This window comes from Tasmannia lanceolata, unplaced genomic scaffold (assembly GCF_043159265.1).
Source record: "Tasmannia lanceolata isolate RefF3 unplaced genomic scaffold, GAP_Taslan_0.1 ptg000012l, whole genome shotgun sequence".
NCBI lineage: Eukaryota > Viridiplantae > Streptophyta > Magnoliopsida > Canellales > Winteraceae > Tasmannia > Tasmannia lanceolata.
Window position 1 is genome coordinate 31,762,495 of NW_027518689.1, and position 72,089 is coordinate 31,834,583.

Consider the following 72,089-nt stretch of genomic DNA (forward strand, 5'->3'; position numbering starts at 1 on the left):
GGATAGGGAATGTGTATATCAACATGTTTGCACCTATAATAGCAGAAAAAACAATAAGTAAAATGATTGGAAATAGATTTGAAACATAAGTAAACAAAGATTTCGTGAACAGAGAGTTGGGTGAAAAGCCTAACATTGTGTTCCAAAATACTTCGAATCTGTTCTCGTCCTTATGTTTAGCAACCAGTTATTCCTCCAGAGATTTGTGGGTGCCAGAACCCAAACCATCAAGACTCCAAGGAAGCACAGCCCCAACAGCAATCTCATTGCTGCAGTAAGGATCCCTTTTTCTTGAGTAGAAACAGATCCTTTCATCTTTACTAGTTCTTGAGTAATGAAGACTAGAACTGCCTATTTATAGAGACTAGTTTAAATAAGAATAACCAAATTCATGAACCACCCACGACATATTAGTCATATGGTTTACACACTCCCGCACACTCCCCCCACACACAAACACGCGCGAGCGTACACACAAACGCACTCACACTTACAAACATGCACACAATTAAGTTGTTACTTTAATCATTTTTAGAATGGAAAGCCATGTTAAAACAAGGTCAGCCGCAAAATGGCTTTCAAGTACTAGGGTGTGACTGGACCCAGCCGGTAGGGCTCCACCAAATTTTTAACTTGTGCATGTTAAAAAAACAGTGTGTTCCACCTTTTCCGAAGATCCAAACCATTCATTTGTTAGGCCCCAACGTAACTAGGCAGTGCCCTGAAAATCATCTCCATAGTCCTAACCCTCCATCTTATGGAGATGGTTTTCTCGACACTGCTTGTTTATGTTAGAACCCAACAAATGAATGGTTGGGATCGAAGAATAAGGTGGAAATATAATTGACTTGGAGCCTACTGCTTGTTTATGTTAGAACCCAACAAATGAATGGTTGGGATCGAAAAATAAGGTGGAAATATAATTGACTTGGAGCCTAAGAGTCATATTTTGACACGTGGATGATAGAAATTGGAAATACCCTTCATATTTTCAATCATTTATGTTTGTTCGTGAGGGGAGGGGTACTTTCATAACATTCAATAACCCTACTCAAAACTAGGGCTGCAACTCGAGCCGGGTTTTACCCGACCCGCATTGACCCGACCCGAAAATAGCCTGGGTTGGGTTCAGGTTTCATGGGTTTCAGGTCGAGCCGGGTTGAGCATTCAAATGCCCGCATGAATCTCGGGTAGAGCCGGGTTTGAAGGGGCCCGACCCGACCCGACTCGAGTTACATAAGTTATAGTATGTACATTTTTTTCTATTGTTAGTTAAAAGTTAAAAGTAAAAACCCACGCACCCACTGTTATTGTATGTGAGTGTAATTTCTGCTTCTATGAGTTGAGTTGATTCAAGTGTTTGATTCAGCATTGTTTGATTGTAATTACAACATTGTTTGATTACAGCATTGTTTGATTCAAGTGTAATGTGAGTGTAATTACATCATTGTTTGATTCAAGTGTAATGTGAGTGTAATTTCTGCTTCTATGAGTTGAGTTGCCTTGCCAAACAAGAATTTTCTTTAAAAAATTGCGTCAATGTGAAAAAACCCGACCCGACCCGACCCGAGATATTTCTCGGGTAGGGTTGGGTTCTCCAAAACCCGACCCGCCCGACCCGAGTTGCAGCCCTACTCAAAACCACATAATATTTCATTTTCCCAGATTTTACATCCATGACAATTCTCCCCTCTTCCTGGAGACTGTGGTTGATTCGTGTTACCCTTCCCTAACCCTAAGCCTTAACTATGTATAATGTGAGTAAGACCTAATTAGACACTTCTATTCGAAATGGATAGTGACTCTAAGTAAGATTTGAAAAGTACGTACTCCGAAAAGGATCCTACCAATAAGGAATTTAGGATGAACCGTGACCAAGACATAGGTGGATCCGATCCAAAGGGCATACATTGACAAGCTTACTTGCATCCACCGGATTGGTCCTCCGAAAAATGTGGGGCACGCATCTTTGAAATGATGTGTGCCTATCTTCCCACTAATGTTGGCCAGAATGAAGCTGATATCTTCCCCACTAATGTTTGCCAGAGTGAAACTGATACCAACCTCTATTACAGAGTAAACCACATATGGCCACGTTTCTTTTATACTGTTGACTCTACAATGGCCGTCGAGAATATTCGATAGCCTTTATATAGTGCGTGGTACTATATATTAGCCATCCACTAAACCTCCCATTTCGATTATTATATCCATTAATAATGGACACTAGTGTAGCTTTTATAAAATATGAAATTTCTATGGTTATGAAGTCTGAGGTATTGGACCTGTTGGGAATGTTGCCCTGTTTCCCACGGCAACGGTGGGAAAGTTGCCTTATTTCCCACCGTGCATGGGAAGGCAATAAGGCAAACAGGAAAGTTGGCATTTTCAGTGTCTTTGAGTGTTGCGGCAATAAAAGAGAATTGCTTCTTCTCTTTGAGGGCTGCGTAAAAAAACAAGAGGTCTTTGGTGTGTCGGCTGCCAAAGGAGAGAGACGAAAAAAAGAGAGACAAAGGGAGAAGAGGTTTTTCATCTCGGGGTTTTCTCTTGGGTTCTTTTTCGGGTTTATCTCTCGGGTTATCTATTGAGTACGGTCTTGGGTTTGAGAAGCAAGGAAAGGGTTGCGGGTTTTTGGGTTTGTGATTAATCCTTGTAATCCTTGTATTTTGTTTTTCTCATAGTGGAAGATCGTGTTTCTCGCCCGTGGAGTAGGCTTTGCTAAACCACGTTAAATCTTGGTGTTCATCTTGTGGCTTCTTTGCATGCTTTTATTTTTCCGTTAAATTTGTGCATGATCGGATCGGATTGCCCGGTGGATTTTCTCAACAAGTGGTATCAGAGCTCAGGTGGAGCGATCGTCGAGACTGGGTGGAATGGTTGTGGGTGTTGTGGTAGGATCGCGGTTAGAGCGATTTTTTGGGGTGGAAAGATTCTCAAAGAAGATTCTTGTTCGAGGTGGAGTGCTACACCGAAAAGTGCGAAGTAATCTGAGATGACAGTAAAATCGAGTTCTACCCAATTCAATATCAACATATTTGACGGAAATGGCAGTTCCACCCTATGGCAGATGAGGGTGAAGGACATCCTAGTTCAACCGGGCTTAACGAAGTCGTTGAAGGGAAAGGATGTGAAGCCAGAAAAAATGGCGGGTGCCGACTGGGAAGATATCGAGTCGAAGGCGGTCAGCACAATTCGACTATGTCTTGCAGATAGCGTTATGTTTAACGTTATGGAATAGGAAGATGCGCCTAAATTATGAGCGAAGTTGGAAAAACTTTATATGTTAAAAGGCTTGGCCAACTGGTTGTATCTGAAGCTGCAATTGTTCGGGCTGAAGATTTAGGAAGGCTGAGATCTTCTAGAACACATTACGGTGTTCAACGGGCTTGTGGATCAGCTCCACAAGGTTGACGAAAAGTTGAAGGAAGAAGACAATGCCCTTTTGCTTCGTACCTCACTTCCTGATTCGTATGACAACCTGGTGACAACTTTATTGCATGGCAAGGATACAATAATGTTAGAGAAAGTCACGGCATCGCTTCTATCGAATGAGATGCGAAAGAAATCTGTTCTTGGTGCAAGTGAAGAGCACGGGTTGGTTGTTCATGGTGGGAATCAAAGAAGAAGGTCGTCTGACAGGGGATCTGAAAAAGGTAAGTCAAGATACATGGTCGGCGGAAAGGGCGTGCAATGTTACCATTGCAAGAGATATTGCCACATCAAGAGGGATTGTCCAAAGCGAGCTGACCGGGAGGACAATGGTGCTACGAATGTTGTGGCGGCGGTAACGGATGAGCCGAGTAAAGAGTTTAGAGACGTTCTCACAGTCTCCACGGGTAATCACACTCCTCCTCATGATTAGTGGATTTTAGATTCAGGGTGCTTTGTTCATGTATGCTCCAGGAGGAAATATTTTGATAAGTTCCTGGAGACAAGGACAGGTGTAGTGTCCTTGGGTGACGGGTCTACTTGTGACGTCACGGAAGTTGGAACGGTAAAGATCAAAATGTCTGATGGAATGGTTTGTACTTTGGGTGGTGTGGGGTATGTCCCAAAGATGCGAAGGAATCTAGTATCTCTTGGCCGGTTGGACTCCAGGGGTTGCAGGTTTTCAGCTGCAGGTGGAGCCATGAAAATCACACGCGGCTGTATGGTTCTGATGAAAGGCGAGAAATGTAGTAGATTGTATCGTCTGGTAGGGGACACGATGACTAGTGTTCCAAAAATCTCGATGGCTAGATGGAAACAAGATAATGGTGTGCGCACAAGTAAGGTCTCTTTCGCAGTTGGTGCAGAGACATGTTTTCAGGTTGCAGACGATGGTGAGAGGGTGATAGTACCTGTGTTGGAGAGGATGGATCGAGATCCCTCTCCAAGGTTGACTAGGTGAGTCAATAGGTTGGCAGCTACACATGTGCGTTGGCTGTGTTGATCGAATCGGGAGGAGTCAGAACCAAGGAGACTAGTGTTCCTAAGATCTCGATGGCTAGATGGAAATAGGATAATGGTGTGCGCACAAGTAAGGTCTCTTTCGCAGTTGGTGCAGAGACAGGTTTCCAGGTTGTAGACGATGGTGAGAGGGTGGCAATACCTGTGTTAGAGAGGATGGATCGAGATCCCTCTCCAAGGTTGACTAGGTGACTCAACAGGTTGGCAGCTACACATGTGCATTGGCTGTATTGATCGAATCGGGAGGAGTCAGAACTAAGGTGATTCGAGGGTGTGTAACTGGTGAAGTAGAAGGCCAATGGTGGTTTGCGACAATAGTGGACCGATAGCGACATCAACGAAAAATCTTTAGGTGGCAGGGAAACAAGCCAAGTTGGAGATTGTTGGGAATGTTGCCTTGTTTCCTATGGCAACGGTGGGAAAGTTTCCTTATTTCCCACCGTGCATAGGAAGGCAATAAGGCAAACGGGAAAGTTGGCATTTTTAATGTCTTTGAGTGTTGCGGCAATAAAAGAGAATTGCTTCTTCTCTTTGAGGGTTGCATAAAAAAACAAGTAGGTCTTTGGTGTGTCGGCTGCCAAAGGAGAGAGACGAAAAAGAGAGAGAAAGGGAGAAGAGGTTTTTCATCTCGAGGTTTTCTCTTGGGTTCTTTTTCGGGTTTATCTCTCGGGTTATCTATTGGGTACGGTCTTGGGTTTGAGAAGCAAGAAAAGGGTTGCAGGTTTTGGGTTTGTGATTAATCCATTGTAATCCTTGTATTTTATTTTTCTCATAGTGGAAGATCGTGCTTCTCGCCCGTGGAGTGTCTTTGCCTAACCACGTAAAATCTTGGTGTTCATCTTGTGGCTTGTTTGCTTGCTTTTATTTTTCCGTTAAATTTGTACACGATCGGATTGGATTGCCCGGCGGATTTCTCACAGGACCAATGTTCACTATATTTCAAGCATTTTTGTTCATTCTCATCATTGCTTAAGTTGTGCCTTTTTTGTTTCTATTTGTCCTGTGGTGGCCCATCATGTCAATGATCGTGATTACCAAATGCATTTGCCATTCTGAAATGAAAAAGAGAGAAGAGTGTATGTGTGTCTACCCAACAAGGGTGTGCAAATATCAAATTTAATTTATTATAAATATGGTTGTTAACCGATGCAGTTCCGCTCGGATCCAGTTTGTTTTGGTCAAGATCTGTAAAAATCCCTTCTTGGTCGGATCTTTTTAGCGTGAGTCTGGGATCACAATCCATTTCGAATCAGAGCTTGCGGTTAATTAGGGGGAAATGATAAATGCGCCCCTTTTCATCACTTGCGACACCCGCTATCACTTCACATTTGGAGGGATGAGTGACCGTATCTATGACTGAAAAGGTGCATATGTACTTCACATTTTGAGGGATGGAGTGACTTGATTTATTTTTTTTGAAGAAGGCAACAGAATATGTATATATAGATGAATAAGCAGAACCGAGATGGTCCTGTAGGAACAATGAGAAAAGAAAATAGCAAGACAATAACTCAAGGGGGGAGATAGTCAAAACACTCCAGATCGGCCCGAGAAACACCGCTCTTAGCCAGGGAGTCGGCTGCCACATTGGCCGATCTCCGGATATGCTGAAAGACCATGGAGTAGCCCTTTGCTCTATCCTCTATCTCCTCAAAGAAAGGCACAAGTCACCAAGGGGGAGAAGCGGCTCCCGAAAGCCAGCGAATAACATTTACGGAGTCGCCTTCGACTATCAGTCTGTCGCACTCCAAGCAAGGCATGGAGAGAATCCCGCTGTGAACGGTTCTAACCTCCGCCTCAGTCGAGTCGGCAAATCCAAGAGGCCCCGAATAGGCCCAAATGACTTCCCCTTTGTGATTCCGACATAACCCCCCCACTCCAGCCGCTCCTGGGTTGCCGATAGAGGAACCGTCAAAATTGAGCTTCAGAGACCCCGGTGGAGGGGGAGACCAGGAGGGTCGAGATTTCACTTTGGTAACTGATTCCATACATATGGTTGGCCACCCTTCCCAGAGGGTATAAGCAGAAACAAACCGAAAAAGAGGAAGTGAACGGGCCCAGGAGATGACCGCTGCTACCACCTGTATATAAATCCAATATGGGGACCTGGCCTTCCCTTCGAAGACACACGCATTCCGCTCTTTCCACAAGAACCACCAGGAGGCTAATAGACACATCTTCCACAAAATTCTGCCTTTCCTCTTCCACGGAGCCCAGTCCCAACTCCGAATAAATTCGGCCATAGAATTGGAAGGAACCCAACTGACTCCAAATCTAGTAAAGAGATGACCCCAAATATGGGAAGCAACCTTGCAATGTATAAAGAGGTGGTCGATGGATTCCCCGGTGGATAGACATAGGGGGCAGTGATCCACCAGCCACATTCCTCTCTTCCGCAAGAAATCCATCGTCTGAATTCGGCCCCAGCTAACCGACCACCCAAAGAAAGCAACTCTTGGAGGGCACGCATGGAGCCAAACCGCGGAGGACGCATGTTCCACTAGATTTGGGATCAGATGGTGATAAAAAGATTTAACGGAAAAAATCCCCGACGGATTCCAAATCCAAATTCGACGATCTACGCCCGAAGACTTGATGAAGCAAGAGTCCAATAAGGAGATGAGGGCGCTGTAATCGCTTAACTCCCAAACAAAGAAGGCTCTTCGAAACTTAGGAGCCCACTCCACTTGCCCTTGGACCCGAGCGAAACATTCCGATACCCAAGCCTCTTTCTGAGAAGATACAATAAATAAGGCAGGAAACAAAACTCGGAGAGAATCAGACGACCACCAAGGGTCCTGCCAAAACCGAATGCGATCCCCCCTATAGACTCTGAAGCGAACTCCAGGGGCAAATAGGGACTTCAAACGCAATATGTCCCTCCATACCGTGATCCCTTTGTTTTTAAAATTATCAACGGAGTCCCAATTCCCATGAGAGGAACCATACTTACTGGCAATGACCCGAACCCACAAGGAGGAGTGTTCTTCTCCATATCTCCACAACCACTTGCCCATAAGGGCCTGATTAAAGAGCTGGATTCTCCTGATACCCAAACCTCCATTTTTAATTGGCGAGCAGACTAGACGCCATTTAAGCAGGGAGACCCCCTTGGAAGGCCCTGAACCACCCCACAGAAATCGTCTCTGAATTTGCTCTATGCGCTTAGCAACAGAAGCGGAACAATGAAAAAGGGATAGAAAATAAATCGGCATATTAGAGAGAAAGGCCTTTATAAGCACCAATCTACCTCCTTTGGAAACCAACCGGCGCTTCCAGGTGGCCAACCGACGCTCAATCCTTTGTATAATAGGAGCCCATAGGTTGTGTCTCGGACGGCCCACCCCGAGAGGGAGACCCAAATAGGTAGCGGGAAAGACATCTAGACCGCACCCCATAATTCCGGCGAAGGAGGAAGCATCGCTCTCAGATACATTAATCGCGTACAGCCGAGATTTGCCAAAATTGGATCGTTGACCTGAGACCATCTCATAACACCGAAGCATGGCTTTAAGGTTGAGAAGCTGGAAGAGGACCGGAGAACAGAACAGAAGGGTGTCATCCGCAAACTGAAGCAGCGAGATTTCCACCTTACCATTTCCAATTAGGAACCCTTTATATAGCCCCATGTCACTACCTTTTTTTAGTATACTGCATAAGGATTCGGCCACTATCAAGAAAAGAAATGGAGAGAGAGGGTCGCCCTGCCGCAATCCTCTAGAGGATTTGAAGAATCCTTTTGCTGAGCCGTTGAGGAGAACAGAAAACCATGCAGATGATAAGCAATTCCGGATCCACCCTCTCCACCTTTCCCCAAAACCCATACGACCCATAAGATAGTCTAAAGCGGCCCAATCCACACGGTCATACGCTTTCTCCATATCAAGCTTGCATAAGATACCGCCTTCCCATGTCCTCCGGTAATAGTCAATGGCCTCATTTGCTGTTAAGGAACAATCAAGAATTTGACGATTGCCTAGAAAAGCACTCTGATTTACCGAAATAATAGATGGAAGAACCACTTTGATACGGTCCGCCAGCACCTTCGCAAGCACTTTGTATAGGCTGCCCACCAAGCTAATCGGGCGAAAATCTGATACTTTGGATGCTCCATCGACTTTGGGAATAAGGACTAGAAAAGTTGCCCCCGTCCCCTTGTCGAGAATAGCACCCTCAAAAAATTCTAGAAAAAAACGAACAAGATCCGATTTGACTGTGTCCCAACACGTCTGAAAGAATGCCAAGCAGAAACCGTCAGGGCCAGGGGCTTTATCCTGAGCTAGAGAAAACAGCGCGATTCGGATTTCCTCCTCAGAGAAGGGGATTTCCAATCCAGCAGAAGCTTCCAGGCTCAAATTTGAAAAACAAATGTCTTGGATTATTGGGCGAACAAGCCCGTCAGCGGAGTATAGTGATCGGTAGAATGCAATAGTTTCCTCAATAATCCTCTCCGGGTCAGAGACAACCGCCCCTTCCACTTCTAAAGATTCAATTCGGTTTCTTCGTCTGCGAGCACTGGCTATGGCATGGAAGAAGGCTGTATTTTTATCCCCCTCCAACAACCACTTGACTCGGGATTTTTGCCGCCAAGAGATTTCTTCAAGCTTTAACAACTCTTTATGTTCTTGGATGAACCTTCCTTGTTGCTCAAAATCCTCCGCCGATGCCGATCCACGATCAGCCAATGAATGGATCTCCAACAATCGGTCCTCAAGAACCCGCTTCCTGCCGAGGGCAATCTCTTTCTGCTCCTTAGCCCATGCTTTTAATTTCCCTTTGATGAACCTTAATTTTTTGCCAATGACTACATCACTGGGACCCGTGAAGGCACATTCCGACCACCAACGGACTAATTGAGCCTCCAAGAGGGGATTTTCCAGCCAAGCTAATTCAAATCGGAAGGGAGGGGGGCCCCAGGACTCCATTTTAGGGGACAAAAGAATAGGGCAATGATCGGATACAGAATGGGGTAATGCCTGCTGGTAAACTTCTGAGATAGCTGTCAACCATTCGCCCGATAAAAGAAACCTGTCAAGCCGGCTCCGGTTCGAACCTCTTGCCCATGTGAAAGAGGAACCGCCCAACGGTAAATCGGCTAGCTCATTGTTCGCGATAAAATCAGCAAAAGTTCTCATACCCACAGTAATGCGCTGACCCCCAAGTCGATCTCTTGAATCTAGAACTTCGTTGAAATCCCCCCCAATACACCAAGGAGCGGAACTTAGGCCACGCATCTGGAGTGACTTGATTGCCACATACAATGCAGCTGGGTGTCCCAAGTGATGAAAAGGGGCGCATTTATCATTTCCCTAATTTGCGCGGGGGGAGAGGTTTGTCATTTTGAGTAGGATGCATGTGTTACTAAAATACCCTGCATTATTAACAAAAATATAAAGGGTATTTTCATACATTGGTGCTCTCCATTCGGAATTTTGGACCTCAAGATGTGGATCCGATGGACACATTCAAATCCAGCTATTGTGCTCAAATCCTGTCCATTAACGTTTGGACCATTTGGTCCGTTGATACCCCTAATTGTAAACATTCTCTACGTTTTCTTGCTTGTTTGTTATGAGATTTTATATGATGTATGGCCTTATAAACCCGTATTTTTCAAAAAGCACGGTATGGTCCACTCCATAGGATGATCCAAACCGTCCATTTGGATTGCCGCAACTTATATAGGATGTGCTCCAAAATGATTTCCATAGGATGATCCTAACCCTCCGATCAATAGAGGGACCACACATTGTGGAAACTTCTATATAGATCGGAGGGTTAGGATCATCCTATGGAGATGATTTTTGGAACACAACCTATTTACGTTGCGGTGATCCAAATGGACGGTTTGGATCATCCTATGGAGTGGGCAGTACTGTGCTTTTTAAAAATTACGGTTTTATACAGCCACACATCATATAAAATCTCGTTTGTTACGGTGAGTATAACTCTTTGTTTTTTTTAAGAGAGATCAGTGACGGTTGTGCTAAGAAAGCAAAGTACAAGTACTTTGTTAGTGGCTATTTTCTCTCTTCGTATGTAGTGAATGCTCCCCTTTTATAGTTTTTTGTTAGGGCTATTTTATCCATTGGCGTGTAGTGAATGCTCGGTTTGGATCTTCTATACTGGTGTCGTAAGTACTTTTTAAAAAATCAGGGACTGTAAGGGCTCCACCATATAATATCTCCTTTTATAATTTTATATGGTGTAAGCGTTTATAGATCAAGGGCAAGGAGCATCCTATGGAAATGATTTTTCGGGCACAACCTATTTACGCTGTGGCCCATCACATGGATGGTTTGGATCATCCTATGATGCGGTCCTTTTTTGAAAAATAAGGGACTATAAGGGCTCACACCATATAATATCTCTTAATTAAGAGCATAGTGACCGAAACCAAAATGGCACATACCCGAAACGTGTCATTATTTCGTACGAAATTTCAGGTGCGAAATTTTAGGGATTTCGACCATTTTTTAGATTTTTAATTATTTTATAATTATCCCAAAATTACCGAAATTTCATGGATTTCGATAACGAATAAAATATTTTATTTTGTCCGTAAGAAATTTCGAAATTTCGATTTCGCTGGGTCCGAAACCGGTACTGAAACCTAAATTTAAAACCATGATTAAGAGTATTTCGAACTTCCTAGACCCCTTGCTAACAGTCTGATAGCAAGCCTAATAGCAAGGGGTGTGGAAATATCAGTTACTTCTGAAAATAAAAAGTAAGCATGGAATTGATATTTCCACACCTCACACTCTTAGCTATTACAGGGGGGTCCGAGGAAAGTTCCTCTGACCCCGACATGAGCCAAGTTTTTCACACATGGCACGTTGTCATTGCTGATGGGCTTCTTCCCATATTTCTGCAAGTTTTCTGTGATCGTCCCTAACAAATCTCTTTCCAATATTTAGAAGGATTTGCTAGGGACCATCGCACAGTAGGTCCTGCTTTCATTACCAGTCAACACCATTACTTCAACATAAGAAATCATCTCCCTCTCGTTTTGATATTTCCACTCCTCACTCCTCTTCATGGCCTGTTCTCTCTTTCCCCCTCCCAGATCTCCCGCATTTCGAATCCTCAGAAAACCATTTCTCAATCCACACCGTCTCCCAAACAGTTCTCTTATTTCCCAACAACCCTTCCATAAAAAATCGCCCCCTCTCTTCCCTCCTCTCGCCCCTCTCTCAAATCGTGCCATAAAAACCAATGCCCTATTTAATCCACACACCCCTCTCATTTCTCCTCATGACCATTGGGGTACATGGACCGTCCTTTTCTCCACTGGAGCCTTCGGCATCTGGTAAAAAATTTCTCCTCTCCTTTTACATTGATTTCTGCTTTTCCTTTTTTCTTGAAAACTAAATTAGGGTTTTGGGATCAGGTCGGAGAATACCAAGATTGGAAGCACATTGAGTGGGGCCCTGGTGAGCACTCTGGTAGCCCTAGCAGCAAGTAATTTGGGGATAATTTCGTCTGAAGCTCGCGCTTATACGGTGGTTTTGGAGTATCTTTTACCCTTGGCGATTCCTTTGCTGCTTTTCAGGGCGGATTTGCGCCGTGTCGTTCGCTCTACTGGGACTCTGCTCTTGGCCTTCTTGATCGGAGCCGGTAAAAATTTAGGGAGATGATATCAGGACGGCCCTTTTTGATAATTGCACTAACTCGTCTTGTCTTTTATTATTTAAAGAGCTGTCAAAAGGTTATTACAGATTTACAGTTCCCAGAAAGTTCTCACAAGCCAGTTAGAAAAGTTAAAGAGAAGCTGAGTTTGTGCAATTATTAAAACATGGTTGTGCTGATATCATTTCCCAAAATTTAATAAGCTTTTTCAGTTTTAAGAATGATTCTGTACTTCCTTATTTTGATATTTGCACTCCTCCCCGTTTTCGGAAATAAGTAGGCAGAAAGTCACTTTCATGATCAAAGGGTGGTTCTGCACTCCCTTGTTTTGATATTTGCACTCCTCCCGTGATTGGGAAACAAGTAGGCGGAAAGTCACTTTTATGATCAAAGGTGAAAAGCCAATGACTTGTGGGTCCTACAAGGAGGGTGTGCCCAAAATATCATTTCCATAGGATGATGATCTAAACCTCCGATCTAGAGGAACTGCAACTCTAAGCTGTGAGAGTTGGGATCATCCAATGGAAATGATTTTTGTGGTGCAACCTATTTATGTTGTGGCCCATCAAATGGACGGTTTGGATCATCATATGGTGTGGGCCGTACAGTACTTTAAAAAAATACAGGACTCTACTGGCTTTCACCATATAAAATCTCATATGATTGAACATAATGAGGCAATCCACATTGTTCTTGGTCTCATACTGAATATCAACATTGGCAAAATTTTAAACTTGGGTTGATAGACCAAGGGCCTAAGATCATAAGATTAAGGTTTTCTCAACCACATCTGGCCAGACTTATGTTACTTGTTTTGAGTCCCAAGTGGGCCCAGCAAATGTCTTTTAGTAGGGAGTGTAAAAGTGAATTTTCTTCTTTTAGCATTTTTCTACAGAAGAAGGAAAATGCTGTCATGCTTGTTCTAAGAAATTGCTGTTTTATCACTTCCCTCCCTGTTTTATTTTCTAAACATTTTCCCATTTCATGGATTGCTCTTTGCTACTGAGCACAGATGTAATGCATATTATATCCAAATGATCAAATGTCATCCTCCATGTACTTTTGATCTTGAAGCACACTAATATGCATTTCTTTTTTCATTTCCCTTTCTTTTCTTACTAAGCCCTGTATGTAATTATTTATTTTATTGTGATATCACAGTTGCAACAACCATTGGAACAGTAGTAGCATATCTTTTGGTGCCCATGCGATCACTTGGTCAAGATAGTTGGAAGATAGCAGCTGCCCTCATGAGTAGACATATCGGCGGAGGTAATTTCAATGATTAAAAATAAAATCATTTTGGTCATTTCGTGTCGGTTTCATTGAAAATTTAAAACAATTATGAGACACCCTTATCTGTACATGTATCCTACAATTTGGAAAATGCCAAATGATATCTCCATTCCATTCATGTCCATATCTGTATCTGTATGTGTGTATCTTAGATGTCAATTATCACAATCTCATATTTACAAAGAAAGATTTAAGTCGCTCATCTATCCTCACAAATAAAAAAAGATTCTACTGACTTAAAACCTACTCAGATGTCATCCCTCGTAATTAACTTATTACATCAAAACCTGAAGCAAAAGTTCTGAGAAGCAGCGGTACTAAGAGATGCACATCATTGAAAACTAAGTAGGGAGCATCTTCATCAAACCTTGCACATAAGTAGCACTAAACATGCTTCATAGACTCCCATGATTCATTTATTCTGGTGGATATCAATTAAAAAAAAAAACCTCCAATCACCATTGTCTAGTATCCATTGAAATTTGGAAGGCATCTTTACATAAGTTCTTTGGAGCACCAGAATAATGCATCATGGAAAGTCCTGCCCAAGTGATATGTCGATGCTTCCTTTCAGCCACCCCATTCTAAGCCGACGTATTTGGGTCCCAAAACTCCTACACAATCTCACAGGAGTTGAAGAATTACCTGAAGGCATTGGACTCATGTTACCTGGATTCTTCAAAATGGGCGAAGTACTCGTATCAGACAAATCTCAGATCCAAATACATTTTGATTCACTGGGACACTTTTTGATCTCTTTTATATGTTTTTTTCTAAATACTACTACCACAACTTTACATTTACCACTTGTTTTGAGTTTCACCCATCCTAATAGTAATTTTCTTTAATAGAAATTAAAGCATTACATCTTAACCTGTAAATTTTTTAATATATTACTTATAACTATATTATTATGTAAAAAATTAAAATTTGAGAACTGGTTAAAATATTTTGGCGAATCCGTGAAACAATCTTTTTGTGGTTTGCCGAATCTGACACTCATTACCTGTGTCGGATTCCGATACTCGTTCCGGTACTAATGCAACATAGCATGAGAGGTGTTTCCCCCCCACCATCACTTGTAAGGTGTTTGATACAAGTGTTGCCCATTGTCTACCCTCCAATGAAATTTGAAAGGCCTTTGTCCATAACTTCTTTGGAGCACCGACATGAAACAACATGGAAAGTTCTGTATAAGTTACATAGTGATGCATCCATGCAGCTACGCCATTCTAAGTCGGTGTATGTGGCTCCCAAAACTGCTACACAATGCCATGAGAGTGAAAGAATTCCCTGAAAGCTTGAGAGGTATATTCCCCTCCACCATCACTTATAAGGTATGCTAAGTGACAATCAAAGGAGGAAAAAATGGAGAAAACATCAATTTATTTTTAAAATATATACATGTATATCAAGTGAAATCATCCACAAAAATAATGTAGAAACGAGAACATGCAATGAACAAACTAGGGCAGGACCCCAAACATTAGATTGCACCCAATTTTTGAGCTTACGACTATGGAAGATGCAACGCTTGAAAGCTTTATTATCAGATTTTTCGTACTTTACTATAAGCTTTATTTTTCATTTGAGAGAGCCAGTGATGCCATGTGAACAAAGACTAAGATGACTCATACAAGGGTAGGATATCAAAATGCAATTCAAATGTGAAGATCTGTCACTAGGATAACAATAAATTATAAATCACTATGTCATGTACCTCTAGCGAGGAGCTTCCCCAAGCATAGATCCCTCACAAGAATAAAAATGGTATAAAATTAAAAATATAAAATAACAAGAAAATTGAGAAGAAAATTTAAAAGCATATAATAATTTCTTTTGAAGACTAGGTTCACCAAAAAACGTTAGGAGCAAAAAGAACTAAAAGTAAGAATATTGAATTTGATCCTATTTATGCAAATAAACATTATTTGCTCTCTCCCATAATAAGTTTGCCAGTTCATTTTACTCGCACAATATTAATTCTTTATAATTAATTGAGAATGTAATTCACGTTGTTTCTACACCCAAGCACCTCACCAGTAATAAGATATAAAATGTCAACTAATAATAATGACTTATTTGATATTGTGCATGACTACCATGCAATTACTATTTGATTTTGATGGTGTGTGTGAAACTTATGCAGACGAACCTTTTATTTCTCAAGTATAATGTGATTTTTAACGAATATTTTTCGTTGCTTTAAAATCAGCGGTCAATTACGTTGCCGTTTCAGAGGCCTTAGGTGTTTCTCCATCAGTTTTGGCAGCAGGACTGGCCGCAGACAATGTTATTTGCGCAATATATTTTACATCACTTTTTGCATTGGCATCCAGAATACCTCCTGAGGCCTCAACATCTACTAATGGTGTGTAATACCTGTCTTATAATCTTGCTATCTGGTAGTACCACCTTTAGACATTGTTATCTTCTTCATGTGAAATTCTGTTTTCCCAATTACTATTTTGAAATTAATTCCTAATTATTATTAATGATTATTTGCAGCTATAATTTTTTTCTTTTTTTTGAAATTGTTGTTTTAAAGATTATCTTGTGCGGTTAATTTAAGGATTAGTCTGGAAATGCAGTCATTGTGGTTGAGGTTTCTTTGGAAATGATGCTAGTAGAAATTAGGAGTGTAAATGTATTCCATTTAAAAAAACTAAGACTGTAAATGTATTGCGGCTAGACAAGCGAGCAAAGGCCAATTGGAGTGTTTTGCATCATTTGAAACTACAATTGGAATTCACCTTCATTTCTTCATGACTAATGTTGAACAAGAAGGTTGTTGGTGGTGATAAGTCATATTTGTCATTTTGGCTGATTGCCTTCCTGCCATTTAAGATGAATCTGGAAAGAATTCCTGAATGTAATGAACATTATTTTACCAAACAGCTCAAGTGATTTCATATATTCTTCTACTTGTTTTAGCATGCTATTTTTTTGTTCTTTTAAGCCTAAATTGAATTGGTTAAGTGATCATGTTGGGTACCACAGAGATCTATAAACCATTAGATTACTTTAGGCGTGGAATTTATTTAATGGCAGTAGTAGCAGAATTCCGGTATGTTCTTCGTGATTCATGAAAATGGAATTTCAGTGTTACTTTCGTCCTTGGCATCTTGACCATTTTTTTTTCCTTTGGTTACTTCGCCAGAACTTTTTTGATCTAGCATTTATTGCTATCATAACTATATGAAGGATTTTATCTATATTTTAATTTTCAAAAAAAAAAAAACTATATGAAGGATTCAAATCATCTGATTAAAAATGTTGTAAGGTATTAGATATACTCAAAGCAGATGAAATTTGTAACTTTAAATATCATAAGATGCATCCGATGAAGAAACTTAAAACTTTTGCAGGTGATCTAAACGATACGGAAGCTATGTCCGGAAACAAGCTGCCTGTATTACAGATTGCTACAGCTCTTGCTGTATCCTTTGCTATATGCAAGACTGGCACTTATCTCACGAAATTATTGGGAGTCCAAGGAGGGAGCCTTCCATTTATAACCGCAATTGTAGTAATTTTGGCAACCATATTTCCAGGACAACTTGGCTACCTTGCACCTGCAGGCGAGGCACTTGCTTTGATTCTCATGCAGGTATATTCATTTTTACTGCTATACTATTTCTTGATAGGGATTCACTCCTTGATTTTCATTCTAATACTCTTCTGTATATAGCCTTGCTAGGGATCTTTAAATATTTTGCAAAGAAATAACAAGTGTCGCCTTTTAAGGAAATTGAAGCAAGTGTTTGATGATTTTGAAATTTCTGTTTATACTAAAAGTTCAAATCAATCATAGGATGAAGAGCTTTCATTCAATGCAGCCATCTGTATATTTTATCTATGCATAAGGATATGGTGATGTATCTGAGCAGAAAACCTTTCTCATCACTAGTTGTGTAACTAAGTAGTTACTTCATCCCAGTCATTTTCTTTGAATTGTATGTATATTCTCCTTTAAATATGATGAATCACAAAGATAGAGGTGGAAGTAGAAAAGATAAATTGTCAGAGTCTAAACTCAGTTATTTTCACAGAAATAGAATAATAATGAAAATAGATTACCACTCATTTTAAATAGGGTTTGTCAAAATGATCAAAATACCCTTATTATTAGTTTTGACTAGCTCTTACATTCTCTCAAGCTCTGTTCTAAAAGGCGGCCGCCCAGGCCGCTTAGGCGCTAGGCGCACAAAAAACGCACCGCCCAGGCCCTGGGCGTTTAAAAAAGCGGTCTCACCGCCTGGGCGTTATTAAGCGGCCGCCCAGGCGATGAGACGGCACCTGGGCGCTAAGCGTGGGCCTGGGCGGGGCGGGTTTGAAGACTCAGATGAAGAAAGAGTCTTGGTCTTGGAGGGAGAGGACAATGATTGGTGAAGACTGAAGAAGTGCTTGGATTTTAATCTTTTTTTGGTCACGGATTTGTGTTGTATTGTTAAATACTTAACTTATTAAGTACTTTATGCTTAATTTCTTATTATGTTTTTGACTTTTTGTTATTATTTAATGTTTAGTGCTTATGCATAAAATGGTTTGGATTTTATGTATTCAAGTATTTATATTTTATATAAAAAAATGCAAGATATTATGAACATATATTAATATCTAAAAAAATGAAAAACGCCTCAAAACGCCTGGGCGCGCTGGGAGGTCAGTTAGCCGCCCAGCGCTTTTTAGAACAATGCCCGCAAGCTAACATGGTCCACGTGGCATATTAAACTTGTTCACGCTTTGGTTTCAAATTTCGGTTTCGGAATGCGTTTCAGTCCTCACTGAAACCAAAATTTCAGAATTTTCGGTGGAAATCGAACGAAATTAGTCACCGGCTATTTTATCTCCTACAAAATTTCGATCGAAATTACTGAAATTTCGGGATAATATTAAATAATTATCATAAATTGAGATTTTTGGTTGAAATCCCTTAAATTTCGGATGAAATTTCAGGGTAAACAAAATTTCGACCGAAATAAACTACTATTTCGGGTTTTATCGATTTCGGATTTCGGTCGAAATTTAAAACCTTGTCACTAAGTGATAATGATGCTCAGTTCATTATTTGTAACGTAACATGAAAATATTTCACCACTCTCCACTTCATCTCGAATGAAGTGGTAGGCGATCTCAATATGTTTGGTATTGGCATGGAAGAATCGGTTATGTGACAATTGGATGGCACTTTGATTGTCTCAAAACAACACATGAGTATCGTCCCCAGATGGAGCTCCTGCATAAGATGTCTTGCTCACGTGACTTTTGTAGTAGTTGTGGTCATTGCTCTATACTCGACTTGTGCACTTGATCGGCTACTGTCTTCTACTTGCTATTGCAAAAGATCATGCAATTGTTCAAACTTCAAAATATGCAGTACCCTGTAGTAGATCTTCGAGTGTCAGGATCGCCGGCCCAATATGCATCCGAGTAACCCCATATCCCCAGTCTCTTCTTTATTTTTATTTTTTGAAATGTAATCCCAAGTCTCTTCTCTTACCTGATTTTTTAAAAACAGTCCACCGTTGTAGTCCCTCTGAAGTATCTCCAAATGTGTCTTCACTTCCTGCAAATGTTCCTCTCAAGTGTCGTGCAAATACTAGCAGCCTTGATTTACAACATAGGTAATATTTGGCATAGTGAGAATAAGATAATGGAGGAGCCCTACCATACTTTGATAAGCACATGGATCCTTAACTTTCTTGCCTTCTCTAGACCTTTTATTTTTAATTGTTATAAACTGCAGCAGTATTGTTGGCCAAGGCTAGGATGAATCTCACAGTGGTACTCCTGACCACAAGATTGAATTTCTTGTCAAGAGTCAAGACCATACTTCTGATTGTATCCTTTTGGCCACTAGTTGTGCCCTGTATTTGTCAATGGTTCGATCTAGCTTCTGCTTTTTACACCCATTATATCCTTCAAAGTTTCTATCTGCACTTGTCTTTACTTTCTATCACGTATCATTTTGCAAAGAGCTTCCATTTCTGAATGATGATCCAGCTGTTAAATGATCGTTCAGATTTTCGAAGAGTCCATCGGTTAATACTCAATAGGGGCCAAGTCTGTAGACCAAAAAATAGTTGGAAGACTTGGAATAAAAAGCATTAAATCACAAACTATGGCCCTATTGGCAAAGTGGTGGTGGAGGTTATCCGTCCAAACCAGATGATATAGGGGGGAAATTATGTAAGAAAAATACCATCCCAAGAGGGTCTCTTCTTTTAATGGAATGGAACTCCTCCCAATCCCGTCTTTGGAAATTTTGGAAAGTTCTTTTCCAAAGATAAGATATGATGTTGGTAATGGTTCCTCTTCTTTCTTCTAGCTCGATAAATTGTGTGGGAGCTCCATTCTAGCAGATGAATTTCCCACCATTTTCTTGAAAGCAGCCAATCCCATGGCCATTGTGGCTTACTTTAATGACAAAGATGGCTCTCGTGCGTCCATCCCACCTATTCTTAGGATGGCTTCTCTATCTGTCTACCTAATGAATCCATCTCCATGTCTTATAGACTTCATAGGATTGATATTGATCCCAATAAAATTCGTGAGGTCATTTGGGCTCCCAACTCCTTGGGATATTTCTTGATCAAATTTTATTCTATCTTGTATTCTAGGTATGCTCTTGATATTCCTTTTGTGTTGGATCCCGATCCATCTTCTGGAGCCGCTGCCTTCCTTGGGACTGCCATGCAATGAAAGATTCTTATTGGCGATCAATTTCATATGAGAAAATTTTGTGTGAGTTGTTCCCAATCCCCACAAAAATGATGCACATATAATACTCAAGTATAGTTACAAAGTGTGCCACTAGGGCCATCCTAATGATGGGCCCTATCAACTTTACATAAAACTCACTAATTAACATGAAATACTAACTCTAATAAGCACAATACTTTTCGTAGGAGTAGTGGACCCTATATAAGTTTTTCAACAACCTTCAAAAAGTCATTAACGATACAATAATTGAACTCTTGGAGAGAGCATAAAAAACGAACCGTTTTAAAGACTTTTTCTGTGTGTTCCTTGAGTAACAACTAGGAAGATGCTTGCTTGTCATTTGTGTAGATTTGCAGACCTTGGGATGTTTGGAAAGCTACCCCAGTTGTTTGGCTCAAGTTAAATTTCAACGGTATCAGTGAAGGTGTGGGAGATCCTCCAACTACCTCCAACAGGACTGTTTCTAACTCTAATGGGAGGATTATCTTTGCAAATTCAAGGTCCAATGGCAATGAACATTCGATTGATGTAGAAGTCTATGTAGTCATGTTCAGATATACTGTGTCTTGCAATTTGGGTGCCGAAGAATTTGGGTGGAAAGTGACTCTTTGATCACCATAAATGGTTGAGAAAAGATGCTCATCCTCATTGTCGTTTTCTTTATTTTGGGAAATTGAGACCCTTAGATCTTGCACGGTTGATTCCGGTGTTGCTTTGTTAGATGTTGAAATAGGGGATGAGATACCGAACCTATAAATTTTCCCGTTTCTCCATTTTGTAAAAGCTTTCTCTCGGTTTCATAGTTAGTTAATTGTTAAAAAAGATGTTACGCCGGTTCATCAATCCCTTCTGCTTTCTATTTACCCCCTTTATAACTAAACCTTTTGATACCTATGTAGGGACTAGCAATGGCTGAGGAGACAAATGATTCCCAAGCCAATGTGCCAAGAAACATTGTTCTTTTTTTTGGTCCCTTCTTTGTTTTTTAATTCGGAAACTGTATTTTTTTTTTTTTTTTTGAATGATTTAATTCAGAAACTGTTAATCTGACATATTGGGTTTTAACATGTTGACAACAGGTATTTTTTGCTGTGGTGGGAGCAAGTGGCAGCATATGGAATGTCATCCACACAGCTCCTGGTATCTTCACTTTTGCTTTCCTCCAAATAGCTGTTCATCTTGCTGTGATCCTCGGAGTAGGAAAGTTACTAGGCTTTGATCGGAAGCTATTGCTATTAGCTTCAAACGCCAATGTTGGAGGTCCTACTACAGCATGTGGAATGGCAACAGCAAAAGGTTGGAGTTCTTTAATAGTGCCTGGGATTCTTGCTGGCATATTTGGAATTGCCACTGCAACTTTTCTTGGCATTGGGTTCGGAGTGTTCGTTCTCAAGTATATGTGACTGTTTTTAAGGTAAAATATCACAATTGTACTGAGCCCATAAAATATAATTGTAGAAGTTATACTACACAGTTTTCCTTAATTGAAACAAAGTATTATTAAAAATCCCAAGGTTAAGAAGAGAGGGGGGATTAAATTATTTTACTAAACAGTTTCTCTGGGATTCTTGCAAGCTATTCTTTTGAAAATATACACTCGGAGAATAGAGGTATTTTGCTTATTTTATTCGACGCCAGATTCTGAAAACCTCATAGAATATTCAGAAGATTAAAATAAAAAAGAGCTGTGATTTGAATCTTATGAAACAAAAGGGGATGATTGTTGATCTTCTTCCTCTAAGAGATCTAATGGGAGGCAATGGCAGTAAGATTTTTCCTTAATGAGGGAATATTCTCTTGTGTTTTGTGTTCTCTTCGTCAACTAAGAGTAGGGAGAGTTTATAGAACCTGATCTCACAACGTTTATATGCTTTAATCTATAAAACATATTCATTAAAATTTCTAATGGCTAAAATATTACAATTGCATATTGCAGCAAGTTTTCCTAGTTTCTTTTTCTTATTTTGCTGATTTTTGTTTACTATTTTGCTCTCCCCATTAATGTTATTAGCACATTTGAGGCCGTGTTTCCTCGAATTAACTCATTGCTTCTTCATTTTTTTTTTCCCCTTATTTCTCCTTCTCTATTTTCTCTCTGAGGTAGTCTAAACTGGAGGGCACCCTTGCATAAATAGGGTGAAATGGCGTTCACATTGATTTAAACTCTCTTAAGCGCATTTATAATAGCACTGAAGTCAAAGGCGTTAAATACACTTTGCCAACTTTCAACCAATGGGGGTGCCCTTTCACCTTATTTATGCAAGGGCGCCCTTCAGTTTAGACTTCCTCTTTTTGAGGAATGCTAGATTCACAGGCGCACTTGCGAAAAAAGGCGCAAAGGGTCCCCCCATTGGCCAAATTCCATTTAAGATGGTGCAGAAAATTTACAATCATAAATGTCTTTAATGGAATTTGACCAATAGGGGTGCCCTTTGTCCCGTTTTTTGCAAGGGTGCATGTGAATCTAGCATTCCTCATGTGAATAAATTATAAATAAAAAATCATACATTTAATGCGTGTTGAATAAGTGTTGTGAATTTATCCTACAATGCACATTTGCTGTGGCTATCCTATCGAGGCCAGAGATGACCACGAGATTCTACAAATTCAATCTCATTGTGTATGTCTTTCCTTGCCCCCTTGCACAGTTGCTGCAGTTAAATGACTCATCTTTTCAAGGGAAATGAGTTTCACTTTTACTAATAAATCTTTTTGTTGAATTATTATAAGTTATTTTTCTTAAAGCATTTTTTTATGGGGAAGTGATATATGCGCCCCTTTTGATCACCAGGAACACCCTGTTCCTTGTCAGGGTTTGTGGCAATCACGGGCATTGAATTCTTCAGACAAAAGTACAACAGCCCCTCTTTAGTCATTGATACACTGACAGGGGGGTGTTCCTGTTGATCAAAAGGGGCGGATATATCATTTCCCTTTTTATGAGATAGCCCATCTGAGAAGCCTTATGTTTGATATCCAATCCCCTAAGGCCATGCCATAAAAGCTTTTCATGAAATATTAGCTTACCAAATTGTTGAGAGAGGCGTAGGAGAGTACGAGAATGAGAGACTTGAGAGGGCATGAGTGAGAATATATATGATGGGGAGTGGCAGAAAAATATGAAAAAATAAGGGATTTGCTAGTGCCCCTCGCAAAAGGCATTTCGCTGTTGGTCTGTCCAATGTCAGACCAACCACACAAGATCACTTTTCAGCAGATTTTGTCTTCAATCACTGTGTGGCCGGTCTTACATGCGACAGACCATCTGCGAAATGCCTTTTGCAATAGATGGACGCTAGCATTTCTTGAAAAATAAAATAGAGTTTTTCTTATGCCCTATTTTTCAGTCACTTCTCATCCTTACCACACTCATCCCTGTCATTTCTCTCACCACTTCTAAACCAAATTTCATGGAAAAAAATTTCAGGGCTACCAAACATAAAAGTCATGCCAATTAGACAATTCCATAAAAAAATTGAGGCCTAAAAGGATATTAGCCGGATTTGCTGGTGAGGTCCAGACAGTTGATAGTGAGAATCTTGGGTATCGGATATAGAGAGAAATTTTTTTTTGCGAGGTAGATTTTAAAGAGAGAGAAGAGGGGGGCAAATGTGTTGAAGAAAGGGGGCGAATTTTTCATCTGGCGAGTCATAAACATAAAATTGTGGGCCCAGATAGATGAGTTTACCATTCATCTGCTAGGCATCTGGGCCCACCAGCAAGTAAGTAATTCAGTTGAGAGCATCCTTCTTGTCGTTCTCTAATGTCTCAAAGCTGTTTTTGTCTTCACAGCTCATCTTTCTACTCTACTCTGATGGAGCTTTCTACCCTCTTTTTCACCTTCTCATACTCATGGCCTCCTCTCTCTACTCCACACTCCCTCCTCCTCCCCCATTTCCAAAATTCCCAACTCCATCACCCATTTCCCGCCATTTTCCAACTTACCCACCAACCACAAATCAATCTTTCATCTTAAGGAGCAAAACCCTTTTATGTCCTCTCACTCCAACCTCAAATCGAGTACTAAAAACTAAAGCCCAATTGAACTTGAATTCCCCTCTCATTTCTCCTCAAGATCAATGGGGAACCTGGACCGTGCTTTTCTCCATTGGCGCTTTCGGCATTTGGTAAATTATCCTCCTCTCCATATTTAGTTTTCATACTTTTTTTTTTTTTGTCTTTTCTGCTGAATCTGTTAATATTTGAATTTGGGTTTGAAGGTCAGAGAGAACCAAGATTGGGAGCGTGTTGAGTGGGGCGATTGTGAGTATTTTAGTGGGGCTTGCGGCGAGTAATCTAGGGTTTGTTTCATACGAAGCTCCCGCGTATTTGGTGGTGATGGAATATTTGCTCCCATTGGCTGTTCCTCTGTTGCTCTTCAAGGCGGACCTGCGGCGTGTCATTTGGTCAACTGGGAAATTGCTCTTGGTGTTCTTGCTTGGATCAGGTAATGCTTATTAATATTTTCATTTGTCCCCTTTTCTGCTCTTTAGTTTTGCTTTGTGGAATTTTAGTTTTTGAAGTTACTGTTTCTTTAGCATGATTGTTGGAGAAATTCTATTTTGGAGGATTTCTATTTTGTAAAATAATGCATCCACATCAGAGCGATTCTGATGTGGATTGATGATTCTTTGTTAAAATTAGCATTTTCATTTGTTGTATTATTATTTTGTTGGTATTTCTCCAATGACAAGCACTCTAGCACATATAATCAAGTTCATCGATAACAATTAGATTGTACATTATATTTTTACTTAGTTACTTGACTACGAAAGGAATCATGGATTTACCTCAGTAAAGCACCACATTTGACAAGGAAACCAGGACAACATTTTACACGTGGCTGCGTTATTTTTTTGGTGCCAATGTAGATTAGTATTTACTATTTAGTATTTAGTATTTACTTATTTGTATAATTAGAAGAAATAAGTTAAACTAGTCCCTAATAGAACATGCTTTGGGGCCATTTTAGTCATCCCTGAAAACATTTCATACCTTTCTTAAATATTTGCAAGAGTTAAAAAGTGGTTGCTAAGGGGAAAAATCCAGTAATGCTGGTGAATCACTTGATCCAATCTTTTGATATTTCCCACAGGGGCACACAAGATTCTTCCTTTTTCCAGGCCAAGAAGACTGCAAAATGCGGGTGAAAACTGGACCAAAGTTAAGCCTTTCTCTTGTTATCACTAGACCAGCTGGTTAGTGGGATGGGCCCACACTTTTCAAAATGTGAGAACTTTGTTTAGTTGATGAGTGATTTGGATAATTCTGTTATGACTTTTCTGTTGTTTGGTTTCCATGCATTGACGTTATAATGTGACCAAGAAATGCTAATAAGTAGAGTCAAGCATATTATGTCAAATTTATTCATTATCCCTTTCTCTCCCTCTTTTATTTGCACCGTGACACACCACTAGTATGTCAATTGACACTCTTGCCATGCTGTATCTTGTAACACATAGGCACACATTATTTTTCTCATTCTTGTTATAGATTAAGTCTCTGTTATATTTATATGTTTTCTTCTATCGTGACAGTTGCAACAATGATTGGAACAATAGTAGCATATCTATTGGTGCCTATGCGGTCACTTGGTCAAGACAGTTGGAAAATAGCAGCTGCCCTCATGAGTAGCTATATTGGTGGAGGTAAGGTCAAGGAACTGTAGTTACATGTTTTTTACACAAGCTTTTTCTAAGAAAAATTAGTATTCTGCAACCTCAAGTTTGGGTTTGACTAGCTGAGCCAGAAAGAGTCAAGCCAAAAAATCCAGTCTTAGTTTTCCCTAACCTGTCAAAAATAAAGTTACTTTTGAAACATAGCTCTAGTACCAGCTAATTCAACTCTACTCACTCTAGTTTATAAAACATTCACAAAATCAAGTTTGGTAAAATTCATAGAATGTGCCAGTATATCTATCGGAATTCCAATAAAGGCAATCCTTCGCATAATCCCATAATGAACTATTCATCAATAGTAAAATGTCAAGCTCTTTTCTTTCTTTGCTTTTGTATTAATGAGAAGATGTGGGTGGATTGATGAATGTAGTAAAATTAGGATAGAAAAGTAATAGTGGCAAAACATTAATAGGGAAACTAAAAAGGGAGGCTTAAACTTGAACCATTTGAAGCTTGTGCAAATAATTATTATTTGCTCTATCTCATGTAGATTTACTTTCAGACGTTTGAAGCTTGTGCAAATAATTATTATTTGCTCTATCTTATGTAGATTTACTTTCAGTATTCCCCTAATTGAACTTTATAAATGCATCGCTATTCTTATGGAATATCACCACTAATTTTTATATAATGTAATTCAAATAGAATACATTCTTGTTTGACAATTACAACTCCATCTATTTTACGCACTTCACCAATTTAAACTAATGATTCCATGTAAGGCCCTCCTCACCAGCCCTTTAAGTAATATGGTAAAATACAATAAGCAATATGTCACAACTAATGACATTGACTTTTTAGTGTTTCTTGTGATGACCTTGTTGCCACTATTTATCTATTAATGTGATGTGGAGTTTGTGCAGATCGTGTTTCTTTTCCCATATAATGTCATTATTAATAACACTCCGTCCTTGTTTTGTGGGAAAAATTCAGCGGTCAATTATGTTGCAGTTTCAAATGCTCTTGGCATTTCTCCATCAGTGTTGGCAGCAGGACTAGCTGTAGACAATATTATTTGTGTGATATATTTCACGATACTTTTTGCATTAGCATCAAGAATACCTCCTGAGGCTTCAACATCAACCAACGGTGCGCAGTGCTTTTCTTATTACTTTGCTATAAGCTTCTAGTTTTGAAATTCACAAATGGAACATAATGCTTGTCCTGTAAGATTTCTAACATTAATAATGTCTTCTTATCATTGCAAATTCCGCCTTCTGATTTATTTTTGTGAAATTAATTCAATTTATTATTATAGTTGATTGGATGGATTTCTTTTCAAAATATACTGTTTATAGTGCCTTGTACAAATGATATGAAATTCCGAATTGTAGTTTGAGTATTGCCTTTAACTCTGACGATTTTTAGAGGTTATTCCAATTCACCTTCTCTAAGGTAAGTCCTTTCCTATTTTTAATTAATGTCAATTTTTTGACCCAAGGACAAATAATTACAGGAAATAAAAAGTGAATACACTGATTAGAAATAGGAACCCCTCATAACATTATCCTTCACTAAGAGTAAGGTGGACCATTTTCTGATCTAAAGACATGGTTAAAGGTGATCTCCATCATCATGCTAATGTTGTGGATTCCCTCTAAACATTGGTAACTTGATTGCACGATCCAAAATAATTTCAGACCTTAGGATATGGATCCAATGAACACGGTACGGATCCAACTGTTGTGCTCAAATCCTGTCCACTAACATTAAGATCCTATGGATCCATTGTACTATTATTTTTTTTATTTTTCTTGAACAAGTAGTTCATTAAGGGAACGTTTGGATTACCCACAAGATTTAGTTTTGGATTTCTCACATTTGCAGTTGAGATTTGGAAATGGATCATATCCTGAGATTTCCAAATAAAGGTGTCAATTTTGGCTCGGGCTCGGAGGCTCGCTCGAGCTCGGCTCAATAAAAAGCTCTGCTCGAGCTCGGCTCGAATCCTTAACGAGCCGAGCCGAGCCGGCTCACCAGGCTCGTTAAGCTTAACGAGCCGAGCCTAATTTAGGCCAGGCTCGGCTCGTTAAGGCTCGTTAAGAATTTAATATATTTAAATATATATATTATATATTAATTTATACATTAAAAGGGTTGTCCAGGGAGTGAAAGGGGGGGGGCGGGGGCAAAATATGTCACTTCATTTTTGGAACCCCATTTGTTACTAGGACCACCCCCATAGTGTAAAAAAAATAGTCAAATTACACTAGTAGGGCTGTCCAGGGAAGATGAGGGGTGTGAACATAATATAACCCGAGCTCGGTAAGGCTCGCGAGCCTGGCCGAGCCGAGCCGAGCCCGAGCCTGGTTCGAGCCCGAGCCGAGCCGAGCCGAGCTTTTGAGCTTAACGAGCCGAGCCGACCCTGGCCAAGCTCGGCTCGGCTTGGCTCGTTTACACCCCTATTTCCAAATCATCTAATATAGTGGATTCAAAATCTGATTTTCAAATCTGTTCTGCAAGGCATTATTTGGAAATCAATATTTGTGGCAATTACCTTCACCTTCGCTGCTCCTTGACCTTGCTGCAGTTGCGCCAAACCAGAGAAGCACGAAGCGGGTGTGGGAGTGGCGGGGGTGGGGGGGGGGGCGGCAAGCGTGGGTGTCTAGAAGATTCTAAGGTTGGGAGCATCGTGGGAGCGTTAATGTAACATTTTCATCATGTCTTTCAAAATTCAAGTACATAAAAAATAATAAATCTAACCGTCCTCATTTTCATGCCCTCTTTCTTCATGCCTTATGAAGATTTGGCTCTGTGCTTGCTCCAATGAAGTACTTTGAACGGTTGGAAGAGTTTGATACAAGTAAGTTGGTGAGGGGATTACTAATGAAGTAAATAGGAGCGGGCTGGGAGCTCCATGGAGCGGTTTTCCATCTCTTCAGAATCGTGCTCCCTGGAAGCTCCTTCCTAAGGAGCGCCGAATCGAGGTTCCGAGTCGGGAGTGGCACCCCAAGGGAAGATTCTTGCTTCTAAGCGCCAAATGTCCCTCTCTCTCTCTCTCTCTCTCTCTCTCTCTCTCTCTCTCTCTCTCTCTCTCTCGTACAACATGAGCATGAGGATGATTGATGTATTTTGTATCCAAAACTAAAATCCAAATCCAAATCCAAATCCAAGAACATGAGGTATCCAAATGTGGCCTAAAGGTGAGAGACAAGATAAAAGCAAACAAAATGCCAGGCGGAAAAGAAAGAAAATAAAAACAAGAATACCCAATAAGCAAAATAAAAAAAAAGTTTGGGCAAAGCACGTAAGCCAAACAACCAAAATCTAATTGGACACAGACATGAGATCCCAGACTTGATCAATCTACACAAACTATAAATCTGGAATCTCTGTCCATGCTACATCATCTTTGCAGTGCACCCTGAAATCAATTTTTCTTCTTTTGCATTCCCTTCTCACAATGGGTATTGGAGCAAGTATAGTCTCAAAGGTCAATCATATAGCCTCCTTTTTTTTTGAACGAGGGAATATAATCTCTATGGAGGCCTTTGCGCACTTATTGTCTCTAGAGTTGACAATATGTCAACCTACATGAGCAATGTTAATATTACTATCAAAGTTTAGACCTACATGAGCAAAGTTAATATTACTATCAAAGTTTAACTTTAGCCAACCTTGCATAGGAGTCTCCAGGATAACTTGAGGCTTACTTGAGAGTATAAAAGAATCACATACATTTATCCATTCAGAAATTAAGGTGGTTAGAGAGAATTCTATAAGAAGGATCAATATTTAAAACCCTGAGGAGAGATGAGAAGAGGGTTCTCCATAAGCAATTTTTTCTTTTGTTATCAATGGGACTTCCCTACCATCTCCAAAATTCGCTTAAACAATGTAATTCATCTAGGTTGTAAATTACATGTAAACATATTGAAGAAACTTGAAAACCTTCTAGGTATGAGAGATCCAAGGTATTGGATTACAATATAGGGTGTATTTCCAAGGGAGTGAATGCAGAAAGTACAATCTCTAGAGTTGACAATATGTCTACCTATATGCTGATCTCCTGTGAGAATCTTTTCCTAGATATCAACCATAAGAATGGAATGGCTCTCGGAGAGGGAATGGGGTCCCCAATAATTGGATTGGAAGATGTTGCATCTAGCATAGACAAGTAACCGAAGGATTTGACAGAGAAGAGGTCCGGATTGGTAGGAGTCCAGATAACCTTGTCAAGATCTTCCAAAGAAGGGATATTTAGCAGACATCATAATAAATTCATTTTATGCCCTAAAGGAGGGGCTCCCGCTAAGTATCAGGGTAATCATTGGCACTGCTTGAGAATCATTCCAATCAATGTAATAAATGACATTGACCTAGGGGTTCATGGCTCTATAATAGAGATATGGGATCTCAAACACAGATTTCAGAAAAAAAGCATCCACGCCCAGAATAGAGAACACTCATGTAATGCATCCAAAAATAAAATCGATGGAACCCCCTCACACGACCTCATATCGGAAAATGGACATCACCACTGTGTTTCCTCAACAAGTTCTGAGTCGAGAGAAAACTCACAAATGTGATTTTTTTATTTTCCTCTAGAAAAATAAAAAAAAACATCAAATAGCTCCCAAAAAATAACATAATAATGGCATGATATGTGCATCCAAGCCATCTAGGTTTCAGACCTATTCTATAGACGTACGATGATGTTAGTTGTACAGCATGATGACTTCACCAATACATTGACTAGTCACGGGTCTGATTCTCTTAAAAAAATATGAAAAACCCCTTCCTCTGATACCAAGTTGGTGTTAATAGACATTAGAGTAGTAGAGGGAGAGAAGAGAGGAGATAAAGAGTTGGAGAGCATGAAATAGCTCCTTCAGGGCTATTCCTGTATATTAATGACATGGAAAAGAGCAAGGAATCAGAATAAATGAAGCCCCCCTCAAGTATAATGTAATCCCCATAGAAGAAATAACTCTTATTTCCTATAGCTAGGAAAAGACTTGCAAACTAAATCAGAATCAGAATTCCAATCTAAATCAGAATCAGAATACCACATGTTTGGCAAAGATCCCCTGGCATTTACTCTAAGGTAATTTTAGGTCTTATCATTCGGGTTAGTTAATCGTTAGTGGATGATTATGGACCGTATTTGTTTTGTTTTCCTTGAATGGTGAACATATGAGATTATGGAGCGTATTTTTATTTATTTTTTTGAATGTGAGCATAACAAATAACATTATGGACCATATTTGTTTTGCTTATCACCATGGGTCTATTACCATTCAGAAAAAATCAACCTGAGTATACTTTCAAGTGTTTCATCAGATTAGTTGCAAATTGTTTCCTTAGAATATTTATAATTAACAAATAATTATCTAAAGCTCCAAACATTCATCCTTATATGCCACAATAGAGCTTGTGACAATCGACTATGTGGTTTGATAATATTCTTATCAGTTGATTAATAATGTTTCAACTCATTGAACATATATGATACATGTGGAGTGTTGTGTAAAATTATAAGAGAAATCCTCTTATGGAAATTGAAGCTTTGGCAGATGGTCTAGTGGATGTGGAACCAAATCCAATAAACAAGCTCCACGTGTTACAGACTGCTGTAGCTCTTGCGATATCCTTGGCTATTTGCAAGATTGGCACTTACCTCTCGGACTTATTAAGAATTAAAGGAGGAAGCCTTCAATTCATAACAGCAATTGTGGTAGTTTTGGCAACCATATTTCCATCACAATTTAGCTACCTTGCACCTTCTGGAGAGGCTGTTGCTTTAATTCTGATGCAGGTAGGTTCAATTTCTTCTGAAAGGTCTCTGATATGTTTAATTTGTATATACTTTTATGCTGTTTCCTGGAAGTGCTTAATCTGTACTTTTCTTTGTATTAAAAGGCTCACATTAATTTATGAACAAATTTGATGGGTTGTTTTTGTTCTATTTTCTTGTTAGTATGAGAGATGGAAGTTAGTTTCATACACTTTCCCACTATCAGCATCTCTTTTAGGAAAATAAAAGGCAGGAAATCATTAGGACAGTTTTTTTTCCTTATTTCGTGAACCTCTTGCAATGTTCACTGAAATCATTGCTTTCGATATATTCTTTCATAAAAAATAAGCAGAGCCTAACTCCTAAATGATACATATCAATTATCAACCCAAATTGTGTTAATGTATCTATCGGAGAAGAAAGGCAATGTTTCTGTCGTTTCTGATTTTATTACTTCAAATAAAAGTTTTCTGTAAGTTGTTCCACCTAATAGGTTGATTTTCTTAGATCCTGAAAAATTGACAGATAACTACAGCGATAGTTAAATATTCAAAATCCTAAAACCTCATCTCCAATAATTCTTAAAAGTGCTCAAGCCATCTCCTTTGGAGTTTTAACATTTTACGATTGTGTACGTTAGAAGAAATGAAAAATGTAATGTGCACATAAAATTAGTTCTGCACTATATCTTATTTTTCATTCTTTGTGCAAATCCTCATATGTGAAGAACTTCAGTCCTCCTCAGGAAACCCTAACCTCTACAAATAATATTTCTCTTTCAATTAGTTTATCCGGTTTTGTGACAATAAATTTAGGAATTTCCATCCATTTGACTACTTTTTCTTGACGAAGTTTGATCATGAGCTCATCAAGTTACCTTTCTCACTAATTTAGACATTCCATTTTTCCCTTGTGTTGAAATTTTATTTTCAAGTTCCATTGACAATGTAGTCTCTATGATTTCATTCAAAGGCTAAACGCCTTGAACTATCTCTGCTGGTCACATGTTGTCGAGCAGTTGAGTTCTATCTTGGAGTCAACCAATTGTTGGGATGCGTTGATTGGAACCCTCAAGATTTCATTTCCTAATGATCCCAAGTATGTACCGAATATTATAAAATGTACTATGCGAGATGGGACAACTACAATGTGAGGCTCAAGGAGAGGATGTAGGAAATGCATTGATGCAACAATATTGTAAGAAACAACAATTGAACAAGGACACAACACTTGTCAGCAGGATCAAACACACCTTGTAAACAATAGTATCCTTCGAAGATAAAACCAAATGGAGGGTGTGTTGCTTTACGAGTATACTGGAATCCGTTTTGTAAACTGTATTTTAGTCAGCAAATTGACATCATCTTTGCTATTTCGGATTGAATAAGCAGCTATATCGTTAGTTTTCTTGGGTTGTAAATCTCAGACTGGCCTTTTCCTTGGTAAATCAATAAGGAAAGGTTCATAATTCCTCTATCTTTTCAATTCAGAAAGAGTTGTTCTCTGATAATTCAATGTGTTGGCTTTTTGGAGCATGTCCACAACAGGTCTTCTTTGCTGTGGTGGGAATTAATGGGAGCATATGGAATGTCATCAACACCGCGCCAAGTATTTTCGCATTCGCTTTTGTTCAGGTAGCTGTCCATCTTGTTGTAATCGTTGGTATTGGAAAACTGCTAGACTTTGATAAGAAGATGCTGTTTTTGGCTTCAAATGCAAATATTGGTGGCCCAACAACAGCATGTGCGATGGCAACAGCCAAAGGATGGGGTTCCCTGATAGTTCCTGCAATCCTTGCCGGCATATTTGGAATTGCCATTGCAACATTTATTGGTATTGGGTTTGGAGTGTTGGTGCTTAAAAGAATGTGATTTTTTCAAAGATATAATATTACAAACTGAGCTCTTATGTACCTTGAAAGATAATTGTATGATTGATCTTACAAATTTTCTTTGTATGGAAAGAAATTGTACGATTATTCCACGTATTTATTGGTATATTTGTGCAACCTTTTTTTTTTGAAAGATAAAAAATGAAGTTAAAAAATTAGAGGGGTGCAACATGAGGACTCCCAGGAGGTCACCCATCTTAGTACTACCTCGCCCAAGCACGCTTAACTTCGGAGTCTTATATTTGTGTAACTTGATCTCTTACAAACTTGACTTCTAACAAACTTAGACATTGGCAGCTGAACTTTCTAGTGTGCTTCTCTGAAGAAAAACATATCTGAACTCAATGAGGACCCCATTAGAGCAGCCACCATGTCACTGGAAGGGTGACCTGTCGAAAGGATTAACATGGTAAAAAAATGCCAAAGTGAAAGCCGTCAGAGTGAAAGTCACCAGAGAGTTGGTCATCGTGGGAGGGGCAACCTATGAAAAGGGCTACCTGGGAAAAACGGTCAGAGTGAAAGCCGCCACAAAGTGGGTCACCGAGGACAGAGGATGAGGAAGCGTGGTGGAATCTTGCTGGCCTAAGTGGGGACCTGCCTGGGTATGAGACTAGGTGGGACCCAGCCTGGTATGGTACAGTTTTAAAGATCTTAATCTAATGTGTTCTATCAGCTCGGGTGGTTTTGGCGTATCGGTTAGGTACCCAACATCCTCAATGGTGTCACTGTCTCACGATGGATGCATCCATTGATGAACGGACACTTCACCTTCTATTTAAAGACATGAACAAGATAGAATCTAAGGGTTTTTAGGATCTTGGCTTTGCGAGTGACCGGTTCTAGATTACCAACCTTAGGACGCCAATCTGACCTATCCTTTTTCAAGATAGAGTTGTATTAGAGCGGGAATCCTTTCAAATGGTGATAATAGGAGCTACATACATCTGATTGCATGAAAGAGATTCTAATGAGACAGAAATGGGTTTTATGAATGGGAAGAATGGTTTCTTTTCTTTCCCTTTTCCAACTCAATTTTCTATTTTTTCTCTTTCTTATTTTCTTTTTGTAACGTCATTGCAAATGTATGCATACTTGTCCAGCATTTTATTCTGCTTTAACCTCTCAATAATTTTCTGTTAACAGATTTACCAGCTTTAATAGAACACACGCTGATCACACATTGGTTCCCTAATTCAGAGTTATTTTATGGGGTAGCACAGAAGTTTAACTTTCTTCTTCTGATATATGCAAACACCTAAAATCATTTTTCATAAACTTTCTTACTCTTCTCTTCTCAACAAGGGTCCATTTGGATGTGCGTTATATAGAAGTAGAAGAAAGGAAAAATATATTCTCATTTATTTTCTTTTTCCTCCTAAGTTGAGAGGAAAGTCGTAAATGGCAATCAAGCAGCACCAAGAGGAACATATATCCTTTTAATTTTATTTTCCCATAAAAACACGATTTTGGTGTAACCAAATGGATCCTAAGGAGAAACTATCAGAGTTGGCGATGGATTTGGAGCTGTAGGTGGAGAAGTCAGAGCAGAGATCATCAGTGGCAGAGAGATGGTGGGTGTCTATGATGATTTTGAAGTTAAACACGTGGCTGCCTCAGTGTGTTGAGCGATAGTTGGAGGATATGAAGGAAGCATGATGGGGTCTAAGCGCCACGACTAACACAAGTTATGAGAGTTTAGTTTATAATTTACGTGCACTTGCGAGCTATATTATCAAATAATACTTGCTTCATGAATGCTTTCATTACGATTGCTCTCTCTGTTTCCTACTAACTTCTAAATGGTATTGAATGAATGGTCGAGGAGATATACAATTCTACTATAAAGTATTAGAAAGTAGAGAGGCTAACTATTTTGTATGCATTTACAGCAACATGTAGGACCAAATAACCGTATATACATCTATACAACAATGGGACCAAGTTTATGAAATAATATTTCCTATGTTATGGAACTTGTTGATAGATATTAAAGCAATCCAAGCATGACACATTGACTAACAATGAAGAGTACTTAGATACTTTGAAGAAACAAGTCAATTAAATTATGTTTTGATTGTGATGTGTTTGGATATTTAGATGATGATTTTGATAAGAATGTGGCTAGTAAAAATAAATGTCTAGACATGTATCATTCCTTGGAGGCGATTATCTCGTGGTCTGGTTAGAAAAGAAAAGGTGTGATGAAGACATACTTGGAGTAGCTAGAGGCACAATATACTTAAATTGTGAGTAGCTGGACATGTGACTAGCATAGTTTTCGATATCTACATGTGATGCATTCATGGGATTCATTGATCATTTCATGAACGCCACAGGAGGGGAATCCCAGTATATAGGAAATCGAAAGATGAACGGCCATCCATCCCAGTAAATAGATTATCAACTCCATATAGAGTAGAGATGCAATTTGGGACATTTTTTGAGAATTCGGGATGAACTTTTAACTTGAAATCGAGTTGAGTTTGGGTTGAATGCAATTCATTTTTTAAAAGCTCAACCCGGCTGGACGCTCGACCCCAGTTGCACACTTATAAACATCCATTTGAGGTAAGACAACCAAAGTTAGACATGTGTGGGAAACTTTCTTGTCATATTGATAACAAATATTGAGACTCTTTGGATTAAGGCTGTGTATTGAGATGTTTACCAAACACCTGTATGAACGACCATCTGAGGTAAGATATAGCCAAAGTTAGACATCCATAGGAAACTGTATTGTTATAGTGATAAGGTGTATTGAGATTGATTGGATTAAGGCTTTGTGTATTGAGATTTTTAGCAAACACTATTATAAACAACTATTTGAGGTTAGATAGCCAAAGTTAGACTTGAGTAGGAAGCCGTCTTGTTTTTAGTGGTAACGTGTATTGAGATTGTTTGAATAAAGGCTGTGTGTATTGGAATTTTTTAGCAAAAACTCAACCCTACCCAACACAACCCAAGTTGCACTCTTATGAACAGCCATTTAAGGTAAGATAGCCAAAGTTAGACATGTGTGTGGGTATTCCCTTGTCATAGTGATGATGGGAAATGAGATTGTTTGGATTTAGAGTTTTTGTGAACAACAATGCTTTTTAGCATGAAATGTGCATTGAGATTGGTTTAATAGGTATGATTAGTTTATTGGGTCTGATGAATAGGTTTCGTATCAAAGTATTGCTTCTGATATACATTTTTATAGGAATAAAGCATAGTGAACGGTGTGGTAAATAGATAACTATATTAGCCAACAAGTCCAAACAACCCTCTTCTTCATAAAACCTCTCCCACTTTAGTTTAGCCAGTTTTCTAAATCCATGTTCTAAATTCATCCAAGAACCCTATTCCTTCTACAACCACATCTATCTGATTTTAATTCTGCGAGTTTTCTAAATCCAAGTTTGTATTCATCTCATCCCCCAGAAGAACATTCGTACTTTTACATCTTCCCCATCACTTTTGTTCGGCCAATCCTCTATGAAGTTCTGTTCATACACTATATTTGGATTCGGCCAATTGGATAGTCAAGTGTAATAACTGATGCAACAAAAAACGAACAAAACAAATCAAATCTGACTAGTGGGAAGATAATAGGAAGTAGTGAATTAATATTGCGCCTGTTGTGGTCACTCTTTCTCAGTTTAATCTAGTTGAAAATCATTCAAGTTGTAATTATATAGCTATTGTTTCAAAAATTTGCCCACCAAATATGGGTATTTTGATCATTTCGATAAGAGCTAGATTCGGGCCCGACGATTGACTTGCGCAAGCATCATGAAACTACATCTTTTTAGCAAAATAAGTTCACGCTTTGCTAGCAGCTCTCATAAATTTATCAGAAGGAATTAGAAATATGGGTTTTATAAACAGGTAATAAATACTTGTGTTAACAGTTTGTTTTGCGTAGGTATTAAAAATTGGGTTTTGCTACCTTAAGGTGCATTGGAAAACAAATTTTACAATCATTTACACATTGTTTGATACTTTAACTAATGGTTTCAGGGTTAGTGATATTCCTCCCCTCTGATGCATATCCCCCCCCCCCCCCCCGCTCTCCTAAGGGCACTCGTTATTTGTACAACCATCATATCTAGATAGCATTGAAAAAATATCAGCTCAACCATATTTTTTTAAAGAGAATAGAGTTCCTGAGGTTAACCTCATATAAGCTTATATGAGGTGGCGCTCACAAAACATAAGGCGCCCACTTTGTTTGGATGATCAAAACAATTCATTTGCAAGGCCCCATCATAGATAGGGTGTGTACCAAAAATTAGCTCCATTCGATCATCCTAACCCCTCCAAAAGTGGAGGAAAAAATGGGCAGATTTATGGGCAAAAAGTGTCTATCCATTTTGCCCTCCACTTTTGGATGGGTTAGGATGATCTAATGGAGCTGATTTTTTTGTACACACCTTATCTATGATGTGGCCTTTCAAATGAATGCTTTGGATTATCGTAACAATATGGGCCCCTTATGTTTTGTGAGCGCCACCTCATATAAGCCATATAAGGTTAACCTCAGGAACCCTTTTCTCTTTTTTAAAAGAGAATTGCTAGTGCAAAAGGCATTTCTCGCATGTCAAACCAGCTACCTCGTGAATGAAGACAACAGACCTTAGCAAAAATCCCTTTTTAAAATGAGAAAGATGTGGTTATTTGCCCAAAAATGTCATACTTTGTATCGAACTTGGATTTATTAAGAGAATGTTACTGATTTGCACAACTTTAAGAGAATGTTTTGAAAGAGCTGTCTAATGGTTATTATGAGTTTTCTAAAAGTTATACAAGAAAGGTAACATTCAGCGTGTTTTCCAATGAATACGACTCTCGATGACTGTCAAAAGAGCTGATATTTTTCAATTTTTGCTAACCCTCGTCTCTTAGTATCTAGAGAGCTGTCAAAAGGTTATTACATGGGTTGTGCAAATAACAAAATATGGTTGTGCTGATAACATTTCATTTTTAAAAGTTACTAGTAAAAATGCACCCAAATATCAGTTCAAATAGTGCAACATGAAGTGGCAATCTAATATTGGACTGGATTAAAAGGAACAACTGCCTAGGATCTATTGATATATGATAGGGAAAACAGTATTACTTTATTCAACTATCACTTGAAATAGTGTAAAATGAGGTGGTAATCTAATATTGTACTAAAATTTCAAAATGTCTTAATTGGAGCTTTGTGTTTGTCATACGTGCAATCAAGTTTCTATCAGAATAATCACAAATTAAGTTCTATAAAGCTCGTTTGGATGGCGAAAGGTTTGTTTTTTGGCATGAAATGGCCTACATAATGTGATTATCGAACTTCATAAAAGCAATTCAAGCAGAATGCAAATATAATCCAAAGGAATTCTCAGATCATATATTGCATATTTCAGAGTAAGAATATAACAAACAATGCTTTAAGAAATGAAAAAAAAATCAATCAAAATAGGAATAAAAGTAACCAAGCATCCATCAATCAAATAGGCTAAATATATCAGTAATTGCTCTCAAAAGCTCTAAACATTTGTCAATCAAACATAATATTGCATTAAAAAATAATAATTGCATTAATCCTTCAAAGACATCCTGTTAAGAAAGTAATATGGAATACACCCCATAGCCTATATACCCCATAGCCTAAAGGTAAAAGAAAAATTATTAATACATGAACATTGATAAAGAAGCGCTAAAACAACGAAGTTTTTGTAATAACACTACTCACCATATTTTGATGATCGCACTCCTCACTTTATTAAAATGTACTGTATGGCCCGTACCATAGGATGATCCAAACCGTCCATTAGATGGGCCACTGCCTACATAGGTGGTGCCCCAAAAATAATTTTCATAGGTTGATCCGAACCCTCCTATCTATAGAGGGTTATATGTTGATATAAACCGTCCATGTGATGGAACACAACATCAATCGGTTGTGCCCATAAAATCATTTGCAGAGGTTGTATTTTGCAATAGCACTACTCACCGTATTTTGATGATGGCACTCCTCACTTTATTAAAATGTACGGTATGGCCCGTACCATAGGATGATCCAAACCGTCGATTAGATGGGCAACTGCCTACATAGGTGGTGTCTCAAAAATAATTTTCATAGGTTGATCCGAACCCTCCGATCTATAGAGGGTTATAGGTTGATCTAAACTGTCCATGTGATGGAACACAACATCAATCGGTTGTGCCCATAAAATCATTATCATTTCCATAGGTTGATCCTAGCCCTCCAATCGATAGAGGTTTCCATAATTGTTGTTCCGCTTAAGGTGCCCGGAATCCGTCAATATTTTGCAAGTGTCCTGAATGAGTAATATCAAGTAAACTTTAGTAATTGTCATATGTCTTTACCTCTTCTTGGTATTTTTTTTCCGTAATTGTCATAGACACGTACCCTTTGTCCGTACTTTTCGTATATAGATTACAATTTTACCCTAAAGAAAGTAGGTAATATCATAACGTCTTATGCAAGAGAATAAGCATAATACACTTGGGATATAGATGCAATTTTTGCCTTTATATATAGTAGTTAGATTATATGCTTAGATGTAGGCATATGCTGTTTTTAGAGAAATTATACGGTGTAAGGGCTTACAACAATAACGCCTTTGTAAGGTGGAAGTACCACTCTTGACATTTGATCCAACAGCAGCTCCTCAAAAAGCTCAAAATGTGAGCTGCTGTTGGATCAAATATCAAGGGCGTTACCCGTTACGCCTACCGTATTGTTGGAAGCCCTTACTTACACCAAGTAGAAGTTAGGATTATTTTACGTGGGACCCACTTGCTTTCACCACATCCAACAATCCTGCCGTTTGAAAGCAAAATTGATTAATGGTCCAAATTCAACCCGATCTCAAGTTAAATTTTATAACTTCTAGCCCAAGGTGGACCGGACCGTCTGTGTCCAATTCTAAAAGGCAACTTATGTTTGCACTACCATGTTTTAACAATCGCACAAACTCAGCTCGTCCTTTCCTGAAGGTTATTACAATTCCCAAAACCTCTAAAAAACCAATTAAAAAGGAAAATACAAGATGAGTTTGTGCAATTATTAAAACATAGCAGTGCCAATATCAGTATCCTTCTAAAATGAGCACATATTGAGAGAAGTCTAAAATTGAATTTAAATGTTATTTAGTGTACATTTAGGGCCGTTTGGATACCTCATATTTTGTATTTGGATTTGGAATTGGGTTTTGGATACAAAATGAGTAGATCAGCCAGCTCATGTTGAGGGAGAGAGAGGGAGACGGTACTTCCTAGTGGAGGGGAGAGGTTGAGGAGCAAAGAGGGTGAAGGAAACTTAGGGGTGCAACTCGGGTCGGGTTGGGTCTGGTTGAGGCCAACCCTAACCCAATCCGAGATAGCATTCCCTCAACCCTAATCCGAACCTCAGGCCTAACCCAACCTGCGTCCAAATTGGCTCGGGTCATCTACGACCAAACAGAAAAATAGAAGAAAGAAATACATAATCTTGAGAAAATCAAGATAAAATTAGAAGAAGGAGGTCGGGTTCGGGTTGCCAAGGCCTCAACCCAAACCCAACCCAAATTTAAATCGGGTTGGCTTTTCCCAACCCAACCCAAGAAAATGCCAACCCAACCCGAGCCAAAATCGGGTCGAATCCGTCGGGTTCGGGTTGAGCCCAACCCAAGTTGCACCCCTAAGGAAACTTCCACATCTGTGGATTTCCAATTAATTATTTCCACAGCGTATTTGGAAATCTGAAAAATCAAAGGATTTCATCCGCATCCAAATCACAACGCAAAATGGGCTGCAAATGTGAGAAATCAAAATCAAAATCTTCTCGCATCCAAACGGGCCCTTAAGGTTGTATTCTTTAACCCATTCCCTGTTTCTCCAAATCCCCAACTTTGACCCAATAAAACTGCCAAATTTCTGAAGCAAAGGGGAGTCCCTCCAAATGATTCTATTCCGTTCTCATTGTCCACTCTGAAATGCCGAGAATGAAAAACATTAACCTTGGTAACTTTTTCTATGTCAATTTTCTGATTCTTAGGTGGTAATTAAATAATATCGCTGCTCACAATTTCATTCCAAAAGCGTGTTTTAGGTGAAGATTTTTGGAGCAGCACAATGAACCCGTCTGGAATAGGTGATCATTGGATATCTGCTACCGACAATCACGTTGCCATTTGGTAATTAACCAAATTCCCATAGTAAGCACAAAAATTCAACTTTCTATGCTTCTCTCAATGTTTCAAAATTGCAATAGTCAGACTTTAAAAGCTTAGACGGTGGATGTAAGCCCCTCCAACCCCCTTTTATTACACACTTTCCCTTCTTAATTTTCACGTATAACACTGAAAATAAATGCGTAGAGCTGTTTTTAAGAAGAGACACTCAAAGAAGTGTCAAATGATATTTCCACAGCCTTCCAATATTTTGACCATCTAGTGAAAATAACTTCATGTTCGAAGGTACGGTAGTGGGATGATGAAAAACCAATGAGATGATGATTAGTGTTACTGATGTTGCTTTCCTTAAGACAATATTCACCCCTAAACAAAGAAGTGTGAAATGATATTACCAGAGTCTTCCAGCATTTTGACCCCTTTTTTACTTGTCTTCTCGTGAAAATAACTTCATGTTGGAAGGTATGGTAATGGGATGATGAAAAAATAATGAGATGATGAATAGTTTTACTGATGTTGCTTTCCTCAAGACAGTATTTGCCCCACCAACTATTAAACTGATGTGCACAGGTAATCATGAATTTCTCTCCGAGATACAGTTGAAGCACGGTAGAAAATTTACCTATGTCTATTGACGTAATGCACAAACAGTAATAAACCTAAAGCACCTTTGGATTGAGGCAAGTCTGTAATTTGCATAATAACAAGAGGGAAATGATTTCAGTGCTCCAATGTTTGATAAAGATGCATGAGGCATTTTGCCGGATAGTATTTAAAGGGTTGTCAGTAGAATATTACGGTTCTCAAAAAGCTCTTTTAAGCCCTTTAAATACTACATGACAAAATGTTTCGCGAATCTTTATCAAAACAATGAAGCGCTGAAATCATTTCCCTAAGGGCCTGTTTGGATGCCGAGAAGATTTTGATTTTGATTTCTCACATTTGCGGCCCTTTTTGCATTGTGATTTGGATCCGGATCAAATCCTTGGATTTCCAAATCAGTGACTTACAGTGAAAAGATCAGATTTCCAAATATGTAGTGGAAATAAGTAATTGAAAATCCACAGATCTGGCAGTTTCCTTCACCCTATTTGCTCCTCAACCTCTCCCCTCCAGTAGGAAGTGTGTTGGGGGGGTTCCACGTGAAAGCAAAATAGTCCCACATCAGAAAAGTGTAACGATGTGGATGGGCTTATAAGGGAATGGGTTCCCTCCCCTTAACTGCTTGCTTTTGAGGGTGAGTTCTATCCGGGTCCCAACCGTGGTATCAGAGATAGGGCGTGGTAACCCCGGTGTGCCTCCGAGGATAGAAAAATCCCTCGGGGAAGAATCTCAGTAACTCCGATATGCCTCCGAGAATGAAAAAATTCCTCGGGGAAGATCTCGTAGTTCCCACGTTCCTGCGGCGTGGCGGGGCGAGATTGTCCACGGTGCTTCCACGTGGAGGGGGAGATTGTTGGGGGGTTCCACGTGAAAGCAACATAGTCCCACATCGGAAAAGTGTAACGATGTGGATGGGCTTATAAGGGAATGGGTTCCCTCCTCTTAACAACTAGCTTTTGAGGGCAAGTTCTACCCGGTCCCAACAAAGTGCCTCCTTCCCTCTCTATCTCCCTTAACATGAGCTAGCGGAGCTATTCAATTTGTATTCAAAACTCAATTCCAAATCCAAATACAAAATTTGAGGTATCCAAACGGGCCCTAAGGCTCTGTTCACTTGTTTTCCCTCTGCAGCAAAGGAAAAGAAAGGAAAGGAATCTGACGTGGCAAAATGGAAAGGAAAGGAAAAGAAACTGTGATTTTCTCTCGCTTTCTCGCTGTTCACTTGCCCAGCAAGCGAGGGAAAATATGCAGGAAACTTGTTTTCTCGCTGAAATCGAACCTGGACCCATCTATTTGAACCCATTAAACTTTTATATATATATATATAGATATGAACCAAAAAATCGAAAAACCCATTATATACTTGTTTAAGCAATGGAAAATAGTAAAGATGGAAAAAAAAAACACATCTATCTGAACCCGTGTATCTGAGTTAAAAAAAAAACCCATTATATACTTGTTTAAACACCATATATCTAAACCCATATAATTGTTTTCCCAGGCTAATAATAGAGGCAAACAAGTGAACCTGTGATTTTTGGTAAAAAAGAAATAAAAAAATCCCAAATCTACAGAAGAAATAATAGATCCATTTAGAAATCCATTACATAAAGTAACATTTTGTATATCTGTTGAAAATGGTTCGGATCTGAGGAAATGGGTCTTTTTTATGTTTAAGATCTTGGGGCTTTTTCATGGTAGGTTTTGCTGAAAATGGTTAAGAGACAGAGAGGTGTTTTGAAACACATAAAATGGTTTTGATCCGAGCAGAGACAGAGATAGGTGTTTTCAAACCCAAGATTTCGTTGAGAAGAGAAAATACACCAGAGAGAGAGAGAGAGAGAGAGAGAGAGAGAGAGAGAGAGAGAGAGAGAGAGAGAGAGAGAGAGAGAGAGAGATGACGAGAAGGTACCTTTGCCGGCGTGTGGTGTTGCGTTGCTGGAGAACGGTAGAAGATGGAGTAGCTTCATTTTTTGCGAGAGAGGCGAGAGAAGAAAGACTTGCTTTTTGTCGTTGAGTCGTTTCTAGGAAAGCGCGACTTATTTTCTCGAGAAAACGCAATTTTCCTACCGATTTGGGAAGAAAATAAAACGGGAATATAAGGGAAACCACATTTTCCACGTACTTTTTTTGTCTTTCCACGTCAGATAATAAAAAGGGACGGGAAAGTAAGTGAACACCCGTTTTGTATGTTTCTCGGGAAAAAAAAGCCTACTTTCTTTTCTTTTCTTTTCTTGAGACAACAAGTGAACAGAGCCTAACAGAATACCAAAGAGAAAACAACGAAAGAAATATAAAGAACGAATGTAACAAGGCTTTGAGAGTACTTAGAATGCTCAGGAAACGCTAGAGTATAATCTCTACAATGAATCTTCATATATGTGTGCAAAATATGAGTTTCTGATCTTTGCAGACTTTTGGTGTCTTTTCTGTTTGAAATATACCTTCAAAGGGCACATGATCAGTTCGGGCTGAAATCTGACGATTAGATCATGCCTAATCGCTATTGTATAGTCCAACTCGACTATGACATTGACAATTGGCTTGTGTAAAACCCTGATTTGCCATATAACAGTCATTTGACTGTTAAATCCTCGACCAATTGCCCATATAACAGTCATTTAACTTCACAAAAAGTAGTTATTTTCTTCTTTTTTTTGACTTCACAAAATTTTGTCAAGTCTCATTTAGCGTTCACCAAGAAAATGATGACCATATTTAGAGATTGTATTAAGACCATGTGTGTCTGCAGCTGATGAGTCCTGCATGCACGAAAAGAAGTCACCCTTGACCCAGACCACGACTTTCTACCTTAGCCATCCTGAAAAGAAAACGGCAAAAAAGACCTGTTAAAGGCCTAGCTTGCATATTATAAGATAGTGAAATTATATAGTATTCATGCGTCACACTTAATGAGGTACGAAATAGGTTCCGCCCATGACATTTGATCCTTTTACCCAACTACACCCTCTGAAAAAGTCCGATGTTGAAACATAGAACACCTTATAAAATATCTCAGAAGATGATAGCACTACTTTGTTTTACACTTTTTTGTTTGGATGTTGATAGCTTCTTAAGTATTGTAACAGCTGTGAAAAGGTAATCAGAGAAGTGTGAAACAAAGTGATTTAGTGCCATTATCAAAATATGATAGTGCGGATATCAATGCCCTTAATTATGTCAAATGCTGTTGAGAACACTTTATTGTGATAGAATAATACCAACTTCTTTATCCATCAACAATCCTCATTTCTGCCAGAAGAAGATAAATGCTTGATTTTTATGTTCCTGCATTGCATAAGAATTTGCTAGGCAATTTCGCGGAAAGCCACTTCATGACGCCCTTTTGCAGGAGAGAATAGCCACACAGGCTCAAGTTTTAGCGGATTGTCTTATTCATTTAATTCATCTGATGTGAATGTTCTCTCCTTCAAAAGTGAGCCATGAAATTGCTTTCCGCGAATTGCCTAGCAAATTCCGCCTGTATAATCAAATGATGCTAAGTCTTTGATCCGTCCTTGTTTAGGATACCTCCACGAAAAGATAAATTATTGATTTTTTACTCTTTTTTTGTCTTACACGTAGGATATCCGCTCCTCATGGGACCCAAGAACTGATCGTTAACAATTATGTCATTCTCTTTTACTAGCATGCGAAGAAAAGAAAAAATCAACGCACATTACTGAATGATTAGAAATGCTTGTCCAAGAAAAGGCAGATCCCTTTTGAACCAGTCTGCTAACAAGGGGAATGACATATCCACCCCCTTTTTGTATTGCCCCCTCTACTGTAAAAGAGCAGTCACAACCATGGTTTCAAATTTTGGTTTCGGAATGCATTTCGGTCCTCACCGAAACCGAAGTTTTGGCCGAAATTTTGGACGACATCCATAGAAATCAAATAAAATAATATTTTATTTCGTACAATCCATAGAAATCAAATAAAGTAATATTTTATTTCGTACAAAATTTCGGTGAATAAAATCCAGATTTTTTGGTGATATTCCTTCAATTTTTGGGGAGTGAAATTTCGGTAGAAATAAAGTAACGTTTCGGGTGTTAGGTATTTCGCTTTTGGTATCCACCGAAACCCAAAATAACAGGACCGAAATTTCAGATTTCAGTTGAAATTTAAAACCATGGTCACAACTCACAAATACACTAGAGGAGGCTGTCCCAACTAAAAAAAAGGAGAATATATCACTTACAACTTCAAAACTACCTTATGATGTTCATATATTTTCATTGCAAGGGTATCCTTTTTTTTTTTTTTTTACAGAGTAGGAGCTCCTTGCTGCATGAACACGTTGACAAGATGTCGCAATGCTTTGCTGCATGAACACGTTGAGAATATATGCAAACTGCACTTTCAATTTATTTTTCTATTATGGGTTAGCCGTGTCAATACATTACATATAGATAGGTCACAATCTGGACCATGCAAGAACACAGACATATGCAAAGAAGAGAGATAAAGATGAGACGAAACTGATGGCGATAGGAAAGTCTAGTTTTCTCAGTTGTCGTCAACATAGTTTTGAGCCCACGACGAAGCTACCCTTCCAGCCACGATGGTGCTACAAGACCGGATATATATATATATATATATATATATAGAGAGAGAGAGAGAGAGAGAGAGAGAGAGGAAACTGTTGGTGAGCTTAAGCGCACCATAAGTGAGAGAGAGAGAGAGAGAGAGAGAGAGAGGAAACTGTTGGTGAGCTTAAGCGCACCAAACTTATGGTGCGCTTAAGCTCCCCAATCACATGGGTCCCACAGCTCCATAGGTGATCCAAACTATTCATTTGCAAGGCCTAATCATAGATAGGGTGTGTACCAAAAATCAGATTCATAGGATCATCCTAACCCCTCCATTTGTGGAGGACAAAAAATGGGCAGATTTGTGTCTGTCCATTTTTGTCCTTCACAAATGGAGGAGTTAGGATGATCCTATGGAGCTGATTTTTGGTACACACCCTATCTATGATAAGGCCTTTCAAATGAATGCTTTGAATCATCCTAACAAAGTGGGCCCCCATGTGATTGGGCGCTTAAGCGCACCATAACTTTGGTGAGCTTAAGCGCACCAACAGTTTCCTCATATATATATATATATATATATATATATATATATATATATATATATATATATATATATAAAAGCTTGCTACTCGGTCTTGTAGCTAGCTAAGCTTACCTACTCAGTCGAGTGATCCAAACCATTCATTTGAAACTCCCTTACCTAGATAGGGTGTCCACAAAAAATCAGACCCATAGGATGATCCTAACCCATTCAACAATGAAGGGAAAAAAATGGACAAAAATGGGAAAAATCTGCCCATTTTTCCCTCCACTGTTGAATGGGTTAGGATCATCCTATGGGTCTGATTTTTTGTGGACAACCTATCTAGGTAAGGGGCTTTCAAATGAATGGTTTGGATCACCCAAACAATGTGGGCCCCTACTGTATTTAACTCGACCGAGTAGATAAGCTTAGCTACAAGACCGAGTAGCAAATGGTTTGGATCACCCAAACTGCGTTTGTCCATTTTTTCCCCTTTTTCCCTCCACTGTTGGAAGGATTAGGATCATCCTATGGGTCTGATTTTTTGTGGACACCCTATCTCGGTAAGGAACTTTCAAATGAATGGTTTGGATCACCCAAACAATGTGGGGCCCCTACTGTATTTAACTCGACCGAATAGATAGATAAGCTTAGCTACAAGACTGAGTAGCAACACTTTTCCGTATATATATGTATATATATATGAGAAAAGTGTAGCTACACATACGTGTAGCTAACTTAGCTACACCAACGGCTTAAAATACAGTGGGCCCCACATTGTTTGGGTGATGCAAACCATTCATTTGATGGGCCCTCATATAGATAGGGTGTGCCCAAAAAATCAGCTCTATAGGATCATCCCAACCCTACGATTTGTGGAGGCAAAAATGGATGCGTAAAAACCTTCACAAATCTGTCCATTTTTGCCTCCACAGTTTGAAGGGTGGGGATGATCCTATGGAGCTGATTTTTTGGGCACTCCCTATCAATGTGAGGGTCTATCAAATGAATGGTTTGGATCACCCAAACAATGTGGGCCCACTGTATTTTAAGCCGTTGGTGTAGCTAAGTTAGCTACACGTATGTGTAGCTTCACTTACGCACACTAGTAAAAACACCTGTGCGATGCACCAGGCGAGAAAAATATAAATGGTTAATCACTTTCTCATTTGATGCGGTGGAGTATTTCACACTCATGCTTTGACAGGTGGGTCTCATGCACCATCTATAGCCAAACCCATGCATTCGAGTGGGACCCAGAATATTTTGAAAAGTGGCCGAAATCCATAGTATTATGTACCAAATGCACACGTTCTGTGTTAAAAATAATCAGGTTCGTCAATATTTTGAAAGGTGTCATGAATCCGTAGTATTATATAATATGTTCACAAAAATCCATAGTATTATGTAACATATGCACCCAATCCGTAATTTTGCAAAGAAAAAGGCCACCATGTTGACTCTGTGGACAAAATGTATAATAAAAAATTCATAAAGCAAGGTAAAATAGGTATTGTGAAGTGGGTAGGATTGAAAATATGGGGCTTTAATGGGGGCTTTTGTTAACAAAAGCAAAAAAAGGTGATGTATAATTCTATTAGAATTTTGGAAGAAATTCAAATAAATGTTTCCTTTTCTCTTCTGCTATATATATCTATACTTATATATAAAGCTGAATTTCTTTTCCAATGCTCTCCTAAGGGCACTCATTTTTTGTACAACCATATCTAGATAACTGATGGGGTGTGAAAACACCAGCCTCTCACAGGCCGCCACCTGTCCCAGAGTAGGTGAGCTGCAGCCTCTCACAGGCCGCCACCTGTCCCAGAGTAGGTGAGCTGCAGCCTCTCACAGGCCGCCACCTGTCCCAGAGTAGGTGAGCTGCAGCCTCTCACAGGCCGCCACCTGTCTCAGAGTAGGTGAGCTGCAGCCTCTCACAGGCCGCCACCTGTCCAGGACACCTCACCAGATTTTCCTATAAATAGAGGATCAAAGCTCAGACCAATGGGTAATGCAAAAAATCCCTTCTCTCCCTAAAAACTCTTAGACATCTCCCCTTCACTCCTGCTCATACTGACTTGAGTGTCGAAGGGCCTGTCCGGAGTAAAACCCGGTCTGGTCTTCTGACCTCGCTTGCCTTGTGCAGGACTCAGCCCTCATAGCAGGACTCTTTCTCGACCACCTCACTCCTCGTTCACTCCGGTCCCTCAGGACTCAGCTCCCCTAGTCATCCAGCTCAGCTCTTACATCACTGATGTACCTGTTATCAATTTTAGGTCTAACAGATTGGCGCCATCCGTGGGACCCCAGAACTAAAAGTTGTCTTTACACATCCCACTCACAAAAATGGCAGGACGCAAGAGTACGCGGATGCCTACTGCGCGGGCGCGGACTACCCAAACCGCGCTACCCCGCAGGACCCGGAGCGAGCGAATTGCATCACTAGTAGTAGCAGCTTCTGCTACAGCAGAGCAGAGCCCGGCTCGCTCAGAACATCTGAATCCCTTGCCCACCCCGGAGCAGGTTCAAGCTCTATTTCAGCAGATGACAGCCCTCGTTGGGCAGTACCAGCAACTACTTCAAGTGCCCCCTCAACCTCCCCCAGAGGCTCCGCGATCTGTCCAAGGAAGGCCAGACGTCCACAGGGGAGAGTCATCACACCATGGTGAGGGCCGAACTCATCATTCCACCAGACAAGTCCCTCACCCCGCGACGAGGCATGCCCAAACAGAGCCTCATCACCGTGAAAGGTCGCGTTCCCCCTCCGCACAGAGGCGCCGAGCTCATGAAGATCGTGCGCCACCAGCGAAACGCCGACCTCGTCGTATGAGTCGGGAGAGCCAATCCGGCTCCGCGGCGAGCCAGTCTGTGGAAAGGATCAGGTCCTTGGACCACAGGACGGATCCGCTGCTACAGAGAATGGAGGAGATGGATCATCGGATAGAGGAACTGGCGAAGGACCAGAGCCGGCCCGTCTCCAGGGCGTTCTCAAGCAGGACGCCATTCACTGATGATGTTCTGGGTGCCCCAGCACCCAGAGGGTTTAAAATGCCCGCCGTCCCTCAGTATGACGGCACTACAGACCCCGTGGACCACTTGGAGACGTTCAGAACAATTATGCTCCTCCACGGAGCTTCCGACGGCTTTCTTTGCAGAGCGTTTCCAACGACGCTGTAGACACCCCATTTTGACAAGGCCCTAAACCCGCATATTCGAATAAAATCCCGAGGTCAGACGGAAAATGAATGAAATTAATCCGAGCAAAAGAGAATGTGGGGCCCGCTTGTGTGGGACCCGTTTGTGTGGGACCCGCCTGTGTGGGACCCGCTTTTGTGGGGCCCACTTTTGTGGGGCCCGTTTGTGTGGGGCCCGCTGGTGTGGAACCCGCTGATGTGTGGGGCCCGCTGCTGTGTGGGGCCCGCTGAGTGTGGGGCCCGCTGATATGGGACCCGCTGCTGTGTGGGGCCCGCTGAGTGTGGGGCCCGCTGATATGGGACCCGCTGATGTGTGGGACCCGCTGATGTGTGGGGCCCGCTGATGTGTGGGGCCCGCTGTGTGTGGGGCCCGCTGATGTGTGGGGCCTGCTGATGTGTGGGGCCCGCTGTGTGTGGGGCCCGCTGATGTGTGGGGCCCGCTGTGTGTGGGACCCGCTGATGTGGGACCCGCTGATGTGTGGGGCCCGCTGCTGTGTGGGGCCCGCTGCTGTGTGGGGCCCGCTGATGTGTGGGGCCCGCTGATGTGTGGGGCCCGCTGTGTGTGGGGCCCGCTGTGTGTGTGACCCGCTGGTGTGGGACCCGCTTGTGTGGGGCCCGCCGATGTATGAATAGTACTTGGTAGGTCCTACTGTGAATAGTAGTTTTGAATAGTAGTTTTGAATAGTAGTTTTGAATAGTAGCTTTGAATAGTAGCTTTGAATAGTACTTATAAATAGTAGCTTTGAATAGTAGTTTTGAATAGTAGTTTTGAATAGTACTTATAAATAGTAATTATGAATAGTATTTTTGAATAGTAATCTTGTATAGTAATTATAAATAGTAATTATAACAGTCTTCAGCACAGGAGTCAGTCCTTCAGTCAGTCCAGGAGTTTTTCCTATCATCATAGGGGTTAGGATTCTGTCCATCCTCTCATCAAGTCGTGATCTTTACCCGCTCCTGCAAGGTATAGGATGCTGTCCAACCCTTGCCGAATTATTTTCCTGTTCGTTCCCCCGCAAAGCATAGGATGCTATCCAACCTTTGCGGGATTCCAGAAGTCTCCCTACCCGTATGATGATAGGATTTTATTCTCTGGTGTCAAAAAACAATAAAAACATTTCAAAAATACTTGAAAACAACAAAAACATTCCAAAAAACACTTGAAAATTCAAAAACATCTCAAAAACAATTCAAAATCCAAAAACATAATCAAAATCAAAAATCTCAAAAAATCTTGAGTCATGTGCAGAGTAGTTAGGAATTCAGTCCGAACTACGGATGGCTTGATCCCTAGCTGAGGGGTACGTAGTGCAGCTTGGGGTCCACATCCCAGGTCCAGCCAAACCTTTGAAAATAAACATTTCAAATATTCCCAAAAATACAAAAAACTTCAAAACTTCCATAAGCTTTCAAACCTTTGAAAATAAACATTTCAAATATTCCCAAAAATACAAAAAACTTCAAAACTTCCATAAGCTTTCAAACCTTTAAAAATAAACATTTCAAATATTTCCAAAAATACAAAAAACTTCAAAACCTTTTCAAAAAAGATCTTCCCCTAGAGTTAGGAGTCTGTCCTAGATATTTAGGGTGTTTTAGAGTTAGGAGTCGGTCCTGATTTGTATTGATATGGTGTGTCCTGTCGTGTGAGTGTCCCTAGAGTTAGGAGGCCTCAAGTCGATCGGTTAGACATTTAGTCGAACCGATGGCTAGACTAGGAAGCATATAGTCAACCCATGGTTTTCCTTAGAATGCACAGCCTAGATACACATAGGATATAGGGCCCACCTGCATTAGCTTAAGGCTAATCAACTTGCATTAGTTAGGGCATATAGAGTCCTAAAAATTACAATCCACTTGAATTTAAGCAATCGCACAAAAAGCTTTAAACATCAGTCGAGTCTAGTGGATCGAGTCTAGGATAGCGGTCCTAGAGTTTTAGGCATCGTAGTTTAGAATAGGGCACCGAACTACGTTGGCTCTGATTCTTCCCGAGGCCGGGATACGTAGTGCAGCTAGGATGGATGGCCATCCTGGTCCGAGTCAAGCATTGCATTAGAGTTTAGGGTTTGTCGTGTCAAGTCATGTGTTGTGTTGTATGCTTTGTTGTGTTTTCTTACTTTCATGTACAGATCCTATACCTTTAGTTGTAGCATGCATGTGTTCGTCCACCAGAACTTAGACACCAATCAGGCATGTCACACATAATCTAGCTATTCGTAGGCGACACTTCTTTCATTTCTTTTGTGTGTGTTTCTTATTCATCTCCGAGACATGCATGATTAGCTAGACGTTGTCTCGGAGATATTTGTTCCCATTTCGCATGATTTTTGCCCAAAACTCTTCAAAATTAATAATAAATGGCATAAGAGACCAGGTGCTAGCACTTGGGCGAATTGGGGGCGCCTAATCCCTTCCCCATTCGTCATCAGGCACGAACCCTATTTTATATCTCTGGTTATCCGTTGCAACAGAGCACAGCATGGGATCCAGGGCCCACTTCCTTGGATGGCGACTCTTCTTTGTTTAAGGTACGCCTCGAATCTGGGCTAGTCCCCGAATCGAGAGGTATCTCACTTTACATCGCCGCTCATGCTGTGAGGGGCACTCTTTCGAGAGTTCCTTGGTGGGGCTCTCCTTCACGTGGACGATCTAGAGAGACTCGCGCGGGGGCCCGTCCTCCGCGCCCGTCCCGGATCGGGGTCCACAGACGCTAACTGGCGCGGCAAGAGACTGGTATTCCAGGATCAAACCGAACTCCATCAACAATTTTGATGATTTTGGAGAGGATCTTGTCCGCCACTTCATGAGCAGCCGCAGGCCAAGGAAAACAACAGCTTCCCTGATGGCCTTGCGACAGGACGACAACGAGCCTCTGAAGGTGTTCGTCCGCCGATTCAACAGGGAGGCACTTCAAGTGCCAAATCTAGATCCCTCAGCAGCAATGAATGCGCTCCTCGCAGGCGCCAGGTCTAATGAATTCCGTCGAGCGGTGGCTCGACAAAATCCGCACTCACTAGCGGATCTTATGGCCGGGGCAGAAGAGTACATAGCGGTGGAAGAAACACTGGCAGCTCTTAATTCAAATCGGAGGATAACCTCTGAAGAGAAGAATCTCCCTAAGCAGCGCAGGGAGGATAAACCTCCCAGGAGAGAGAAGTCTCCGCCTCCTCAGAGAAGAGAAGAAAACTTCACGCCTCTCAACACCTCCAGAAAGCACATACTGGCGGCGATCAGCGAAGAAGAGTTCGTGAAGTGGCCTGCTAGAATGATCTCCAAGGGAAACAGGAGAGATCCTTCAAAGTACTGTCGGTTCCACAAGGACCACGGCCACGACACAGATGATTGTTGGCAACTCAAGCAGGAAATTGAGCAACTCATCAGCCGGGGCTATTTGAAAAAGTATATCCGAACTGACAGCCGCAACCAAGAGCGCAGAGGAAAGAGCCCCCAGGGCCGCAGCTCTCGAAGATCACAGCAGCCCCCTGCTCGGGACAAAACCCCTCAGCTGGCCAATGCGCAGCCTGAGGCACCCCAATCTCAGCCAAGGGGGGTCATCGGTACAATTATGGGTGGGCCTGCGGCTGGGGGCACCTCCTCTACCGCTCGCAAAGCATATGCAAGGCGAGTTAACGCCGTGCACACAACCAGCAAAAAGACGAGAACGGAGAATGAGATCTCCTTCTCAGATGCAGATCTGGATAATCTTATCCTGCCCCACGACGATGCACTGGTTTTAACCATGCTCGTTGCCAACTGGGAGGTGAAGAAAATCCTCGTAGACAATGGGAGTTCGGCGGACATTCTATACTACCACGCCTTTGAGAAAATGATGATAGGCGACGACCGTCTGAAGCCGGCGAACTCAGATTTATTTGGCTTCTCCGGAGAGGTCGTGAAAATGGTGGGGCAGATCGAGCTCCCTGTTCTTGTCGGAGATCCACCTTGTCAAGCTTTCGCCATGGTCAACTTTCTGGTAGTAAGGGCCACTTCGGTCTATAATGCTATCTTGGGACGGCCTGGCCAGAACCTCATCCGTGCAGTAGCCTCGGCCTACCACCAAAAAATGAAGTTCATAACCCCCAATGGTGTGGGGGAAGTTCGAGGAGATCAGCCTCAATCCAGAGAGTGCTACGCAATGGCACTCAAAGGCAAAAATGCAGTGGAATCACTGCCAATTGAACTGCTCGATGTAAGGGACGAGCTCAGAGGGACTCAACCTGCTGAAGACCTCCTCTCCATCCCACTGTGCCCAGAGGACAGTGAGAAAGTCGCTCTGATCGGTTCCTCCCTCAGCACTAGCATTCAGCACCAGCTCACCAATTTTCTCCAGGACAATACAGATGTCTTTGCATGGGTTCCTGCCGATATGCCCGGCATTGATCCAGAGATCAGCACACACAGGCTCGGTGTTGATTCAACCTGTAGACCGGTGAAGCAGAAGAGACGACATTTCGCCTTCGAAAGGCGGCAGGCAATAAAAGAAGAGGTGGAGAGGCTTCTGAAGGCTGACTTCATTCGCGAGATTCGATACCCGGACTGGTTGGCAAACGTAGTCCTAGTCAAGAAGACTAATGGGAAATGGAGGACCTGCGTCGACTTCACCGATCTGAATAAGGCTTGTCCTAAGGACAGCTATCCACTCCCGAAGATTGACCAACTCATTGACGCCACAGCGGGTCATGAACTGTTGAGCTTCATGGACGCCTTCTCCGGATATAATCAGATCAGGATGTACGAGTCGGATATACCAAAGACCTCATTCGTCACAGATCAAGGGACTTACTGCTACCGAGTTATGCCCTTCGGCCTCAAAAATGCCGGAGCTACTTACCAAAGGCTTGTGAACAGACTTTTTCAGAACCAGATCGGCCGTAACATGGAAGTCTATGTAGACGATATGCTGGTCAAAAGTCGGAGTGCGCAGGATCATGCGTCTGATCTCAGAGAAACATTCCAGGTCCTGAAGAAGCACAACATGAAACTTAACCCCACCAAGTGCACATTTGGTGTCAGCTCGGGGAAGTTCTTAGGATTCATGGTGAGCCAGCGAGGGATAGAAGCAAACCCAGAAAAGATCAGAGCCGTGATGGAGCTTACTGCTCCAAAAACCATCAGGGAAGTCCAGTGGCTCACGGGAATGATAGCGGCGTTGGGTCGCTTTATCTCCAAATCAGCGGAAAGGTGCCTCCCCTTTTTCAGCGCGGTCAAGGGACTCAAGACTGCGCCCTGGCCGGAAGAATGCCAAATCGCATTCGAAGAGCTGAAAAGATATTTGTCCTCTCCGCCATTATTAACAAAGCCGGAGCCGGGCGAGGAGCTATTTTTGTATCTCTCCATCAGCTCCACGGCTCTAGCAGCGGTCCTCGTCCGTGAAGAGCACCGCCAGCAAAAACCTATTTATTATGTCAGCAAGGTTCTTCACGACGCAGAAACAAGGTACCAGCGGGTCGAGAAATTGGCTTACACGCTGGTAATGGCCGCCAGGAAGTTAAGGCCGTACTTCCAAGCTCACACTGTAAAGGTCTTGACTGATCAGCCACTTCGACAAGTTCTCCATCGATCAGATATCTCCGGGCGACTTGTGAAATGGGCTGTAGAGCTAAGCGAGTTCGATATTCAGTACGCACCCAGGCCAGCTATCAAGGCCCAAGTACTGGCAGATTTTGTAGCCGAGTGCACTATCCCCCAGCAGGTCGCCGACCCTGAAGCATTGCAGCTCCCAGTTATAGAGAAAGTAGTCCCTGAAGAGCATATGACAGAGGAAATTCAAACGGAAATCAGGCCACCGTCAGCCGGACAGGACTCCATAACCAGCACACCGACTTGGGAAGTATATGTCGACGGATCTTCAAATAAAAATGGCTGTGGAGCTGGCCTCATCCTCACTGGGCCTGATGAGTTCACTGCGGATTACGCCCTGAGATTCGGGTTCCGTGCATCAAATAATGAGGCGGAATATGAGGCCCTCCTTGCCGGAATGAGCCTAGCGATTCAGACCGGCGCCCAAAAATTGAAAGCATACTGCGACTCGCAGCTGGTAGCAAACCAGATCCAAGGGGTCTACGAAGCCCGAGATGAGCGTATGATTAAATACCTCGCCAAGGTTCGCCAACTTTCCAGCCGGTTTGCAAGTTTCGAGGTCATCAGAGTACCAAGAACAGAAAATGCCAAAGCTGACGTGCTGTCAAAATTGGCTGCCTCTGGATATACCACTCTCGGAAGCATACACATGGAGTTTCTACAGAGGTCCAGCATCGACAGTAAAGCCATGGAAGTCATGCAGGTGGAAGATGAGCCGTGCTGGATGGATGAGATCATGGGTTATCTGCGCGATGCTAGACTCCCGGAGGATAAGAAGGAAGCTCGTAAGGTGATACAGAGAGCTGCCCGATTCTCCCTCAGTGGTGACAATCTATACAAAAGGTCATATACTCTCCCATATCTGAAGTGTCTGAGGCCGAGCGACGCCGCGTATGCACTACAAGAGACTCATGAAGGAATTTGCGGAGAACATCTGGGGGGCAAAGCTCTGGCGATAAAGGTGCTGCTCAGAGGACTGTATTGGCCTACTATCAGGCAGGATGCCCTGGATCTGGTTAAAAGGTGTGAGAGGTGTCAGAAGTTCTCTCCTACCATCCACCAGCCCGCTGTAGTAATGGCTCCAATTATTAGCCCGCTTCCCTTCGCAGTATGGGGGATGGACATCCTGGGCCCTTTCCCACCGGCCTCTGGAAAGCGCATGTTCGTGGTAGTGGCGATCGACTATTTCACTAAGTGGGTGGAGGCAGAACCTCTGGCCCAGATCACTGAGCAGAATGTGCAGAACTTCTTCTGGAAGGCAGTAGTCTGTAGATTTGGGATTCCCCGTATCTTGATCACAGACAACGGCAAACAGTTCGACTGCCGGAACTTTCGAAAGTTCTGCTCGGACCTAAAGATTGAACAGAGATTCACTTCGGTTGCTCACCCCCAGACCAATGGGCAAACGGAAGTAACTAATAGAATCCTGCTTCAGGGGATAAAGAAGAGGCTGGATGAAAAAGCTGGGCGATGGGCAGATGAGCTCTATTACGTTCTGTGGGCTTACCGCATTACTCCTCGCACGACGACTGGTGAATCGCCATTCAACCTCTCCTTTGGTACTGAGGCTGTGATACCAGTCGATATAGGCGCTCCGTCTCCCAGAATCACCAGCTTCAACGAGCAGCTTAACGGCGACGGGCTCCGTGCCGATCTCGACTTACAAGAAGAAATCCGGGAAGAATCTCGAATCCGGGTCGCCGCTTATAAGCAGAGGGTATCAAATTATCACAACTCCAAGATTCGCCCCAGAGAATTCAGGACAGGAGATTTGGTCCTGAGAAAGGCAGCCGTCTCCCAACCGACGAAAGTCGGGAAACTCTCCCCGACTTGGGAAGGGCTATATCGAGTGAAAGAAGTTATCCGGCCAGGAAGCTATAAGCTGGAGACACTCGAGGAGCACTTATTACCTCACGCATGGAACTCCAAAAATCTCAGGAGATATTATCAATAGACAAAATGTACGGCGTAAAAAGGTGACTTTGTAAATTTGTAAATTTGTTGTTATAAATAAATAATCTTTTTTGCAGACTTTGTTTCACTCTTACTCTCTGGAAACCCAGTTCACAAAACTCGGGTACTCATTGGAAACCCAGTTCACAAAACTCGGGTACTCATCGGAAACCCAGTTCACAAAACTCGGGTACTCATCGGAAACCCAGTTCACAAAACTTGGGTACTCATTGGAAACCCAGTTCACAAAACTCGGGTACTCATTGGAAACCCAGTTCTTAAACTTGGGTACTCACTGGAAACCCAGTTCTTCAACTTGGGTACTCATTGGAAACCCAGTTCACAAAACTTGGGTACTCATTGGAAACCCAGTTCACAAAACTTGGGTACTCACTGGAAACCCAGTTCTTAAACTTGGGTACTCATCGGAAACCCAGTTCACAAAACTTGGGTACTCATTGGAAACCCAGTTCACAAAACTTGGGTACTCATTGGAAACCCAGTTCACAAAACTTGGGTACTCACTGGAAACCCAGTTCTTAAACTTGGGTACTTACTGGAAACCCAGTTCACAAAACTTGGGTACTTACTGGAAACCCAGTTCTTAAACTTGGGTACTTGTTGTTCCTAAACTTGGGTACTTGTTAGAAGACCAGCTCGTCACAATTCGACTATCAACAGCCTCAGTCCCAGGTTATCAAAATTAAAAAGACAAGTCGAGCAAATCACTCAGTTGAGAAATATCAGAGACAGAAAGACAAATGTGATTTCATTGATCAGAATATGTGGGGCCTCGAGGGCCATTACAAAATTCATTTTAAAGAGGCTGCTAAGAGCTGCAGGGTCTCAAGGACCATTACAAAATGAGGTCAAAATAAACAAAAAAAAAATACTAAGCATCTGGAAGAGAGGTGATGTCAGCAGGAGCATCAGTAGGAGCATCTGGCTCCTCATCAGTAATCTTCGGCCTGGCAGGGAGAGTCATATTCTGCATCACTAAGTTTGGATTGCAGGCCTGGAGCTCCTGGAGGCAGTCGTAGTATCCAAGACTATAAGCCTCGCTCGACAGGCTGAAAAGTTCAGCCTCCTTCGCCTCTGTGGCCTCCTTCACTGCCGTCTCCTGCCTCTCTTTGGCTCTTCCTCTTTGGGCCTCCATGGCTTCGGCAGCCTTGACCAGTTTCTTCTTCTCTGAGGCCAGATCCTCCATCAACAAACTCTTCTCCTCCTGTACTCGCCCGATGCTCGTTTGAAGCTCCTGCACCTCAGTGGCCAACTTTCCGTTCACCTCTTCAGATGCAGTAATGGCTTCGGAGAACTTCTTACTCTTCTCCTTGAGGTCATTGTAGTAGAGCAAGATCTGCAGAAAGAAACAGGCATCAGTATGGTCAAAGGAAGAAATGGGCAGAAAGTTAGCAAACGGATCACCTCTTCCTTACCTGGTAAGCTGAGGATAACACAGCCTCCTCTCCTGTAGCTGGCGGCTCGTGAAGGACCTGTTGCTTGTCCTTCCGCAGCAGACACTTGCTCATGATCTCTGCTGCTACTCGGCTCTCGCCTAGGGCAGTGTCATCCTTCAGAACGGCCCAATTGGGTCGAAAGACGTGCTCACTAAGCCCCGTAGGAGGACGAGCTCCAGAACCGGTTCCAGTAGAAGCACCACCGGACTTAGAAGAGCCACCGCCCTGGGCAAAGGGGCCTATTAGCTTCACCGTAGTCTTGGCCCTCTGAGATGGGGGTGGAGGAGTGCCTTGTGATGGGGCCGGACTCGCCAGTACAGTCGCCTTTCTCTTCTGGCGCTCCTGTTGTGCCTGTGCAGCACCCTCCTGTGCCCGTCGCTGGGCTCCCTGTCTTATCTTCTCGACAGTCGATTGTTTCTTCATTTCTGCCAGACAAGCGAGCAGTCAGAAGCAAGCATATAAAAGTAAACATATTCTAAAGACAAGTCTAGCTACATACGTTCTGGAGTCGCGGCACTCACGCCCAGTCCAACTAGCACCTCCTCTCCTGAGAACTCTGCACAGCGGATAAGGCCTGATTGCTCAATCTCCTTCCGCATCAAGGCGAAAGTCTCTCTGTCCTCACTCTCGAGGAGCGGCTTTCAACTTAATTTGGAAGTGTCCGGAGTGTCCCACACTAGAGGGACAGGCCAGGGCTCACTGACCTCCTTATCCTCGACGTAGAAGAACCTATTCTTCCATGAATGTATTGACGAGGGGATGCCGGTAATGATTTTTAGTTCAGGGCGCTGGCTGATGTAGATCCAGCCCCCTTCCTTATGCCTCTTCAGATGTGCACAAGCACGGAATAGCGACAAGCTCACGCTCCTCTCTAACCGGCCGTGGACAAGATACAAGAACCCAGTTAGTAGTCTCCATGAGTTCGGAGCTACTTGAGCTGGGGCCAGTCCGTAGTATCGAAGCACCGCTGCGAAGAATGGGTGCAAAGGAAATCGGAGTCCCGCCCTCATCGACTCCTCATAGATACAGAGATCTCGACTCTCGTTACAGGCTCTGTCTCCCTCTATAGCTGCCTTCAGTTCAAATCTTGGAGGCACACAGTACTTATCCCTAATGTCGCCTAGCATGGACCTGGTGAGGTAGTTCTCTTCGACTAGAGCTCGCAGGTTGTATTTTGGGTTGGCATCCATCCGCGCTCTAGCGACTACCTCCACCGCCTGACCAGGAAGGAATGTTGTAGACGCCACAGCAACGTCACTTTCAACACTCCCTTCTGCTCGGGAGAGACTACCAGTGGGGAGTGGAGTGGCGTTCAAGTCTAAAAACACCTCGTCCCTGTCCCCTCCGTCGTCGCTATCTACAAGATCTATCCTAGCAGACGTCCTAGCCATTACAGGCTCCTCTGGCGGCCTAAATTCTGAACTACTGCTAGTGGAGGACTCCGTACCGGACTCGGAACTCGAATTACTATCAGACATGTAGTAAAGAGAAGGGCTGAGAGGAATACCGGTGAGTGGAGCTCGTCAAGTCCTTGCGTAACTCGAATTGCGAACTGAGAACTGACAACTGAGAAGTCGGAGCTCCCAGAGCAAGAAAAAGATGAAAAGTAAAAAGTAAGAAATGAAAGGGGGTAAACCTCCTTTTATAGCTTTTCAGAGGCGGTGGGGCATTAAATGCGACGCACGCATCTCGAGGACACTCGAATGGCGCCACGTGTCCCATATTTTATGACGGACACATTCTCCCACTCAAAAAATACGATCAAGCACGCGCGTGTTCCTACGTGCATGAAAATTCACATCTCCGCTCCGTACTCCATGCTCCGCACTCCATGCTCTGTACTCCATGCTCCGCACTCCATGCTCCGCACTCCGTACTGGATCTTTAAAGCCGAACTGGATATAACGCGTTTCAACAAAACGACAAAAATCAGTCCGGTCCGAACCGGACTGGCCGCAAGACGACAAAAATCAGCCCGGTAAAAGCCGAACTGGATATAACGCGTTTCAACAAAACGACAAAAATCAGTCCGGTCCGAACCGGACTGGCCGCAAGACGACAAAAATCAGCCCGGCAAAAGCCGAACTGGATATAACGCGTTTCAACAAAACGACAAAAATTAGTTCGGTCCGAACCGGACTGGCCGCAAGACGACAAAAATCAGTCCGGCAAAAGCCGAACTGGATATAACGCGTTTCAACAAAACGACAAAAATCAGTCCGGTTTGGACCGGACTGGCCGCAAGACGACAAAAATCAGTCCGGTAAAAGCCGAACTGGATATAACGTGTTTCAACAAAATGACAAAAATCAGTCCGGTCCGAACCGGACTGGCCACAAGACGACAAAAATCAGTCCGGCAAAAGCCGAACTGGATATAACGCGTTTCAACAAAACGACAAAAATCAGTCCGGTCCGAACCGGACTCAACTTCCAGCCGGACTCCGGACTGGATCTCCGAACTCAACTTCCAGCCGGACTCCGGACTGGATCTCCGGACTCCACTTCCAGCCGGACTCCGGACTGGATCTCCGGACTCAACTTCCAGCCGGACTCCGGACTGGATCTCCGGACTCCACTTCCAGCCGGACTCCGGACTGGATCTCCGGACTCAACTTCCAGCCGGACTCAGGACTGGATCTCCGGACTCAACTTCCAGCCGGACTCCGGACTGGACCTCCGGACTGGATCTCTGAACTTAGTTTTCTGACTCACTCCCAGACAATGCCTACCTGTTAAGAGAATCGATTGATCACACTTTCCCAAGTCTCTCAATGACTTGGGAAACTGGGGGGCAACTGATGGGGTGTGAAAACACCAGCCTCTCACAGGCCGCCACCTGTCCCAGAGTAGGTGAGCTGCAGCCTCTCACAGGCCGCCACCTGTCTCAGAGTAGGTGAGCTGCAGCCTCTCACAGGCCGCCACCTGTCCAGGACACCTCACCAGATTTTCCTATAAATAGAGGATCAAAGCTCAGACCAATGGGTAATGCAAAAAATCCCTTCTCTCCCTAAAAACTCTTAGACATCTCCCCTTCACTCCTGCTCATACTGACTTGAGTGTTGAAGGGCCTGTCCGGAGTAAAACCCGGTCTGGTCTTCTGACCTCGCTTGCCTTGTGCAGGACTCAGCCCTCATAGCAGGACTCTTTCTCGACCACCTCACTCCTCGTTCACTCCGGTCTCTCAGGACTCAGCTCCCCTAGTAATCCAGCTCAGCTCTTACATCACTGCTGTACCTGTTACCGATTTTAGGTCTAACAATAACATTGAAAAAATATCAGCACAACCATATTTTTTTAAAAGAGAATTGCTAGTGCAAAAGCCATTTCTCGCATGTCAAACCAGCTACCTCGTGAATGAAGACAACGGACCCTAGCAAAAATCCCTTTTTAATATGAGAAAGATGTGGTTATTTGCCCAAAAATGTCATACTTTCTATCAAACTTGGATTTATTAAGAGAATGTTACTGATTTGCACAATTTTAAGAGAACGTTTTGAAAGAGCTGTCAAATGGTTATTATGAGTTTTGTAAAAGTTATACAAAGAAACGTAACATTCAATAAAGGTTTTTCAACCAATGGGATTTAGTAAAACTCTACTCTGCTGTTGTTGGTAGTCGTGCCAATACAACAAGTTCCTCCTTTAATTTCATTCTACGTGGGACCCACTTGCTTTCACCACTTCCAACAATCCTGCCGTTTGAAAGCAAAATTGATTAATGGTCCAGAGAATTTATATGATGTGGCCGTGAAAACACGTGAAGTTTAAAAAAGTAGGTACGCCCACTTTTTTTTAATGATCCAAACCTTTCATCTACTTGGGCACAACGTAAATAGGTTGTGCCCAAAAATCAGTCCCATAGGATGATCCTAACCCTCCGATCTGAACTGGTCTGAATATGGAAATTTTCAAAAATCATTTATGGAATCTTCTACAGATCGGAGGGTTAGGTTCATCCTATGGAACTGACTTTTGGGACACAACCTATTTGCGTTGTGCCCAAACAGATGAACGGTTTGGATCATTCAAAAAAAGTAGGCACAACCCACTTTTTTTAGACTTCACGTGTTTTCACGGCCACCCATCATATAAACTCTCAATGGTCCAAATTCAAACCTATCTCAAGTTAAATTTTATAACTTCTAGCCCAGGGTGGACCGGACGGTCTGTGTCCAATTCTAAATGGCAACTTATGTTTGCACTACCATGTTTACCATGTTTTAACAATTGCACAAACTCAGCTCGTCCTTTCCTTTTTAAATAGTTGTCGAAGGTTATTACAATTCCCAGAAGCTCTTAAAAACCAATTAAAAAGGAAAATACAAGCTGAGTTTGTGCAATTATTAAAACATAGCAGTGCCAATATCAGTATCCTTCTAAAATAAGCACATACTGAGAGAAATCCAAAATTGAATTTAAATGTTATTTACTGTACACCATTTTTAAAAAAAATGTTATTTAGTGAACATTTAGGGCCCGTTTAGATACCTCATATTTGTATTTGGATTTGGAATTGAGTTTTCGATACAAAATGAGTAGATCGGCCAGCTCATGTTGAGGGAGAGAGAGAGGGAGAAGGTATTTCCTAGTGGAGGGGAGGTTGAGGTGCAAAGAGGGTGAAGGAAACTTAGGGGTGCAACTCGGGTCGGGTTGAGGCCAACCCTAACCCAACTCGAGATAGCATTCCCTCAACCCTAACCCGACCCAACCCGAGCCTCAGGCCTCCAAATCGGGTCGGGTTGAGTCAGGTTGGGATTGGGTCATCTACGACCAAACACAAAAATATAAGAAAGAAATACATAATCTTGAGAAAATCATGATAAAATTAGAAGACGGAGGTCGGGTTGCCAAGGCCTCAACCCTAACCCAACCCAGAGGGTTGGCTTTTCCCAACCCTAACCCAACCCAACCCGCGCCAAAATCGGGTCGACCCGTCGGGTTCGGGTTGAGCCCGACCCAAGTTGCACCCCTAAAGAAACTACCACATATGTGGATTTCCGATTACTTATTTCCACAGCATATTTGGAAATCTGAAAAATCAAAGGATTTCATCCGGATCCAAATCACAATGCAAAGTGGGCTGCAAATGTGAGAACTCAAAATCAAAATCTTCTCGCATCCAAATGGGCCCTGAAGGTTGTATTCTTTAACCCATTCCCTGTTTCTCCAAATCCCCAACTTTAACCCAATAAAACTGCCAGGTCAAGGCGGGGCTGTTGCCCTCCTAAGATTAAGAAAATTTTCCATTAGAACCTGTTCATATAGGCAAGTGCACCCCTCCTCTCTCTAATGCCCTCCCCTTTCTGTCTTGACCAACTAAAGTCTTCATTTTTTTTATTATTCTCAGACCAAGTACGAAGTACCAAAAGAAAATTCTGCATTAGGTCTCTGTTCACTCTCCTTCTCGAGAAAGGAAAGGAGAAGAAAGTAAGCCAAATTTTCTCGTGATTGGACACGATTGAACATCTTCCACCGTTCACTCGTTTTCTCGGCAAAGCTGATTTGCACACGTGGAAAATATAAATAATTACGTGGAAAACCAACTTTATTGCACTTTCCCTCTAAATTTTCTCACCAAAAGGATGAGAAAATCCATTTTCCTGAGAAAACCACTTTGCCTGCATACTTTCATTTCCTTTCTCGGCCAAGTGAGTAACGAGAAAAAAGAATTTTCTCACAGTTTCTTTTCCTTTATTTTTCAATTTTCCACGTCAGATTCTTTTCCTTTCTTTTCTTTTCTTGCAGCTAGAAAACAAGTGAACTGAGCCTAAAGGAAGGACAGAAGGCAAAAGTAAAGGTATAGGTAATAATGAGGTTTGAGGGAAAAAGTAAAAAAGAAATTGATATTTTTGCATTACGTGAGGATTTCCTTTGAGGCAAAAGACAAGTTCACTACCTTGTCTTTTGTGCAGGTGTCACAACAAAGAATTTCCTCTGTAACTTGCAAAACGAAATCCCATTTTGCTAGCACCCCAATGAGATTTTATATATGTGTATCCCGTGTAGGGGTGGCAACGGTTCGGTTTGACCCCCAACCCGAACCAAACCGAAATTTGAATCGGTTTGGGTCTACCGAACCGAAACCGAACCGAAATTTGAATTTTCGGTTCGGTTCGGCCAATTTCACCTCCCCTTAATCATAATCATTGGAAATCGGGGGCAACAGTTCGGTTTCGGTTCGGTTTGAAATTTGAATCGGTTTGGTTCTACCAAACCGAAGTTTGAATCGGGTTGGTTTTACCAAACCAAAACTGAATTTTTGGTTCGGTTTCGGTTGGATTGCCACCCCTAATCCCGTGGAGATGATTTACACGGTGTAGCCTATTTACGTTGTTGCTCAACAAATGAACAATTTGGATTATCATATGAAGTGGGCCTCATAGTACCTTTTTAAAAAATATAGTATTCCAGGTTCACCGCAACATGTAAAATTTTAGGAATTAGGGCGCTTGGAATTTATTAAATCACTAGGATTCTTGGGACATGCTATGCATGGGTGTAAAATAGTGGACCCCACCCATGTGTAAATAGTGGGTCCCATTACATCAAGAGGTGGGCCCTTAACGTGCTACAGGAGACATCCTCAACCAAATTTGCCCCCTCCGGCTCCGCCTCCCCTCCAACTGATCTCATTGTCCACTCTGAAATGCCGAGAATGAAAAACATGAAAGAATGCAACCTTTGGTAACTTTTTCTATATCAATTTTCTGATTCTTAGTTGGTAAAAAACTATCGCTGCTCACAATTTCATTCCAAAAGCGTGTTTTAGGTGAAGATTTTTGCAGCACCAGAATGAACCCATCTGGAATGGGTAATCATTGGATATCTACTACCGACAATCACGTTGGCAGTTGGTAACCAAATTCCCATAATAAGGACAAATTCAAATTCAAATTTCTATGCTTCTCAATCTTTGAAAATTGCAATAGTTTGACTTTAAAAGAGTCTTGGACGGTGGATGTAAGCCCATCTAACCCCCTTTTCTTACACAGAGTGTCGGTTGTTAATTTTCACGTGCTACACAAAATAACTGCGTTGTAGAGATGTTTTTAAGAAAAGACAAACAAAGAAGTGTGAAATGATAATTCCACACCCCTTCCAGCATTTTCACACGTTTTTCACTCATCCTTTCCACGTAAAAATGGATGTAAAATTTGCTTTATGTTGTAAAAATGAACATAAAACAAGTTTTACGTCGAAGAAAATATGGTAGTCAGGTAGTGGGAGGATGAAAAACAGCTCAAGAGGATTTGGTTTATGGTGTGTTAGTGATGCCGCTTTACTTAAGACTATTCACCCCACCAACTATGAAACTGATGTGCACAGTGAATTTGTCTCCAAGATACGATGAAGCTCGGTAAAAAATCTACCTATGTAGTTTGAGGTAATGCTCAAACAACAATAAATCCGAAGCACCTTTGGATTTAGGCAAGTTTGTAATGAACATGTTTTTGTTTTGCAGAATAATAGAATAATACCAAGTAGAAAAATGAAAGGAATATAAAGAATGAATGTAAGAAGGCTTTGGAGAGTACTCACAGTGCTTAGGAAACACTATACAATGGATTTTTGCACATGTGTGTAATCGGTGAGCTTCTGATCTTATTATAGACCTTCTGATGTCTTTTCTGTTTGAAATAAACCTTCAAAGGGCATTTGATCAGTTCGGGCTGAAATCTGACCGTTGTTGGATCACGCCGGATCGCTATTCTATAATCCAACTCGACTCTAATCGCGGTAATAAGGTAATATTTTATTATTTCCTAAATTTCGGCCAAAATTTGGTAAACTTAGATTGAAATTTCTGAAATTTTGGATTTCGTGAAATTTTGATTTCAGTTTCGGTTTCAACCAAAATCCGAAATTTTGGAAATTTCGGACTAAAAACCATGAGTAACAGATCTTTTATCTTATGGGTAAAGGAGGCTACTTCTTCATTACTACATGCTATCATAAGTGGGACAAAAACTCATAAACATACCTAACATAACTCAATTGTGGAAATAGGTTGATGACTTTTGGATCCAATTCGTCCAAATAGAAATTCATTAAAAGATTAGTGAGAAGGCCGACACTTGGGATCCCTCTATTCATTGACCAATCTTATTCTGTCCTGATCCAGAATTTGTAAATTCAGAAAGGCGGAAAACATCTCAAAAGGCTCAACTTTGGCAGAAAAGATTTGAAAATATAGATTTTTTTCACTGTTGTAGCTGATTTGGAAATCGAAGGATCTAATCCGGTTCCAATTCTGAACTGCAAATGTGAGAAATCCAGATCTAAATCTTGTGGGCATCCAAACGTGGCCTAAAGGTAAGTTTTTAGTACACATGACAAGTGTTGATTATCAGGTACTGAGCTCGGTCTTACGCTCGGTTATCATTTCGTTTTCCTCTTTGAAAAGAAGAATATTAAGAAGATGGGCTGTTATGCTACTTCCTAAAAGACATTTATACTGCCCCGGTGCGCAGAAAACATCTTTATTAGATGATCCAAGACCTTGATCCAGCAAGTCTTATTTAGGGTTCACCAAGAAAAGCTAAAACCGCTGATTTTGTAGTCTCTTATGTTATGCATGTTCTTTTTGAATTAGAGTTTGAGCCAAGACGATGTGTGTCTGCAGCTGATGTTGTACAAGATCAATGGTGTCAATTTCAAATACATAGACCCCAAAATTGCCTGTCACCCCTTACCCAGGCCATGACCTTCTACCTTAGCCATCCTCAAAAGAAAACGGCAAAAAAAGACCGGTCTAATAGATATAGACATATAGTGAAATTATTTAGTATTCATGGAGGCCCATGATATTTGATCCATTTATCCAACCAACTACAGCCTCTGAAAAAGTCTGATGTTGAAGCATACGAACACCTCATAAAGGGAAATGATTTCAACACAACCATGTTTTGAAACAAGACGCTCATGTTCCCAAGAAGCACTTACGTGAAAATTAACTGCTAAAAGTCAAGATGGCCCTTTTGCGGCTCTTTATGCAAGGGCTCCCTTCTATCTATCATTGCTCATTAAAACATAGTTGTGCTGAAATCGTTTCCCCTTATAAAATATCTTATAAAATGATAGCACTACTTTGTTTTACACTTTTTTTGTTTGGATATTGATAGCATCTTAAGTACTGTAACAGCTGTGAAAAGCTAATTAAAGAAGTGTGAAACAAAGTAACTTAGTGCCATTATCAACATATGATAGTGCGGATTATTTTGTTCCTGCATAGGGATTTGCTAGGCAATTTCGCTGAAAGCCATTTCATGATGCCAAATTCCTCCTGTATAATCAAATGATGCTACGTCTTTGAGCTGTTCATGTTTAGGATACCTCTACGAAAAGATAAATTATTGATTTTTTAGTCTTTTTGTCTTGCACGTAGGATGTTCGCTCGTCCTGGGACCCAAGAACTGATCGTTAACAATTATATTAGGGAAGTGATATATCCACCCCTTTTGATCACTAGGAACATCCCCTGCCAGTGTTTGTGGCAATCAGGGGCATTGAATTCTTCTGACATAAGTACAACAGCCTCTTTTTAGTCATTAATACAGTGACAGGGGTTCCTGGTGATGAAAAGGTGGTAAATATATCATTTCCCTTATATTATTCTCTTCTAATAGTATGCAAAGAAAAGAAAAAATCAACCCACATTACTGAATGATTAGAGTCCACTGAGACCTGAAATTTCGGACCAAAACTTCGGATTTCAGTTGGAAATTTAAAACCATGTTCACAACTCACAAATAAACTAGAGGCTGCTGTCCCAACTAAAAAAAAGAGGGGAATATATCACTTACAACTTCAAAACTACCTTATGATGTTCATATATTTTCATTGCAAGGGTATCCTATTTTTTTTTTACAGAGCAAACAGCCACCCTAATTTATCTAGGAGCTCCTTGCTGCATGTGCACGTCGACAAGATGTGTCAATGCTTTATGCGATTGGGGTGTGAATGGATATTTGAAAATTCCATTACCGTCCGCATCCGAATCCATTTAAAGCGAATATTATCCGGATCCGTTTCAAGCGGATATTATCCGGATCCGTTTATGAGATATCCGGCTCGTAGCGGATGCGAATCTGGTAAATGGTATATCCGATCCGTTTAACATCCGAATCCGAGAAGTAAATTCTTTTTATTTATTATTAATAATATCATTAATATTTATTTTTAGTAATGACACTCTATCTTTTGTTTCTAAAAGAAAAGTAAATTTTCTTTTTAGAAAAAAACAAAAACAAAAAGTGTTTTGGGTAGGAAAGGAAGTAATCTCTCATTTTAAGGGCATTCTTGGAGTTTGACATGGCTTCTTTATGAAGCAACAAATGTGGGCTGTAGGATGAAAAAGACAAATGGATGATGGTGATTGAAAGAAGATGGCATAGTTTCTAGAGAATTATAGAGCAAAAAGGCCATAGTCATTGATGGTAATGGACAGCTCAGATCAATTTTCCAACTTAGGGTTATATAACAACCCAAAATGCAATTAAAAAATGGGACTTCTAAGGTTTGCAAGGAGAAGCAAAAGAAAGGAGGAGGCTGAGACACCATCTTTGGCAGTCCTTGGTGCCTCCAATCCCACCAAAATCCACTGCCGCCCCTCTTCACCTTCTCACAGCCACCGCCAGTCACCTCCATCTCTAACCCAATCATCATCTCCATCCCCATTTCTCTTCATCTTCCACAATCAGCACTCCCACTTCCACTGTTCAAAATAGCCCAAACCCATTCCATCATATACATAAAAAAGAAAACACCCAAAGACCACTACCACTACCATCATCCATCTCCACCACCTCTCTCTCTCTCTCTCTCTCTCTCTCTGCCTTTGTTTTAAAACGAAGAAGGGAATCTCATACATTTTAGGGTTTGAGAGTTAATTTTGTGAAGAGAAGGTAGAGGTATGGTTTTAGGGTTTGGAAAATTTATTCAAGGAGTAAGAATGAGAAGAAAGATAAAGTGCTGCAATAAAATGTTCGAATTTACCGGATAAACGGATACGGATAATATCCGAATTCGAAAAATATCCGACGAATACGAATTCGGTAATAGATATTAAATATCCGTCAAATTCGAATCTGAATCCGAATTTGGATAGTGTATACTGTAATCAAATTTGGATATAGCTATATCCGATTCGAATTCGATCCGTTTACACCCCTATATGTGACCAAAGATAAGGGGAAATGATACCAGCACTACCATGTTTTGATATTTCCACTTAAGCGTCTCGTCTTTTAGTATTTAAAGAGCTGTCAAAAGGTTATTGAAGTTTTGAAAAAGCTCTCAAAAGCCAATTAATAAAGAAAAGACAAGCGGAACCATGCAACTATTAAAACATATGGTTGTTCTGATATCATTTCCTAAGATAAGATGGGCTCCAAGTAGGATATTATTTACGATATCGTATGTTTTTTTAAGGGAAAATCTAAGATTCATTTAAGACCCGATCTACTCGAGATAGTTTCTTGGGTTTGGGTTGGGTAACTGAATTTTATTTTATAGAACTTCCTGATGAGACATAAATACGGCACTGCTTCCAAATCTCGCCACGTGTCGTCCATGCACCAATAAAGCCTAAACATCATGAGGAAAGATGGTGATAAACGACAAGACCATGCGGATTGCGACACGTATCACCTTCTCGCCGTCCAAACTTCATCATCACAAATTTTGGAAGGGATTATCCAGAAAAACCACGCGCGCCGTCAAGAAAGGGGAACGGCCCAATCCTGCCAAGGAAGGTTTTCTCTCCATAATGATGAAAAGGTCCGCACGCCCCCCTTTAAAAGAGGGAGAAGGGAAGAAGAGAGAGGACTCTTTTTGGATCTCCCACAAGACAACCAAAAACAGAAAGAGGCAAGGCAACAGCAGAGGAGGCCGGGAACTTAATCTCACTCTCCCTGTTAGTCCCCTCTGACCCATCCACCCCCACACCAAGAAAAGAATCTGCGCCTTAGTCTTGGTAAACCTGATCGAACCCTCTCCTCTTCTCGCTGTTCTTTATATTGATTGGTCGAAGAATCTGACTTGGGTGTCGAAGTGGTCGTCCGGGACCCACCCCGGACCCACCCCTGACCCCCTATATTTGTCATTGCAGACCTCGCGGATGCTCTCTACCAACCGCGCGATCGCAGACCCGGATTCCGACGCCATCATATTGGCGCCATCTGTGGGACCCGTCGAGTATTGAACGCCTTACGGCAATGAGAAACCACACCCAACAACAAGAAATAGGGGTAATGACCAGGAGCCAGGCCCAACACGCGCAAACCCACACCTCAAGTTCCCGGGAGCCAAACTCGCCGCTCTCGGGCCGACACCAGCCCTCCTCCAGCACACCGCAGATGGTCCCCACCATGGAAATGTTTAACGAACTCTGCCAAGAGCTACTCCAACGTTTGCCTCCGCCTGAACCTCCAGCCCCAGGGAGGCCCCCAACAACACCTGACCGGACGGAAGCCTATGACGAAGGTGACGAAGAACGGCCGGGGGGGTGTCATCCCCGGCGAAGGCGAGCACCGGCCCGCCGGACGCCCTCTCCATCGGCAAATAGCCCTTTGCCTCCCACAGCCAGGGGACACCAGCGAAACGATGGAAAGCAAGCTACGTTCAGCCGTGCTCCCCCTGTCCGGGAGGCTCGCTTCCAGG

General features: G+C 41.5%; 3 protein-coding genes across 6 annotated transcripts in view; 2 read left to right on the top strand and 1 right to left on the bottom strand.

Moving 5' to 3' along the window:
• The window catches only part of LOC143887842 (ferric reduction oxidase 2-like), a 10,863-nt gene extending 10,549 nt beyond the window's left edge, over nt 1-314 (bottom strand). For both annotated transcript variants that reach the window (XM_077392058.1, XM_077392057.1), the window contains exons 1-2: nt 135-314; nt 1-33 (exon numbers count right to left, since the gene is read on the bottom strand). The exon at nt 1-33 is cut by the window's left edge and continues 67 nt beyond it. In XM_077392058.1, the coding sequence (XP_077248173.1) occupies nt 1-33; nt 135-267 (166 nt within the window). In that variant the 5' untranslated portion in view covers nt 268-314. The remainder of the gene's footprint in view (nt 34-134) is intronic.
• Nucleotides 315-11,263: 10,949 nt separating this feature from the next.
• Nucleotides 11,264-21,654, top strand: LOC143887845 (uncharacterized). Its single transcript, XM_077392060.1, has 6 exons — nt 11,264-11,761; nt 11,843-12,069; nt 13,243-13,353; nt 15,593-15,748; nt 16,746-16,987; nt 21,183-21,654. Exons 1-6 carry the CDS (start codon nt 11,490-11,492, stop codon nt 21,504-21,506), a joined length of 1,332 nt encoding a protein of 443 aa, XP_077248175.1. The 5' UTR covers nt 11,264-11,489; the 3' UTR covers nt 21,507-21,654.
• A 2,245-nt stretch (nt 21,655-23,899) lies between these two features.
• Nucleotides 23,900-33,515, top strand: LOC143887847 (uncharacterized). Of its 3 annotated transcripts, XM_077392063.1 has the most exons (7): nt 23,900-24,230; nt 24,324-24,550; nt 25,641-25,751; nt 26,715-26,870; nt 31,289-31,539; nt 33,066-33,152; nt 33,259-33,515. In XM_077392063.1, exons 1-7 carry the CDS (start codon nt 23,956-23,958, stop codon nt 33,295-33,297), a joined length of 1,146 nt encoding a protein of 381 aa, XP_077248178.1. In that variant the 5' UTR covers nt 23,900-23,955; the 3' UTR covers nt 33,298-33,515. The 3 variants fall into 3 exon arrangements, with proteins under 3 accessions (XP_077248178.1, XP_077248176.1, XP_077248177.1); XM_077392061.1 differs by having other exon boundaries at nt 33,066-33,515; XM_077392062.1 differs by having other exon boundaries at nt 23,901-24,230; nt 31,298-31,539; nt 33,066-33,515.
• The last annotated feature ends 38,574 nt before the right edge of the window (nt 33,516-72,089 follow it).

Bases quoted from the DNA above. Each gene is read 5' to 3' on its own strand.
- LOC143887845 (XM_077392060.1), top strand. From the start codon at position 11,490: ATGGCCTGTTCTCTCTTTCCCCCTCCCAGATCTCCCGCATTTCGAATC. The intron at 11,762-11,842 runs GTAAAAAATTTC...TTTTGGGATCAG, and splicing joins ACTGGAGCCTTCGGCATCTG to GTCGGAGAATACCAAGATTG. The intron at 15,749-16,745 runs GTGTGTAATACC...AAACTTTTGCAG, and splicing joins GGCCTCAACATCTACTAATG to GTGATCTAAACGATACGGAA.
- LOC143887847 (XM_077392061.1), top strand. From the start codon at position 23,956: ATGGCCTCCTCTCTCTACTCCACACTCCCTCCTCCTCCCCCATTTCCA. The intron at 24,551-25,640 runs GTAATGCTTATT...CTATCGTGACAG, and splicing joins GGTGTTCTTGCTTGGATCAG to TTGCAACAATGATTGGAACA. The intron at 25,752-26,714 runs GTAAGGTCAAGG...GGAAAAATTCAG, and splicing joins GAGTAGCTATATTGGTGGAG to CGGTCAATTATGTTGCAGTT.